This window comes from Callorhinchus milii, unplaced genomic scaffold (genome assembly GCF_018977255.1).
Source record: "Callorhinchus milii isolate IMCB2004 unplaced genomic scaffold, IMCB_Cmil_1.0 Scaffold3, whole genome shotgun sequence".
Taxonomy (NCBI): domain Eukaryota; kingdom Metazoa; phylum Chordata; class Chondrichthyes; order Chimaeriformes; family Callorhinchidae; genus Callorhinchus; species Callorhinchus milii.
This window is the reverse complement of record NW_024704744.1, coordinates 15,479,721-15,551,552: the sequence shown is the minus strand read 5'-3', so window position 1 is coordinate 15,551,552 and position 71,832 is coordinate 15,479,721. Positions and strand designations below refer to the sequence as shown.

Here is a 71,832-nt window from a genome sequence, read left to right as displayed (position 1 = left end):
GTCATCCTTGGTGTTTACTCTCCCTCCTAATTTAGTGTCATCCGCGAATTTGGATACATTAAGTTCGATGCCTCATCTAGATCGTTGATGTAGATTGTAAATAGTTGAGGCCCAAGCACTGATCCTTGTGGCACTCCACTCATCACATCCCACCAATCTGAGAAGGACAGTGGAAATAGTTTCTCCCTGTTCACCCTATTGAATCCCCTCATAATTTTGAAAACTTCTATTAAGTCTCCTCTTAACCTTCTCTGCTCCAAGGAATTGTATTTAAATCCCTTCTTGCCCTGGCAGCCCCTTATCTCTCCAACCTGCTCTCTCCCTAAATTACTACCTACTGACTGCACTCGACTGGCTCCGGCCCCTGGACCCTCCACTCCACCATTGGTGGCCATGCGTTCAGCCACTACGCCCCAAAGCTGTGGAATTCTCTTCCTCAATTCCTTCGCCTTGAACCCTCTCTCCCCATTTTCAGGTTGCGTTGAAGACCTCCCTCTTTGACTGTGCCTACAGCCACCTTCCCTCTCCTCCTGGCTCGGCACCGGGCTCCGCAATTGTTAAGTGCTTCGACACGTTGTCCGGTGTGAAGGACGTTGTATAAATGCAAGTTGTTGTTGTTGTCCTGCAAGGCACAAGACTAGCTGAACTGGTTCCAAGTTGACACATTTTTTTCCTTATAAAGATCAAATATTTAGTATTGATTGTAGTTCTTAGGAGAAATATCAATAATCCACTTTAATCTTTTAGAGACTTGTGCAGTTCATCCTCCATGAGAAAATACAATCTTATTTTACATTTGACCTTTAAAAGAGTCACAGTGTTGTAACAATTTCTTGCCTTGATTTTCTTTTGGTCATCCAGGCTATCTGAGACACGTGGAAACCCATCACCATGCTTAAGAGTATTCAAACTAAACAGAGTTCCATGCATCCCACCTACAATGGAAATCCCAGGGATGTTTCTTGGAATACGCACTCTCTCCCTATTTATCTGCTCACCTAATTCCAGAGAGTATTAGGCACAGGTTGGCAAGAGCAATTACTTTGGGTACTACTGGAGTCTAACCAGCTAAACCCACGTAGCTTGTCATTGATATCGCTTTCCTGCTGTTTATCCAACTAGGACCTTCCCATGAGGGCTTTGGCTTGCAGGGTTAACAGGAGCTGATTGTGGACCTGCTTGGCTCAAGAACCAGGTCACCAAGATCGTCGCAGAGGGTTGGCTCTATTCTGACATTCCAGTTCAGGTTCAAGGAGATTCTGCTTACCCCCCCCCACCCAAAGGAGGATAGTAGCTTTGATCCTAATTTAAACAATACATGGAGGGAGATGTTCCTTTTACAGCCGTAAATGATACATGAAATGGCTCCATAATTATAATTACAACAGTATATTATTGTAACAGTCTTCCAGAAGTTTTCCTAAACATTCAGCTCTTTAAATATGTTGTGCTCTTGCCCTCACTGCATAGCCTGAGAGTCCTGCAGGGTCAGCACTGTGTGCTAGCAATACAGCAAAACTGCTGCCCTGAGTTAATGATCAAAATTTAAAGGGCCTTACATTTACCGATCTGTCCGCTCCCTCTGTTTCACGCACCCTGCCCGCTACACCATTGGCAGTCGGACCTCCAGCCAATCTGCCACCACTCCTTGAAATCCATTCCGATCCCCTTTGCCTTGCCCCATCCCTTGCCTCTTACAAGGCCCATCTCAACATTTTCCTTTTCGATCTGGCTTTTGGTCATCTTACTACCCCCAACCCCTTGCCCTCCATCCCTCTTTATTCTAACCTGCTTCTCGGGTTACAAAGCCTTGACTGTTCAGCACCTTGGGACATCCTCTCAACATGAAAGTTGCTATATAAATGCAATTTGTTGTTGATGTTATGTTTATTCTAATGCCTCTGAGAGCATCCAACTAACAGCACAGACTTTGAATTATTACTAGGTGGATGGCAGGTACCAGGAACTCCCTGTGATTATTATAACAAATCTGGGGTTCTATATGCTTGCAGTGGCAGTGTGTATCTTATGCGTAATATTCACTAAGCGCCTTGGGACATCCTCCCAACGTGAAAGGCGCGCTATAAATGGAATCTTGTTGTTGTTCTTGTAAATGTTCCAGAACTGCTCTATTTCTGACTCACTTATGATATATGTGTGTAATTTTCTACGCAATGAACCATTTGCACGGTAAAACGTGCCTTTTAGCTGCGAAGCTATGATTGAGACAATAGCAGACTATAATAATAAAAAATCAATTAATCCTTTCATTTTATATGCGTCAGGAGGACATCTCAATGAGCTTCACGGGATTTACTGTAAAGTGAATTAATGGTATATTTTGTAGCTGAGCGTGGCAGTGAATAGAACATTTGTTAGCACAATCTCAGTGAAGGTCTGAAATTGCCATTCCTATTGAGAGATTTTGCAACTGACAGAAGGAAACTGGATCATTCTGAAGCAGACTGAACAGAGTGTGTTGGAGATTTCGTTCCCATAAACTAATTACTGAGAGAGCGCATAGTTAATGAGGAAACAAACAAAAGAGCAAGCAGCCAGACAATCATCTAATTCTCTGGTAAATAGGAAGCATTTTAAACCTTTTAAATAATTTCCAGTCAGTGCCAGTCATGCATTTCACAAGTCTTTTGTAGCTTGAATCAACAGCATCAAATATTATGTTGCAACAAGATTGATTTTTTTTCCATTTCAAACTGTGACAGCAATTTGGGTTTCTGATTTCTTTTGCATTGTGCTTAAATAATAAATAATTTGGTGGTCAAGCCACTGCGCTTTTAACATTCCAGTCCTAACAGAATAATACTGGCTTTTAAATCCCTCTCCTGGCCAACAGTCTTCCCCAGATGAAAATTGGTCATTCACTCCATGGCTGTTTGTAGGACATTCTGTGTACAAATTGGTGCTGTGTTAACCTACAAAATACATGGTCACTCCACTTTACAGTAATTTCCTGTGAAGCACTATAAGGCCTCTCGATGTGATAATAATAATCCTTGTGTTTGACATTGCGCCTTATCACGTCAGCTCAAAGCGCTTCACAGAACATATCAGAAAGTGGATTGACTGTGTATTTGTTTGTTAAACGCGGCTGCCAATTGCGCACAGCAGTGTCTCACAAACAGTGATCAATTTTTTTTGAGGAAGTATTACCTCCTGAAAGTGATCCGTCAGTCAACTAACAACCGGGTTCTTACTTACTGCTAGGTAAACAAAACAGGGTGGAGTAAGGAAACTTACTGAAACCAGGTCCTCTCGCTTGCGAAGCAAGCACGCTAACCACTACGCTACCGATAAGAAGCTATAACAAATGCCAGGATTATGATTATTATGAATAACCCAATATCAGAGTGTACTAAGTCAAGATAACAGGAATGCCCAACCATGTGAAACATCATCAATTATGCAACTCACATCCTTACTACAAATTAATTATCAATTCCTTTACACACACTTCAGGATTTATTTGGAATATCTAGACAGTAGTAAATATAATTCTTACAACAGGTGGAGACACGCCTCTTAATCATGTTGCGGATCAAATCACCTAAACTGAAAACAAATAAACAAATAAGCATCAAAAACTGTATGATTTTTCACTGTGATCGTCACCCAGACTCTGATCACAGTCACATTTCTCTATCTGTCAGTAGTAACATCCTAACCAGCTTCAATGTTTTAAACTTTTTTTAAAACTTCAAAGCTTTGCACTTCAGCACCAACACGTGACGAGTCAGTCAAACCAAAGGCCAATGTAAAAAGCTATCAATATAAAAATGACATGAAATACCTATCAGTCAGGAGCTCGATACTGGAGGCTCTCAGAGTCCTGGTATATGAACACTGACTCTTCTGATCACCAAATGTTTGTATTCCAAATGAACAGTAGGGGCCTCTTCCTCCCAGCTCACTTAGCACACTGCATGAATGCACTATTGTCATTATACTATCAGTTACGTGCAGCACGCCGCAACTACTACTGCAATATCAAGTCTCCTGAGGGCTTGTCTTTCTGATGGCTTGAAGCACCTGACAAAGCTGTGTGTGAAATAACTTAATGTAACATGCTACTCAATTCAATCAATACATTTGAAAAGCATACAATTGCAAACAATTCCTATAGTGTGCTGGGAAGAAGACAATAAAGCAATAAAGAAAGATGATAATTTATTTTTAACCCAAGAATCACAACCGTTGTAATGACCTTTTGGCAGGGGGAGTTTTATGAGATATTAACAGTTAAGAGGGGGAGACAACAGAGGGATGGGATTAGAGGAGTGATTGAAGCAACAACAACTTGCATTTATATAGGAAGCTTCACACAGGGTAGCGTCTCAGAGCACTTAACAGTGGCAGAGCCTGACGCCAGATCCGGGGGTAGGAGCACGTGAGCATAAGAACGGTCGAAGAGGAACGTCTTCAATTGTGATCTAAAAGAGGGGAAGGAGGCGGCAAGATGGAGGGATTGAGGGAGACAGTTCCAAAGCTTCGGGGCGTAGTGGCTGAAAGCAAGACCACCGAGAGTCGAGCGGAAGGGACGAGGGACAAGCAGGAGGCCAGAGCCAGGCGTGAGGAGGCAGTGGGTAGGAGTTCACAAAGGTAGGAAAGTGCTAGGGCATGAAGGAATTTGTAGCAAGTGAGAGGATCTTGAAATTGAACCCTTCTATGATACTGAGCCAGTGGAGCCTGGCGTGACTGGTATGATGGGGGTATGGAGTACAGTGTAGGTGAGAAGTAGGGGAGCCAACACTGGCACAAAAACAATGGGCTCCTGCACTGTAATATTGTATGATTCTGTAAGATGCGCGAATGGCTATAAGCACATGAAAGTGTTACTCCTCTAGCAGTTTTGTGTCTAATTTGCAGCTTTTATGCTCCAGTTAGGAAATTATCAAGATATGAAATGGGAGATAATTTGAACTTTTCATGATTTTAAACAGAAAATAATTGTGCGTAAACTGCTTATCTGAAAAGTGAATTCAAATCAGCATTTATCTTGTACCATTTAATCTTCAAAATACTGGAAAAAACAGTTCCGAACCTACTCTGGGACATAGCATTAATTTACAGAAAAGCAGAGAACATAAATACAGAGGTGTACCTGTGGATTCCTGTAGCTCAGTGGTTAGAGCACTTGCCTCGCAAGTGAGAGACCTGGGTTCCATTCCCAGCAGGGCGAAATGTTGAGCAAGTTTCCTTACTCCACATACTTGATAATAATCCTTCAAGAAAAAAAAACAATAAAATTGGTCACTTCAATCAACGGCTGTTTGTGGGACACTGCTGTGCGCAATTGGCTGCTGCATTTCCCCCCACAAAATATACAGTCAATTCACTTTACAGTATATTCTGTGAAGCACTTTGAGATGTCTAGAAGACGTGAAAAGTGCTATAACAAATGCAAGGATTATTATTATTATTTACTTAATGTACTTAAAATATACTGTTGAAAATTGGCTTTCAAATTAAAAATGAATTAAAGAATTTCCAAATTTCTCTTAAATTTTAAGACAATGATTGTAAGGCTAAAGGGCAAGAAATTTCAGACCTCGGGATTCACCCAAACAATTTGGGGCGTCCTGTATTGTATTGGTTAGAGCAAGTGAGAGAACCAGGTTTCAATCCAAGGCAGGGCGAAATCTTTAGGCAATGTCTCTACCCCACACACCCCTGTTTGTCTTGCAGCAAGTAGGAAAGTGGACGTTAATTGATTGGCGGATCGCTTTCCGGGGATAATAATCCCTTCAAAATGTATTTTTTTAAAAATTGGTCCCTCAATCCACGACTGCTGGTTCACAATTGCACTGCATGTGCACTATATCAAATGCAAGGATAATTATTATTATCAAAACATTGAATTGTTTACCATGATTTGGGTTTCCTGTCATGTTGAGCTCTTAATCTGTTAACTAATATATTCTCCCCAATATATGGATACGGAGAGAAATTCTCCCTGGGTCCAGTTTTACTCTTATTCTTTTTAGAGCATTTTAGAGAATGCAGAGTTTGGCAAATTGTTGAATTCAATCTCAAATTTGAAATTGATTTTCTGTACTTCCTGTAGTTAAGCTGGAGATAAGAATTTGACAAACTGTGGACTCATTAAAATGCTAAAAAGATAAAATAAATCCAGACACAGGAATCCCATATATTGGCAGAATGCAGCAGAACCCAATATTACACTTAAGAATTTAGAGACTTTCCCCAACTGTTTTGAAGGAGCAAAGAAATGCTGATTTTAAATTCATGCTTCAGATAAGCAGCGAATGCATCGTTATTTTCTGGTTAAAATCATGAAAAGTTCAAATTACCTCCCATTTCAGATCTTGATAATTTCCTAACCACAGCACAAAAGCTGCAAATTATACCTTGCAAAAGAGTAGCATTAACTTGACAGATGCAGGGAAACATTTCATTCTCTTTCATTGTTCGGGTGTGCTGGCTGCATGGAAAGCTAATATTAAATTGAATGTTGAGTAAAAGCATGCAGAGTGTTGAACAGGGAAACAAATGGTGAGACATTGATAAAGAGCAGAGTGACCTTCCTTCCTTGCACCATTTTGTTCCTATATGCACAACAGTCCAAGTTAGGAAGATAGAAGAAATTCACTGAAAATAGTGATGTTTGGATATATTATCCACTGAAAAATGAGGTTCTGCACAATAATTTCACGCTTTCATCACTGTTTACTGAATAACTAACGCAGCGAGTTTCATGTGGGCTAGTATCTCGAAGTGCTAACGTCTTTTGTAAGACATAACTGTGTGTAAAATTGGCTGCTGCACTTTATACTTTAAGATCATCTGAAATTTGAAGAAAAAGACAAAGTTTGAGAAACTTAGAGAGAAAAAGAAATGTGGAAAGAGAGAGAGGATTGCAGCAGTGTTGTACTATAGTAACAGTATCTCTCTTTTTGGTCAGCTAATGGACACATGCGGAAATCCATTAGCATGCTGGAGAATAAATCTTCTGACGGAAGAATTTTTTGTAGCTAATTTGTATTTTGTGTGATGATCCATTATCTGTACTGTTTCCATCTCCATAATAGAGCCAGACTCATTTAATGCAAATAATGGGCCCTCTACTGTATTCCAAAAGAGAAGGGAGTTCCATCCAGTATTCAATCCTTCAGATGAACTGGTCATTCAGTTCATGGGACCTTGATGTAACCTCGCTTTGCTAAAATGTGAACCTCATTTGCCTGCAAATAATCTCTTTCAATTGACAGCAATTCCCTATGGAGTGCTTTTCAATGTTACAACGCTGTATCAAAAAAAGAATTATTATGTCCCTGCTTTACAGATCATTTTTCCATGTTGTTGCATAAAAAATTGACCCAAGTTTTTACATGGTAAATGATTAAAAGTCCTCTTGTGTAATGCAAATCGCTAATGTTTTAATGTATAGTATCAGATGGGATTAGACTGTAGTTGAGTTTTTAGTATTAGAATCTGATCTGGCCAGAGATCAGATGTGTCACACACAAAGACCGAAAAGTCAGCGAAATGCACATTCAGGGCTCTCCTCTGGAGTACTATTACTGTAATTCACGGTTAGCCTTTGAATAACTGCTGTTTAATACTATTCAATTCTTGGATATCATGTGAGGGGAATACCTTGCAGATATCTGACCACAAATACTGAATAGTTGAAGTGCTGCATTTTGTGAGAGGTCAGCTTACATTTCCTCTGCAAAGTCAAGAACTTAGAAAAGAACTAGTGCCTGATGTTCACACAAGTTGCAGTTAAAGGCACTACATATCAGCATACTGTACAATGTTAGATTAAGGCTTATTCTTCCCCAGTAACATCTGCTGCATTCACACTGAATGTTTGATTACAGTTCAGTAGTAACTTCCTATGACTGTGCCATATAAACAGAACCACAAATTGCAATGTTCAGTAGAAATACTTGGCCTTTGAACTCACAGTCTAAGCTGACACTCCAGGGCAGGGGGAGTGTGGCAATGTTAGAGGTCCTGTCCTCAACTGACCTCGTTAATGCAGGTCCCGTCTGCCTGTCCGGGTGATGTTAAAGATCCCATGGCACTACAATATTTGAAAAGAGAAGGGTGTTTCTCCCGGTGTCCTGGCCAACAATCCCCCAAATAAAATTGGTCATTCACTTCATGGCTGTTTGTGTGAATTACTGTATACAGGACCTCACAGTAAAATTCTCTGAAGCGCTTTAAGACGTCTGAATGAATTTTCAAGCTTTGTGTCGCATAATACATTAGAATTTATATAACACCTTTCACGTGGGAGGATATTTCATAGCTTGTGATGCTACATGCGAAGGTATTGTCAAAATTAACTTAAGCAATATGTACCAATAATGTAGCATTATTTACTCTCTCAATAATAATAATAATCCTTGCATTTGATATAGCACCTTTCACGTCGGGAGGACGTCCCAAAGCGCTTCACAGAACACACTGTAAAGTGAATTGACTGTATATATATTTGTGGGCGAACGCGGCAGCCAATTGCACACAGCAATGTCCCACAAACAGTTGTGGATTGAAAATGACCAATTTATTATTGGTTTTGGTTTTGGAGGGATTATTATTAGGCTCTGTGTGGAGTAAGGAAACTTGCCCAAGGTTTCGCCCTGACCTGCCTGGAATTGAACTCAGGTCTCTCGCTTGCAAAGCGAGTGCTCTAACCACTGAGCTACAGGACTCCACTCTTGTTCAATTGCCACCTACCTTACACCCATGTTGTGCCTTTTCTTTCACAGCATGTCTCTCTCGCTCTCTCTCTAATAATAGTGTAATCCTTGCAGTTGATGTAGCACATTATCACATTGTTGAGACAAAATATATTGTATTTTATAAATATAAATGTATTTTGTGGGCAAAATCCAGCTGCCAATTGTGCAAAACCATGTCCCACAAAAGGTTTTGGATTGGCAAATTTTTACTGTTTTGGGAGATATTGTCATCTGACAATCGACTAAGAACCGGGTTCCTACTTACTGCTGGGTAAATAAAGGCGTGTAAGGTAACTCGCCTAATGTCTTGCACTACCTGGGATATATATAAAATATAATATATATTTATTTTCAATATGTAAACCCTCCCATTCACTTCTCTTGTGTGGAATAAAATGTTCTGTACAGCAGTGAGTAACCAGTGTTGATGTTGACAGTAGAGAGCAGTGAAAATGTCAGTTTATCGTACTGCCTTCAAATCTCATCCCCTCCGACTGTGAATGTGAATTATAATGCTGTGTTCCACTCACTTAAATGATCTCTAGACCCGGAAGCGAGCAAAACCCCACAAAAGATTAATCATTGCCAATTTGAAATCAATTATAAAAAACACAAATTGAGAGAATTAAATATAGCAATATACAACAACAACAAAATTACATCTGTAAGGAGACGTCCCAAGGCGCTGGGTATAGTGAATGGAATAAAAGTAAGTGCCAGAAAAATAATTAGAAATTAAAAAGCAAAACCTTGCAAAATAAGCAACTTTTTTTAAGAAAATTAAAAGGCCATTTGGAGCCAGGAAAATCCTTCCCTTCTTTGCTTGATGTTCTCACATGTTCTATGCTGCCCACATTGATGCTGACGACTGCTGCACCTCTGTAATAGAGATAGCAGAACAAGAGGACTATAGGTTCAGGATAATTGCAAAGGGCAATTTCAGGACAGACACCAGGAAGTATTTCTTTATCCAGAAGATAATTAATGACTGGAATGGGCTGTCAAGACAGGTCGCTGAGGCCTGCACTTTACAATCATTAAAACACAGTTTGATGCTGTGGGGGTGGATGTTCTGGAAGAATGAGATCAAATGGGCCAAAAGGCCTTCTTCATCTGAACTTTTCTTGTGACGTCAATCACATGCACAAATAGGTGAATGGGAGGTTTTAATTATTAAACAGAGACAAAAGTGAACTGTGAAAGAAAATGCATGACTTGCGTTCTCATTGTTTCTTCAATCTCATCCCAGAAAAACACAGCTGCACTTGAAACTCATTTATACTATTTGTTTCAATGGCTTTCCATGGCAACTTATTCCTATTTCTTAGTATATCGCCTTTTGGGTAAAAATGTTCTGCCTGACTTCCCTTCCAATTACTAACCTTCTTATTTGTTTGGAGGGCCTGGTTGTTCTCTAAAGAACTATTTTCTATAGTGAAAAATGTAACTACATCAACATGCCAACACCCTTCACAATTATGTGACATAAGAACATAAGAATTGCTAGATGAAAAACCAAGATCTTTCTACCATACACATGTCATGTACCTAAACTAGATACTGTATTACAAGGTAGCACTTTGCTTCTGGGTCAGAAGGTTGTGGGATCAAGCCCCATGTTAGATACTTTGAACTCATATAGTCTAGGCTGACACTTCAATGCAGTCCTGGGGGTACAACTTATTATCAGAGGTGCCGTCCTTCGGATAAGAGGTTAAACCAAGGTCCCATCTGCTTGTTCAGAGAGATACCAAAGACATCATGGCACCATTCAAAAAAAGAAGAGTTTCTCCTGGTGTCCTGACCACAAATCCCCCAAATAAAATTGGTCATTCACTTCATTGTTGTTTGTGGGACTTTGCTGTGTGTAAATCGACTGCTGTGATAACCTACAAAATAAAGTCACTACACTTTATGGCAACACCTTTCTATAGCACCCTTCACATGTCAGATTGCTTAAGCAGTAATTATTGTAAAGTGTTTAGAGGTATTTCAACTGCAGGATTATTATTATTATAGGTTTGGGCCTGTAGGTTGGAATCCTGTAGCCTATCAGTTAGAGCACTTGCCTCACAAGCGAGAGGATCTGAGTTTGATTCTCGGGCAGGCTAAAATATTAAGCCAGTTTGCTTACTCCACACGCCTCAATTTACCTTGCAGTAAATAGAACTTGGTTGTTAGTTAATTAATGGATCGCTTTTCCGCGGGTAATAATCCCTTCAAAAAAAATAATAATTTGCTCACTCAATCCACGACTGTTTGTGGGACACTGCTGTATGCGATTGTCTCCACGTTTCACTTTCAGTTGTTGGTTAGGATACTGGAGAAGACTCGCTTCTCTTTTCAAATAGTGTCGTGGGATTTTTAATCAGACAGAGAATTCAACTTAATGTAATCAAAACTTCTGACAACGCAGCATTCCCTCACACACTGACCTGGGTCCAAACTCCGTACCCCCATCTCACCAGTTCTGACTGGGCTCCACTGGCTCCCCATCACCGAACAGATCGACTTCAAGATCCTCACACACATGTTCAAATGTCTTCACTCTCTGGCATCTCCCTACCTCTCTGACCTCCTCACTTCCCAATCATCCACCCGGCGCCTCCGCTCGACTGGCACTGGCCTCCTGCTTGTCCCTCGCACCCTCCGCTCCACAATTGGAGGTCGTGCTTTCAGCCATTACTCCCCAAAACTCTGGAAAACATTCCCTCAATCCCTCCGCCCTGTTCCCTCTCTCCCCCTTTTCAAGTTCCATCTGAAAACCTTCCTTTTTGACTGTGCTTCCAGCCTACTCTTTCCCACCCCTCCCCTTGGCTCAGAGTCAGGCTCCGCCACTGTGAAGCGTTCTGAGACACTATCCTGCGTGGAGAGTGCTATATAAGTGCAATTTATTGTTGTACTGCACTGGAGCGTCAGTGTAGACTGGACTTAAATCTCATCTGAGACAATAATACTCAGAAATGCAAGATAGGACATCTGGACAAATTACAATCTCAGTAATATATTAAAAAANGTAGCAAGTAATATCCCAGCCTTTGAAGCAAAGATTGACATGATACTTCAACCCTTTGCAGACCACCAAACAATAAGTGGATCAGCTTCTAATAAAGCAATGTTGGGAAGAAAATATGATCTCTGCATTCTTGAAATATAAAAGGACAAATTGTTGAGGCTTGGACCAGTTACTATAGGAACCACCTTCACAAGCAGCTGAGTTTACACGTACTGAGCACCCTCTGCTGGAGACTGTTAAAGATTTAATGTAGACAATTACTGGACCAAACCCAACCAATACAGAAACCTTACCACCGTGAAGTTATAGCTTGTTTTAGTTTGACAGGAAGTCACAATCAAAAAGTTGAACGGAAGATGATTTGCTTACATTAATAATAATCCTTGCATTTGATATAGCGCCTTATCACGTCTTTAAGACGTCTCAAACCGCTTTAGAATTTAGTGTAAACTGTATATTTTGTGGGGGAAATGCGGCAGCCCATTGCGCACAGCCGTGCCCCACAAACAATTGTGGATTGAAGTGACCAATTTATCATTATTATTTTTTGAAGGAATTATTATCCCCAGAAAAGCGATCCGCCAATCGACTAGCAACCGGGTTCCTACTTACTGCTAAGTAAACAGAACAGTGTGAAGTAAGGAAACTTGCCTAGCATTTTGCCCTGCCGGGAATCAAACCCAGGTGAGTGCTTCAACCACTAAGTTACAGGACTCCATGTAGGGTGTGAACAACACACAACAACAACAACAAATTACATTGACAATATCTTTCATAAGAACATAAGAATTAGGAGCAGGATTAGGCCATTCGGCCCTTCGTGCCTGCTCCGCCATTCAATAAGATCATGGCTGATCTTCTCACCTAACTCTAATTACCTGCCCTATCCCCATATCCCCTAATCCCTCTATTTTTCAAGAATCTATCAGTCTCAGCCTTGAAGATGTTCAAGGACTGAGCATCTACAGCCTTCTGGGGTAGTGAATTCCATAAGTTCACTACCCTCTGAGTGAAGGAATGTTTCCTCAACTCTGTTCTAAGAGGCTGACCCTTAATTTTCAGATTGTGACCCCTGGTTATAGATTCTCCTACCAGGGGAAACAGTCCCTCTGTGTCTACTTTATCCAGCCCTTTAAGAATCTTATAAGCTTCAATAAGATAATATAATAATAATAATTAAATAATAAGATCCCCTTAATTCTTCTGTACTCTAGAGAATATAGCCCTAGTTTATTCAGCCTACCCTCATAGGTCAGTCCCCTCATCCCAGGAACTAACCTAATGAATCTACGCTGCACCCCCTCTAGGGCAAGTATGTCCTTTTTTAAATAAGGAGACCAAAACTGCACACAATACTCTAGGTGCGGTCTCACCAAAGCCCTATACAGTTGCAGCAAGACTTCCCTACTCTTATATTCTAAACCTTTCGAAATGAACGCTAACATGCCGTTCGCCTTCTTAGTTGCTTGCTGCACCTGCAAACTAACTTTTTGGGACTGGTGTACAAGGACACCCAAATCCCTTTGAATACTAACTCTATCTAACTTCTCCCCTTCCAGAAAATAATCTGTTCTTTTATTCTTGCTACCTAGGTGAATAATTTCACACTTGCTAACATTGAATTCCATCTGCCACCTACTTGCCCACTCCCCGAGCCTATCTATATCTTGTTGCAATCTTTTTGCATCATCCTGAGAGCTCACTCTGCTACCTAGTTTAGTATCATCGGCGAATTTAGACACATTACATTCAATGTCCTCGTCCAGATCATTGATGTAAATGGTAAATAGCTGAGGCCCAAGCACTGATCCTTGTGGCACTCCACTAGTTACATCCTGCCAATTCGAGAATGATCCGTTTATCACTACTCTCTGCTTTCTACCCGATAGCCACTCTTCTATCCATGTTAATATTTTCCCATTAATCCCGTGGGCCTTGATCTTGAGTAACAGCCTTTTGTGTGGCACCTTGTCAAATGCCTTCCTAAAATCCAAATATACCACATCTACTGGTTCCCCCTTATCCAACCTGCTGGATACATCCTCAAAAAATTTTAAAAGGTTAGTCAAGCATGACTTCCTTTTTGTAAAGTCATGTTGACTTTCGTGTCACTAATTAATTTTAAACTTAAAATTAAGCTTCTCAGTAGGATACTTAGATTGGATAAATGTCAAACTCACTGCTGGCTTTCATTCTTTGTAGTTCACAGCTGCCGGTTTTTCCCTGAGTATTTACATATGAGTACATAGGCAGTCAGTATTATGGGGGAAGTGTTGGGGAAAATCCCACCTATAACAGACATGATGTAATACACAGAAGTCACGACATTGATCTGGATGGCATTGAACAGTAACACAAGATATTTATGGACACATTGTAATACTTCACTCCATTCCTCGCTCAACAATTTTCACAAATTTGACACTGTTATATATAAATATAGGTTAAAACCTCAGGACACATTTCCTTATCAAAAATGTTCCGCATCCTCTTCAAATATAGTATCCACAAGGTGGCAGCAATTCACAGTAATGACCATCTTGAAGCCTTTTTCTTTGGTCAGACGGGTACCTGACACAGACAGCAATCCATTATCACGCTCAATGTGGGACGTTGCTGTATGCAAAATAGGCTGCCGCGGTTACCCACAGCACACACCACTTTACAGTAATTCGTGTGAAGCATTTGGGATATCCTCCTGATGTTAACAGCTCCACAAGGACTGTTTTATATGTATATATATACACACACACACACACACAAGCAAGAACCAGAGTCGTATGCTTGCCACTTACCCAAGGCAATTCCAGTGAAATCAGCTTTGATAGAAATAACAGTCATGTTCCTATAGGAAAATGGATAATTCAGATTCTAAAATAAGTTTGGACCTCAGTGTTATTAGGTTTGCTGAATCGACAGTTTACTCAACACGAGTTGACACAAAGATTCAAAGAAAAGGCCTTTACTCACGCACAAGCAGCAAGAGCCTCTGCATTAATATTGATATATTATCACATCAACATGCAGTCTTATCCACACAACAATTGAAATGTATATTACAGGGATAACACCACACTCCGACTGGAGAAAGCCTTCCTTACTGACCTCACCACTCTTCTTAAAACTGAGACTTATAGATACGGTAGAATCTATATCGATTCCAGTGGGAAGAGCACCGATTCTCTACACAACTACAACTAATCCAAAGTTACAGCTTACTTTTAGGCGTTTCTAACTCCACCTTCCCTTGTCACAGAGATAGCCCCCACTGTTTTGCGGAGAGAGATATGGACAACCTTTATGGAGCGATATGGAAAAGCAGCTTTTCACACCTGCTTGTTTTTCAGCCTTGAGATAGGCAGGTGTTGAGGCTGTAGCCTTTTAATCAGAAGTTGAACTCAACCGGTCCCGTCTTCTTTGTTCCTAAACTTTTTAATCACATATGCCAAGTCTGCAGTGAGACATTCAACAGCTTATTTTAAGGTTGGGACAAATGGTTATTTGTGAATTTGAACGGGTATGGAAGGAGTTAAAAGCAATGAGCTAATTGATTGAGCAACGTACAGGTCCTAATGCCTCACTGATATGCCCCCTGACAGGACAGAGATGATTCATTGCTCATCTGAAGGCACTCAGTTAAGTCTGCTTGATCCTTGTAAGGAGTCAGAGATGAAAACGCTGGTGTTCTCTCCTCGAGTTTTTGCAGCTATCGTTGGCAGCACAAAACTCGGACGATTGGGATGACTTAAATAAAGACATTACCTGAAGCAGCCATGGCTAGTTAAAAAAAATGATCACAGGAAAAAAAGTAATAAAATAGCTTAGGAAATTCTGGGGGAATTTGTTGAAAAAAATCTCGCTTTTAAAAGAAATCGGACAACAGTTAAAAGAAATACTCCAAAATACAGCAGGGAACTAAAGCCAAGGTCTCCCTGGACTGCAATGAGTTTCCCAGGTCTCTGTGGTGGAAGCTGCAGCCCTTTGGCTGGATATTTGGGGACGGCCAACAGTCACAGCATGAATTAACGTTGATATTATATTATCACATCAGTTTCATCCAGCATCACAATTGAAATGTATATTACCCGCGATAACACCACACTCCGACTGGAGAAACACCTCCTTATTAACCTCATTAATCTTCTTAAAACTTAAGACTCTAGCCACAGTAGAATCAATATTGATTTCACTGGAAAGTGCACCGACTCTCCACACAACTCCAACTATTTGGAGTTGTGCAGAGGGTCCATTTCAAACTTACATCTTTCTTTTATGCGTTTCTAACTCCATCCCCCCCTTGTCACAGAGATAGCACCTTCACAGGCTGCTTTGCAGAGAGAGGGATAATGGACGACTTCTGGACAGCCTTCCACACCTGCTCGTTTTTCAGCCTCGAGATAGGCAGGTCTTGAGGCTGTATCCCTTTAATCAGAAGCTGACCTCAACCAATACTATGGGTAGATTACGTTCTAAACATATACAAAGATTAAAATCTTAGAAAACATTAAACACCACAAATATAATCTTAGTGTGCATTTACCAAAGCCTTAGTTGTAGAACAGTCACTCCATCCAGCTCATCAGATCGAAGTCAAAAAACGTTGCACAGGTTCTTGTTTGAACGGCAACAATTCCTTTGTTATTGCAGGTAACCAAGAAGGTAACTATTAAAACTTAAGAAGCAGACACAATTTTGGAACATTGAATTTTATTCAGAAAGTGCAGGTTAAAATCAAGTGAACTCCCGATAACTTGAGCCTGGTTCAACTTGTCACGACTTTTAAGCCATCATGCGGACAATCTCCCAGCCACATTTATTTATGTATTTACACAACACCTAACTCACCATTTAGGATAATTCATCACCGGGCCCTTTTCCCTTCCAGTGACATGTTCTCAGGAGTTTACTCTATTTTTTAAAAGAATTAAACGACTACTACTATACAAGAAAAAAAAGTATTGAAGTCACTTCAGCTCCGTTGCAAAATCATAGCTAGTAAAACTATCACAAAAAACATCTGCTCAAGGAAACAAATGGTACATGTAAACAGTTGAATTGTTTAGATGCACCGCATTCATCAAACCCCAAAAATGTGCAAAACTCAACAAGTTCTGAAAATGTAGTCCAGCTTTGATTCAAATATCTCAAGTTGCATTAGTGGTCTCTTGGCAGCTCAACTATTGCTCAGCTTCAGTCCTTCAGACTGGCATCTGGTGAATACTACATCTTTCATGATCAAATAATATTAACATCAGTCTCAAGTGCTTTTAGAAGTCTGCATCCAGTACGAAGGATTTATCAGTGGAGCTAGCCATGACACCCATCCTCTGGTACTCTCCAACACGCTTCTCAAAAAAGTTTGTTTTGCCTTCTAAAGAAATGTTCTCCATAAAGTCAAACGGATTCTCAACCTGAAAGATCTGTATGTTGGAGGTGGGGGGAGGGGGAAGAGAAAAAAACATTTATTGCATCACATAATAATGAAGTCCTGAAGTGCGTTTCAGTCAAAAGTTTCTTTGAAAATTGTTTTCAATGACCCACAGACAGCTACAAAGTGAGTGTGGGTCAGGATATTAAGTAAAACGCACTGCTCTTAAAATAGTGGCATGTGATCTTTAACATTTACTGAACAGACTGTGAGACCTGGTATAAGGCTATGCAGCATTTTATTATGACAATTCTGTTACAACATACCTTACTGAAACCCAGCTCCAGCATCAATCTGTCAGCTACAAACTCAATGTACCGTTTCATTAAAGTACAGTTCATTCCGATCAAATTCACTGGTAAAGCCACTGTCAAAAACTCCTGTGAAGAAACACAAATACTTATTTGTTGCTGTACTGTTATCAAACTGGAACCCCAATCACATGGATCTATGAAACCACATCAAGAGATTTCTAATGACAATCACTGACATGTGAAGACTACCATATATAAAAAAAACTTTTTTGAACACAACTTTGCTTGAACTGTCTTACAATAAGGCCAAAGGCAAGTGCAACGCAGCCCTTCAGAGAACACATAGGAAATAGGAACAGGCAGTTATTTGTCCCAATCAGCTCAGTCTAATAAAATCTCATGATAAAACTAGTGTATCCTTCTTTGGTAAAGCTCAAATTACCTGTTCAATTTTGACAGCGTCCTGGATGATGCTCCTGACACATTCCTCTGTAGGTTTATTTACCAAATGCTTGAACATCAGACAAGCAAAGTCGCAGTGTAGTCCCTGAAAGTGGGAAAGAAAAACAGGAAATTAAAATCAATTTGCATGGCGACATATGGCTGCAATTGCTGGTTAGCCATTTATCACAGGAGCTGTCTGTCTGTGAGCAGTGAATGGGGTTCTGTGGATATATAGATAGATGTGATAAGTCAGTGACCTCATTATAATATAGTACATGGCTGTCACCTCCTGTTGTAGGCACTGGGGTCATCACAAAGGAAATGGTCACCTATTTGATTAGCAATGGACTTAGTGAAATCACCCAACACCAGCAAAATGCAGCGTTGCCAGTGAAGTACTGTGTATTTGTCCTTTTAAGTTGAAAGAGTAAAGTAAAAGCACAGAGAGAATAGGTTTGTGTGAAACAAAGAGCATTCAAGACTATTAAAAATGGAAACTTGTGCCAAGGTTGGGGGGGAAGGGGCAAATCCCACCATAATAGGAACAATTAAGGAGGATTGGGGAGAAAAACAATATTATTAATAATCTTTGCTTTTGACACAGCATCTATAGTGTTGAGAATGACTTAAGATTCACAAATTTCTGGCAGATAGAATGACTATGGTGTAGGCAAACATTCAAATTAAAATCAGAGGCAAATGTGCAGGCATACTGTAAGTCAACGTACCTCATCTCTGCTGATCAGTTCATTAGAGAAGGTCAAGCCAGGCATCAGACCTCGCTTCTTCAACCAGAAAATAGCAGCGAATGATCCAGAGAAAAAGATTCCTTCTACAGCAGCAAAAGCCACAATTCGCTCCCCTGTTAAAACAATAAATGTTCAATGCACAATTGTCCACACCCACACACAATGCCACAAGTAGGCTCAATATGCCAACTCATTCGCAAGACTCCAAGCACCCAATACTTAACCCCTCCGAACAACTGATATAGGTTAGATACTTTGTGACATTGTATTAATTTGTATTAAAATCATCTCTCGCCTCTCTTCCCCACATACCCGGCCTCTAAATTTCTCTGAATTACAGGATATTACAGTAAGAGCTCCAGGTACTTACCAAATGTTGCTTGACGGTCCCCAATCCAGCGCAGAGCCCAGTCAGCCTTCCTTTTCACACAAGGCAAGGTTTCAATTGCATTGAACAGATGTTCCCTGGAAGGCAACAGAATTGTAAGTTTACAAATAATGAACAAATAGTTTTGAATGTTATGCTGTATAAACAACAAGTTTCTACACGTTGTTGTATAAACTCTTGACTATTGAAATTGTGCGGTTACCTCTCCCTGGGATCCTTGATGTAAGTATCAATAAGAAGACTATACATCTCAGAGTGAATATTCTCCATAGCAATTTGGAAACCATAGAAACAGCGAGCCTCGGTGATTTGAACTTCTTGACTGAAGCGTTCCACCTGTTGACAACAAAGAACCAATTAATAATAATCCTTGCATTCGATATAGCACTTCTTCGAGACGTCTCAAAACGCTTCACAGAATACAGTGTAAAGTTAACTCGACAAATTAGAATCAGGTAATTCCTTTTCCGTCACATTTTTAAGACCAAATGTTCTTACCAAGTTCTCGTTGACAATGCCATCACTTGCTGCAAAGAATGCCAAGACTTGAGAAATGAAGTACTTTTCCTCTGACTTAAGAGAATTCCAATGCTGGATATCCTTCGAAAGGTCAACCTGCAAAACAAGCATTGAACACAGGAAACCATTAAACTACAGGACAAAGTAGATGTTACACAATTTATATTACAGACATCTTCTTTCTACGCTCTTCATTCTCCACTACTACCTCTCACTCCCCTTTTTTTCCCATTAACCCTGACCTGTTTTATCGCATCCCAACTTCCATTTATATAGAATAACATCAGTGTGAGACACCAAACATGGGAGGTGACCATAAAAGTATGACGGAGGGGTAATGGAAAGGAGTTGCAGATGGTGGGGCTCAGTTGCTGAACGTTCAGCCACCGACGGTGTGGAGGACCCACCACAGACCCACATTTGTCCAGGGGAGGGAGTTGAGCAGAAGATCAGAGTTAGGGTCGTGTGTCGATTTATAGGTGAAGATGAAAATCTTAAATCAATCCAAAGGGAGACATTGGGGGTGGGGGGGGGGCTGCAGAGCTGTGAATGACGCTGTGGCGATGGAATAAGGGGAAACCAGTGAGGAATGCACTTATCTCCTGCACTGAAGCCAAGAGGACCGTTGCAACAAACTGCAATAATCATTTGGGGCAAAAGATCATTCATTTAACGCTGAGATCCAAGGGGGAGCTCGAGTTAGGAGAGACGTGGTAGAGGAACAAAGCAGCAGTTAGCGCCCCCCAGTGGCACAGCGTGGGTCTGCTTGGCCGATATAAGTGAGTGAGTGGCTGAGGGGGGGTGTGAGTGGCTGAGGGGGGGGGGCGAGTGGCTGAGGGGGGGGGGGGGGGGGGGGCGAGTGGCTGAGGGGGGGGGCGAGTGGCTGAGGGGGGGGGCGAGTGGCTGAGGGGGGGGGCGAGTGGCTGAGGGGGGGGCGGTGGCTGAGGGGGGGGAGTGGCTGAGGGGGGGGGTGAGTGGCTGAGGGGGGGGGGGGGAGTGGTGAGGGGGTGAGTGGCTGAGGGGGGGGGGTGAGTGGCTGAGGGGGGGGGTGAGTGGCTGAGGGGGGGGGGTGAGTGGCTGAGGGGGGGGGGGTGAGTGGCTGAGGGGGGGGGGTGAGTGGCTGGGGGGGGGTGAGTGGCTGGGGGGGGGGTGAGTGGCTGGGGGGGGGTGAGTGGCTGAGGGGGGGGGTGAGTGGCTGAGGGGGGGGGTGAGTGGCTGAGGGGGGGGTGAGTGGCTGAGGGGGGGGGGTGAGTGGCTGAGGGGGGGGTGAGTGGCTGGGGGGGGGTGAGTGGCTGAGGGGGGGGGTGAGTGGCTGGGGGGGGGGGGTGAGTGGCTGGGGGGGGGGGTGAGTGGCTGGGGGGGGGGGGGGTGAGTGGCTGAGGGGGGGGGGGTGAGTGGCTGAGGGGGGGGGGTGAGTGGCTGAGGGGGGGGGGTGAGTGGCTGAGGGGGGGGGGTGAGTGGCTGAGGGGGGGGGGTGAGTGGCTGAGGGGGGGGGGGGGGGTGAGTGGCTGAGGGGGGGGGGGGGTGAGTGGCTGAGGGGGGGGGGGGGGGTGAGTGGCTGAGGGGGGGGGGGTGAGTGGCTGAGGGGGGGGGTGAGTGGCTGAGGGGGGGCGGTGAGTGGCTGAGGGGGGGGGGGTGAGTGGCTGAGGGGGGGGGGGTGAGTGGCTGAGGGGGGGGGTGAGTGGCTGAGGGGGGGGGTGAGTGGCTGAGGGGGGGGGGGGGGTTGAGTGGCTGAGGGGGGGTGAGTGGCTGAGGGGGGGTGAGTGGCTGAGGGGGGGGGTGTGAGTGGCTGAGGGGGGGGGTGAGTGGCTGAGGGGGGGGGGTGAGTGGCTGAGGGGGGGGGTGAGTGGCTGAGGGGGGTGAGGGGGGTGAGTGGCTGAGGGGGGGGGTGAGTGGCTGAGGGGGGGGTGAGTGGCTGAGGGGGGGGTGAGTGGCTGAGGGGGGGGGGTGAGTGGCTGAGGGGGGGGTGAGTGGCTGAGGGGGGGGGTGAGTGGCTGAGGGGGGGGGGTGAGTGGCTGAGGGGGGGGGTGAGTGGCTGAGGGGGGGGGGTGAGTGGCTGAGGGGGGGGGGTGAGTGGCTGGGGGGGGGGTGAGTGGCTGGGGGGGGGTGAGTGGCTGGGGGGGGGGGGTGAGTGGCTGCTGGGGGGGGGGGGGGGGTGAGTGGCTGGGGGGGGGGTTTGGGGGGGGGGGTGAGTGGCTGGGGGGGGGGGGTGAGTGGCTGGGGGGGGGGTGAGTGGCTGGGGGGGGGTGAGTGGCTGAGGGGGGGGTGAGTGGCTGAGGGGGGGGGTGAGTGGCTGAGGGGGGGGGGGGTGAGTGGCTTGGAGGGGGGGGGGGGGTGAGTGGCTGAGGGGGGGGGGGGGGTGAGTGGCTGAGGGGGGGGGTGAGTGGCTGAGGGGGGGGGGGGGGTGAGTGGCTGAGGGGGGCGGAGGGGTGAGTGGCTTGGGGGGGGGGTGAGTGGCTGGGGGGGGGGGGGTGAGTGGCTGTGGGGGGGGGGGGGTGAGTGGCTGGGGGGGGGTGAGTGGCTGAGGGGGGGGTGAGTGGCTGAGGGGGGGGGTGAGTGGCTGAGGGGGGGGGGTGTGAGTGGCTGAGGGGGGGGGGTGAGTGGCTGAGGGGGGGGGGGGGGGGTGAGTGGCTGAGGGGGGGGTGAGTGGCTGGGGGGGGGGGTGAGTGGCTGGGGGGGGTGTGTGGCTGGGGGGGGGGTGTGTGGCTGGGGGGGGGGTGAGTGGCTGGGGGGGGGGGGGTGAGTGGCTGGGGGGGGGGTGAGTGGCTGGGGGGGGGGGGTGAGGGACCTGAACATTTCCCTCCTTGTCCGCTGGGGGTGAGAGGGCTGTAACTGCAGCAGCTCTGCGGGTCTCTGCATCAGAGGGAACAGAACCTATCGAAACCAGTGAGAGAGGGTCGGGATCAGCTCTCACCCCCACACACACCCCACCTCCCCCCCACACACACACACCCACCCCACCCACCCACCTCCCCCCCCCACTCCCCCCCCGCACACACAGGGCATCACAGGCGGTGCGGTGCGGTCCCGCACTCACTGACCTCCTCTGCAGTCCAGAACGAAGCCTCCGCCTTCTTGTACATCCTCCAGATGTCGTGGTACTGAATGGGAAAGACCACGAAGCGCCGCGGGTTCTCCCTCAGCAAAGGCTCGTCCTCCGCCTCCGGGGACCGACTCACGGCCTCGACCTTCGACTGGGAAAGAAAAAGGGAGAACGACCGGTGGTTTAGGGTTACACACCGCCAAAGCCTGGATTTTGGCGCCAATTAATTAGACTCCACCCCATTCCCCCCCTCAAAAAAAAATTATATTTTTTTTATTTAAATTTTTTTTTGCGGAAACTTAAGAGTAAAAAGGGACGACTTTTTACAACGTCAAATGGTCCGGTTTTTTTTTTTAAAAAAGAAAAACTCGAGCGGACAATACAGTGGGAGACATCGCCATCATCCAACACCGCCTCTCAGCTCAGGAAAGTGGCGCCTTAAAAGTGTGGGGGTGACAGGAGGGGGAGAGGAGGGGACAGGAGGGGGGAGAGTGGGGGAGAAGGGGGCGACAGGGGGGGGGGGAGACAGGAGAGTGGGGGAGACAGGAGGGGGAGACAGGAGGGGGGGAGACAGGAGAGTGGGGGAGACAGGAGAGGGACAGGAGGGGGAGAGGAGAGAGGGACAGGAGGGGGAGAGGAGAGGGAGAGAGGGACAGGAGGGGGAGAGGAGAGGGAGAGAGGGACAGGAGGGGGAGAGGAGGGGGACAGGAGAGCGGGGGGAGAAGGGGGGCGACAGGAGGGGGGGGACAGGAGGGGGGGGAGGAGAGTGGGGGGAGACAGGAGGGGGGGGGAGACAGGAGGGGGGGGGAGACAGGAGAGGAGGGGGGAGACAGGACCTCATTTCAGTTATTTCTTGGCACATGACTTTTTTCCCCACGTTTTCAGAAGCAGTTGTCGGGAACTCCCGTCCACTCACCGGCGGCTCCGGATCCTGGAAGATCTTCCGGGCGGTCTTACTGGCCAACAGCCGAGTGCTGCTCACAGACGGCGGCTGAGGGGGAGAGAGAGAGAGAGAGAGAGAGAGGAAAAAAAACATGATTATAGTTATCTATATTATATCTGGGTCACAGATTATAAAGGGGTTGATATTACTTGTGATTTATTTCTACCCCTTCCCCCCCCCCCAATCCCAGGTCAGTCTCCCGCTCTTACCGTGTTCTCCTTGTCTTTGAGGGTGACATTGATCATCTGAGCACTGATCACATTCACATTCTTGGTGGAGAGAGGAGAGCGGAGCGACTGCATCTTGCGAGAGACTCGAGTACAATTATAGATAAGATATAGATTTATATATATATATAAATAAATATGTATAATAAATATATACCGATCCCCGATCAAACGTCTGTCAGGGAAGTACCGGTCGGGATTGTTTTTCTGGCAAAAATTAAAATGATCTGAAGTGTATATATATATATATATATCAGAGACCGTGAAAACGGATCTTAAACACTTGAGAAAACTGGTAGTTTTTAAAAAGGCGCGGAGTAGACCTGAAGCGGTTCAGTGTAGTTGCCTGTCCTGCCTGTCCTGTGCCTGTCCTGCCTGTGCCTGTCCTGTGCCTGTCCTGCCTGTCGCTCTGCTCCCTCTCTGCTCCTCAGCGGCACTGACAGTGCTGACGGCGCGGGTTCGGCTTCAAATCCTTTCCGAATCTGGCGCCTTTTCCGACGCCAACCAATCAGCGGCCGCCGAGCCGGGGGGCGGGGCGAGCTCTGGCCAATGGCGAGCGGCCAAACTGAGGCTGACTGAGCCCCGGGGGGCGGTGTTGGCGGGAGTGCGGCTCAGTGTCGGGTATTAGGCGGGAGTTTTCCTCCCAATGTACTGACTCTTATCTCCTATTTAACTAACTCTCCCTTTTAATGTACTGACTCTAACCCGCAATGTAGTGACTCAATCCCCTGTTGTGCTAACTCTAATATATTGACTGGAAACTGTGTAGTTGCAAAACTGCATAGTCACTGTACTGACTCTATCCCCTAATGTACTGACTCTACAACAACAACAACAACAAGATTCCATTTATAAAGCGCCTTTCACGTCAGGAGGACGTCCCAAGGCGCTGCACAGTTGGGTCATGACCCGAGCAGGGGGGAAATGGTCAGGGTGAGGGGAGGGGAGGGAGGGAGCGAGGAGGGGGAAATGGTCAGGGGGGAGGGAAGGGGCAAGGAGGGGGAAATGGGTGAGGGGAGGGAAGGGAGGGAGCGAGGAGGGGGGAAATGGTCAGGGGGGAGGGAAGGGAGGGAGCGAGGAGGGGGGAAATGGTGAGGGTGAGGGGAGGGATGGGAGGGAGCGAGGAGGGGGAAGAGAGCCGAGAGGGCTTAGCGGTTAAAGCACTCGTCTCGCAAGCGAGAGGACCTGGGTTCAATTACCAGGCAGGGCGAAATGTTGTGCAAGTTTCCTTATTCCACCTCTGTTTGCCGAGCAATAAGTAGGAACCTGGTTGTTAGTCAGATTGGCGGATCTCATTTCCGTGGGTAATAATCCCTTACTAGATAAATAAAAATAATAATTTGGTCACTCAATCCTATGTGGGACACTGCTTATGTCTGCCACGTCTCACCCACAAAATATACCAATTTACTGTCTCGCACCGAAGCTGCCGAGTCCCTTATACACGTATTCATAACATCGAGGCTTGACTATGCAAACTCACTGCTTGTCGGCATCCCAGCTCCTCCCTCCACAGACTACAGATCATCCAGAACTCTGCAGCCCATGTCCTCTCCCGCAGCAGGCTCCGTGGCCCTATCACCCCGATCCTCACCCGACTCCTCTGGCTTCCCATCACACAAGATGCAGTTCAAAATCCTTGTCCTCACCTTCAAAGCCCTCCATGCCACTCTACCCCCACCCTCTGAAACCCCATCCCGCAGTCCCTCCGCCTTGCCCCCTTCCTTGCCTCCTTCAAGACGCTTCTCAAGACCCTCCCCTTTGACTGTGCCATCAATCAGCCTCGTTGCCCCCCTGCCCTCCACGCTCCCCGATACCAATCCTCAGCTTAGGTCCAAAACACTGTCTGTCCAGTGCCTCGGGACGTCCTCCTGATGTGAAAGGCGTTAAACAAATGTAATTTTGTTGTTTACAGTATTCCGCGAAGCACTTTGAGACATCTTGAAGATGTGGTAAGATGCTATATCAAATGCGAATGAATAATTTTTACATCAAAATGCGCTTTCTTAAATTGCTTTGCTTGAATACAAGAAATCCAGCAAAAATCTCCTCTAATAATTATGTAAGTAATTCTTATTACGTGATTCACCCGATCACATTTTAAGTAGAATTCTGTAAACTTAAATCCAGAGCTTCATTGTATTGAAGAGTTAAATTTATCTGCTCTGAGCACAAGGCAATGTTTTGAAATATGGTAACTAATGCATTCATTGACAAGCCTGAGCATTAAAATGTAATGAATGATATAGTCCTTTGCATTTGCAATTTTTAGAATAAAATCTAGTCCTTAAACATTTTACAGTATATTCTGTGAAGTGCTTTTAGGAGACGTGAAAAGTGCTATATCAAATGCAAGGATTATTATTATTATTTACTTTAAAAATTACAATTACTGGCGCCAATTCCTCGTATTTAAACTAAGAAAAACAACTTAGCTCAGAACAAGGTGGATGTCTGAAATGTATTATATACAACACTAGGAGGCTAACTCTACAGATCAGAGCAAGCAATGTAATGGAGTCCTGTAGCTCAGTGGTTAGAGCACTCCCTTTTCAATGGGTTCAATTCCAGGCAGGGTGAAACCTTGGGTAAGTTTCCTTACTCCACATGCCTAATAATAATCCCTCCAAAACAAAAGAATAATAAATTGGTCATTTTCAATGAATAGTTTACCCACCCAAGAATGGATTGTGTTTTGTGGAGACCTGTAGCGTAGTGGTTAGAGCACTTGCCTCGCAAGCGAGAGGACTCGGGCTTGATTCCCAGCAGGGTGAAAACCTTGGAAAAATTTCCTTACGCCATATGCCTCTGTTTGCCTAGCAGTAAGTAGGAACCCAGTTGTTAGTTGACTGGCACATTGCTTTCCAGGGGTAATCCTCCAAAAAATTTATAATTTGGTCACTCAATCCATGAGTAGGAGGTTAGGAGAACACAGAGGTAGGGAGGAGCTTTAAAGGTGAAGACCAGGATCTTGAACTGTATCCTCTGAGTGTTGGGGAGCCAATGGAGCCGGGTGAGGGTGGGTTGATACGGTCGTGGAGCCTGGTGAGGGAGAAGATACGGCCTGCAGAATTCTGGATGATCTGCAGCCTGTGGGGGGAGGAATTAAGGAGGCCGACGAGCAGGAAATTTGCAAGTCTGAATGTGATGAATGTGTGGATGAGGGGCTTTGCGGCCTGCGGTGAGAGACAGTGGCGGAGCCAGGCAATGTTATGGAGGTGGTAAAAGGCAGAGTGGGTCATGCACAGATGTGGTGGATGAAGGACAGTTGAGAGTCGAACAGGACGCCGAGGTTCCATGAGTGTGGAGTACACCAAAACAGATCCGCAGTATACCACGGCACTGCTGTTGGCAGTCCTGCCAGCCTGCCTCATTGACAGGACTTGGTCACTGAGAACAGGGATTTTCCCACTTGGCTCCTTTTAAAAATAATAATAACCCTTGCATTTGATATAGCCCCTTATCATGTCTTCGAGATGTCTCAAAGCTCTTCACAGAATGTAAAATGAATTGACTACTTTGTGGGAGAAATGCGCACAGCAATGTCCTTCGAACATTTGTGCACTGAGTAACCAAATAATTTTTTTTAAGGGTTTATTATCCTCGGAAAAGCAATCCTGTCTAACAACTGGGTCCTACTTACGGTTAGGTAAACAGAGGCTTGTGGAGTAAGGACACTTGCCCAGTGTTTCACCCTGCCCAGGAATCGAACCCATGGCCTCTCGCTTATGAGGCGAGTGCTCTAACAGCTAAGCTACAGGACCCCTGCAAGGCAAAGCCTTAATGTGTATACTGGTCCCATCTGGGTAAACAATAATTTAAATGTATTTGTATTGGATTGCAGATCATTGCAAAAAAAAATCAGTGTTTACCACATTTTATTAAATCCAGTCAATGCTACACATAAAGTAGGTCTCCTTTCTCTCTCGTCATTCCCTCTTTAAAACCCTCCAATCCGGCTTCTGCGCTGCCCACAGCACGGAAACAGCCCTGGTCAAGGTCACTAATGACATTCTGAACATCAGTGATCAGGGCTCCCTCTGCCTCCTTGTCCTCCTCGACCTCTCTGCCACCTTTGACACTGTTGACCACTCCATCCTCATACATCGCCTCTCCGCTTTACTCAATCTTCATGGAGCTGCCATTGCCTGGATCGAATCCTATCTCTCTCACCGTCTCCACTTTGTTGCCTCTAACAGTTTCTCCTCCAGCCCCCGCACTGTCATGCCTGGCATCCCCCAGGGCTCTGTCCTTGGGCCTCTCCTCTTTAATATCTACATACTCCCCCTTGGTGACATCATCCGCAGACATGGGGTCAACTTCCTCATGTATGCGGATGACACCCAACTCTACCTCTCTGCCTCCACTCTCAACTCCAGGACCACTGCTGTCCTGACAGACTGCCTGTCGGACATCAAGTCCTGGATGAGGGCAAACTTCCTATAGTTGAATGTGAACAAGACTGAGGCCCTCCTGATTGGATCGCGCCAGCACCTCAGCACCTCAGGCTCTGACAGCATCAACCTCCATGGTTGCACACTTCAACTCACCAACCCAGTCAGGAACCTGGGTGTCTTGTTCGACCCTCAACTGTCTTCTTCCCCACATCCAAGCCATGACCCGCTCTGCCTTCCCTCACCTCCGTAACATCGCCCGACTCCGCCACTACCTCACTCCTCAGGCCGCTGAAACTCTTGTTCATGCCTTCATCATCTCCAGGCAAACGCTCTGCTTGTCGGCCTTCCCAACTCCTCCCTCCACAGGCTGCAGATAATCCAGAACTCTGCAGCCCGTGTCCTCTCCCGCACCAAACTCCTTAACCCCATCTCCCCCATTCTCGCCCGACTCCATTGGCTCCCTATCCTTCAGAGGATCCAGTTCAAAATCCTGGTCCTCACCTACAAAACCCTCCATCGTCTCGTCCCACCCTATCTCTGTGACCTCCTAACCCCCTACCAACCCGCCCGCTCTCTCCGCTCAGCCGGCTCTGGCCTGCTCCACGTCCCCCGACCCACCCACCCCACCATTGGCAGGAGCGCCTTCAGCCATTCTGCTCCCAACCTCTGGAACTCCATCCCCCAATCACTCCACCTCGGGCCCCTCCTTAGCCTCCTTCAAGTCCCGCCTCAAAGCCCTGCTCTTCAACCATGCCATTGGTCACCCCCCTTCCCCTCCCCTCCCTTCTCCCTCCCTGACCCCAGCTCAGGTCTGAAAGGCTGTACACTGTCCAGTGCCTTGAGACATCCTCCCGACATGAAATGAAATATACAAATGTAATCTTGTTGTTGTTGTAGGTCTGCAGCTTGGTGGGCTCAGTGCAGGCCACAATCTGTTGCAGCACATGGGAAAGACATGTAGGAGCATAAATGTGCATGAGAATCGATATGATTTCTCTAGATAAGCAGCCATTTTTATCATGCAACTCTTTATAACACAGAACGCAAGTTTTTGGACCCATGTTTGTGGTAACAGGATCAGTCCATATTAGCCTCATTGGAATTGAATGCTGGTGCTACAATTCCCCGACCCTGGCTTCCAGTGGCCTTGGTGATCTGAGCTATACAAGGATTGTCCTGTACCTGATCCTGATGAAAAATAACATGTCTTCCTGCTCCTAAGCCACATTTTCATTTGGCCACATATTCCTTCTCTTTGGATACTGTAGAATGTTTTCCTTCACGCCACCCACAAAACATACAGTATATTCTGTGAAGTGCTTTGAGACATCTCAAAGATGTGATAAGGCGCTGTATCAAGGAATATTATTATTATAATAATAAATAATAATAATAATCCTTGCATTTGATATAGCGCTTTTCACGTCGGGAGGACGTCCCAAAGCGCTTCACAGAACACACTGTAAAGTGAATTGACTGTATTTTTTGTGGGCGAACGCGGCAGCCAATTGCGCACAGCAATGTCCCACAAACAGTCATGGATTGAAAATGACAATTAATTATTGTTTTGTTTTGGAGGGATTATTATTAGGCGTGTGGAGTAAGGAAACTTGCCCAAGGTTTCGCCCTCTGCCTGGAATTGAACTCAGGTCTCTCGCTTGCAAAGCGAGTGCTCTAACCACTGAGCTACAGGACTCCAAAACATGATTGCAAAACTGTTTTCCAAATAATTAATGCAAAGTAAATGTTTAATGATGCGTATTTGTAAATTACTCTCTGATTGAGGAGAAAGCGACTGGACAGCCCTTTCAATGTAATCTCCACCAGGTGGCGCATTCAAATCTCTTTTGAAAATAATCCTTGTATTTGATATGGTGTCCTTCATGTCTGCTGGACATGTGTCTGAAACGGCCTCACAGGATACACTGTAAAGTGTAGTGGCTGTATATTTTGCATTTTAAAACTCAGCTAATTCCCACAAACAGCCATGAAGTGAGTGCTCAATTTTATTTCGGGGATTGTTGACCAGGACACTGGAAGAAACTCCCTACTCTTTTCGAGTAGTGCCATCTGAACAGGCAGATGGGACCTCAATTTAATGTCTCATTCAAAGTGACTTAGTGCTCCGTAAACAGAGGCACGTGGAGTAAGGAATCCTGCCCAGGAAACTAACCCAGGTTCTCTTGCTTGCGAGATGAGTGCTCTAACCAATACTTCACAGGACTGATTTTAACCAGTCAGCCTTCATGTCTGGTGATGAATGTAGTGTCACTGTTTAATAGTTCGAGGCACACCAGTCTGCTTTTCTCATTTAAAACAATCCTCCAGTAATAGTTTTAAGTCCCATCCCTGAGATACAAATCATGCACCATGCAATCACTTGATTTCAAAGGCAGACGGTGGAAACATCATCATTGTCTCAGCAATACCATCATGATCACCTAGTCTTATATTTTGGAAGAACCTGTTAATCTTTCAAAAGTGGTGATGAAATTTATTATGTTGTTACGTTTTTACTAAGGTGAATTAACCTCGGCTATTTTCCACTTGAGCTACCGAGATGCCAGAATTGACTGGCTTCCTAAGTCTGTTGTTCCTCAACTTCAGCTCCTCTAGTCACTTGGCATTCGATGTACATCTGATCTACATTACTGCTTAAGAAACCAAGCATTAAGTTTGCGGGCATGGTGGGGGGAGGGCGTGTAGAATCTAAGATATTTTGTGGAGTCCTGTAGCTCCGTGATTAGAGCACTCGCCTCGCAAGCGAGAGGACCTGGGTTTGATTCCCAGCAGGGTGAAACATTGGGCAAGTTTCCTTACTCAATACGCCTCTGTTTACCTAGCTATAAGTAGGAACCTGGTTGTTAGTCAATTGGCGGATCGCTTTTCTGGGGATAATAATCCCTTCAAACAAAATAATAAATTGGTCACTCAATCCATGACTGTTTGAGGAACACTACTGTGTGCAATTGGCTGCCGTGTTTCGCCCACAAAATATACAGTCAACTAACTTTACAGTATATTCTGTGAAATGCTTTGAGAAGTAATGGAAGATGTGATAAGGTGCTAGATCAAATGAAAGGATTATTATTTTAAATTATTTGTCATGTACAAATCTAAAGTCTGGCAATACAAACAGGAAATGCCACTTCACTTCAGGTAAGTTAAATCACCTCAGTGCCAACACAAACAAACAAATAAATAATCATTTATTTGATATAGTACATTTCACATCGGGAGAATGTCTTAAAACGCTTCACATGATACACTGTAACGTGCAGTGCAGGTGAATGCAGCATTCCTAATAATGTGTTATAAGCAACTATGAAGTAAGTGATCAAATTTATTTGGGAGACTAGGATACAGAGCAGGAAGAAACATCACCTGAATCAGTGCACTATGACTATCTGCCAAGTCTAGGTTATCCTGAATCTGAGTACACTTTTCAAATCTGCCCAGGGCTGGCGTTTCAAAATATATCAGCTCTGGGCACATTTGGAAAATACACAGTCGATTCATTTTACAGTATACTCTGAAGCGAGTTGAGACATCTCAACAACATGATAAAGCGGATTATTAATATTATTGTTGGTCGCTCGGGTGAAAAACAGCCAAGATTGTCAGTTCATTTCATATTTCAGTAATTCACATTCTACATAACACAGCATAATAAATATGTCATCACTTACGAAAGATTAACAGGGTTTTCCAAAATATAGTTACAGAGTGATCATCATGGTATTGCTAAGACACTGCTGATTTTTCTGCCCTTGGAATCAAGGAGTTTTGAAGTCCAAAGTCCTAACATTCACAAAGGCAAATCACCTGCATAAACTTTGCAGGGTGATGATGGGCAAAGACATTGCTCAAGCAGCCCTGTGGAGAAACAAATGCTTTGAACACCAACCCCTTGGTATCTTAATTAGGATCCAGTCCAGGGAAGACTCACTGCTATTCTTTGCAGACATAAAGGCAACTTACCATCCTGCAATGAGGAGTATTTATCAGTGGGTGACTTTTGTTGATATGTGGCATCTCAAGATGAATTGTCCTGGAGCTAAATTACATTGCCTATTGTACTGTTGCCAAGCCCTGCACACAGGCGGTCGTGCCAAACCAGAGGCAGTGCTGCTAGGTTCACAGGATAATTTAAATGAAGCCTCATCATTCCTCCTATCATCATTTATCATACTTCAAAGCCAGTTGCAAACATGGTACCGCTCAGCGGCAAGAGGCTTTTTACAGTTCCAGTTGTACAAGACTCTTAATGCATACAAGTATACAGTCAATTCACTTTACAGTAAAAAGCGCCATATCAAATGCAAGGATTATTATTATTTATTAAGATACATGCCTGCTCTTTCCTGAATTTCTGTATATTTTTTAGATAGAGGATATACAACAAAATTGTGCAGGAACTGTCAATGGAATGAGAACTATGATGAAATAGAGTGAACCCAATTGAACAATACAAGAACTTGTACTAATACAACAACAACAACAACAAAATTACATTTATAGTGCGCCTTTCACATCGGGAGGACGTCCCAAAGATGTAGTTAAATATATTAAAGTACTTTACAGAGATGGAGTGGGAACCCGAGCGGGATGGGAGATGAAGCGGTGGAAGGAAGGTAACAGAAGGTGCCAAGCGGTAGGTTTTTTTCAGTAGAGTTTTGAAAGCAGCCCTGTACAACACAGGGGTCTATTCTCACCTTGGGTTAACAACATTTGGCAGATTATACAAATAAACAGGGATAAATGAGCGAAACGTTGGGTAAGTTTCCTTACTCCACACGCCTGTTTACCTAGCAGTAAGTAGGAACCCGGTTGTTAGACGGATCGCTCTTCCGACGATAATAATTTCTTCACCCCCCAAAAAAATTGTTCACTTAATCTACGATTGTTTGTGGGACATTGCTGTGCGCAATTGGCTGCCACGTTTCGCCCACAAAATATATAGTTAATTCACTTTACAGTATATTCTGTGAAGCTCTTTGAAACATCTCGAAGACGTGATAAGGAGTTATATCAAATGCAAGCATTATTATTATTATATCATTGGATCCTGGTGTTAAATTAAACTTGAATGCATCCAGGAGGGAGAAGGAAACATAAGGGTATAGCAAAGAGGACTAGTAGGGGTGGAGGCTCATGTGTAGTACAGACACTGGCACAGACTAGTTGGACCCAATTGGCCTGTTTCCATGCCATATCATTTTATGTAATTTTATGTGTTCTACCTGTCATTTCATTTTTTNCCTGGTTCCCTCAGTCAGTCTAAACATACCAATTAAACTCACTATGGCCATGTGCTTGTATGGACTCCAGTGTTAGAATGAGTTATTTCCTATTCAACCAGCACAGTCTACACTGAAAGCCACGTGCAATGCTGTGGGGGGGCTACTGCATTGTCGAAGGACCTGTCTTTTGGATGAGATGTTAGTTAAACCAAGTCCATATCTACCTATTTTATGTGGATGTCAATGAACCAATGGTACTATTCAAAAAAATGGGTATTTCATTTGGTGTACAGATCAACAATCGTCTTATTCACCTGTTTGAGGGACATGCTGTGTGCAAAATTGCAGCTGTTTTTGACTTTGAAAACAGTCACTACACTTGAGAGTGTCTACTATAAAGCTCTTTTGAGTTATTTTGATGTGATAAGGGCTATAAAAATGCAAATTCTTCTTTCTTCGGTTAATACTGTATGTAAATATTACTGTTATTTAACCCCAGCTACTGATGTGATGTATTTAGACTTTATACTCGCTCCCTCCCTTCCCTCACCCTGACCATTTCCCCCGAGCTCGGGTCCTGACCCAACTGTCCAGCGCCTTGGGACGTCCTCCCGACGTGAAAGGCGCTCTATGAATGAAATCTTGTTGTTGTTGTTATTGTATACTCAACCTGAGCGGAATGGCAAACAATTGGAAACTATTTATATTGTTCAGGAAATTGTGAACAATAAATGTGCTGAATTACAGAGAATCTGCCCAACCCACCCCTGTCTTTAATCCAGTCTGATGTATTGACTGAATTAGGACATATGTCAGCATGATTCCAATGAAAGTACATTCAGATTGAGTCAAGGATCACCCTCCAGTGGAGTGCTGGGGGAACATTGCATGGTCAGAGATGCCATCCTTCAGATGAGATGTGAAAGCAAGTTCTGGTCTGCCTGTTCAGGTGGACCTTAAAGTTCCAATGGCACTACTTGAAAAGAGAAGGGAGTTTCTTCTGAAAACAAAAACAGAAGTCGCTGGGAACACTCAGCAGATCAGACAGCATCTATGGAGAAAGGAAAGTGAGTCAACATTTCGGGTCCACGACCTTTCGTCAGACTTACTGAGTATTGCCAGCAACTTCTGTTTCTGTTTTCAGATTTCCAGCATCTGCAGTATTTTGCGTTTTGTTAGGGAGATTCTTCTGATGTCCTGGCCAACAATCAGATAAAATTGTCCATTTATTTAATGGCTGTTTGCGGAACATTGCTTTGTGCAAATTGGCTGGGCGTTCGCCTACAAAATACACAGACACTAAACGTTACAGTAAATCCTACAAAGCACTTAGAGACATCCTCCCTATGTAAAAGTTGCTATATCAAATGTAAGAATTATGTATCATCCTGCAATCCTGGATTGCAAAAATCAAGCGTAATGTAAGGTCCAAATCCACACAAACTAAAACAGAAAACAAACTAAAGCAGATGATGCTGCATGCTGATTTGAACAGGAGTAGATGTTATTTAATGACATTACTATACAAAGGGTATGACAGATTACCACAATCAATATTACAGCCCATTATTCAACTGAATAATGCATTCTTATAATCTGACTGCAGGAAGAAGCAAGTGAGTCATTTTACAAGCAGCAGCCCGGGAGGTTTCCTAACCAAACAGTGTTACTTAAACACTTTAAAGTGAATGATTAGAGCTTGCTATGGTGACCACAGTTTACCCTGCTGGTCAAAGTCCTCAGGCAGCTGCCTCAAGTACGTGATATGATTCTATTTTTCACTAATATGGAGAGGACACCAGACCGGAACGACTCGTATTTATTTTATTGCAACGGTCTCCAGAGAAATTGCCCCAGGAGAAAGCTGCCTGTGATTTTGTTGCATTTTATCGTGGAAACAGGGAGAAGGTGAAAACGTGATGAACTAAAATAATTTAGTGAAAAATAATATTCGAACATGGACAGCACTTTAGGTTTCATTAAAGGTATTATTTCATATCACATTGTTGCTGATACTTTGACACTTGATATTTGATACTTGACTACAAAATACACAGACAAGATACAAAATACATATTGCCCACAAAATACACAATCAATCCACTTTACAGTACATTCTGTGAAGCGCTAGGAGATGTCTTGACGCTGTGATATAAAATTGCCTTTCACCACTCTGCAGCTGCATATCTGAAAATATTACCTGAAAATATCTTGGGTTTGCTTTTTCTGTGTCATTTAACATCTTCTACACCTTTTTAGGATTCTCTCTCAAGGCCACAGAACCACAGCTTATCACAGTTCCTCATAGCTCAACCCTCCAACAATGGAAATCAATCTTATTACCCTCCTATGCACTGCCTGAAGGTGCTGTGTTGTACCCTTGGTTCACAGTGACCAGCACTCCACCCACTACAGGAGCAGCGTGATTGCATAGCTTCAGCATTTAAAGAGAGTCCTGATTGCATCTACGTGATAGGCACTATATAAATGTAAGTTGTTGTCATTGTGTTCTGTTACTTTTATTTTGGCAGCAGAGATCGAAAAAGTAAATTTGTAATATTATTGCGCGATGGCACCTGATGTCTGACATGTGCATTCATCCCTGAATTAATACGCAATGAAATTCAGCTCTGACCATCTGTACTTACTGTCTACCATTGAAGCAGTGGAACATCACTGGCTTCAGACATCACACATAAAATCATTCGCTCGTTGCACCCCGTCTCTTTCATTGCTGAGTCCTAACCAGGACCGCTTTCCTCCACCTCCGACACATCAACTGGTCTCTCCAGCTCCACCTTTCATCAAATCGAATTAATTCAATACTCCATCGTCCAAATCCTCACCTCCATACTAAATTCTGCACCCTCATCACTCCAGATCTTGCCTTGAATTCCTATTCTAGATCGATTTCAAGCTCCTCACACTCACATACAAATCACTTCATGCCCTGGCACCTCCTACCTCTCTGATTTGCTTCTCTTCTACCCATCCCTTTCACTCAACAAGTTCTGGCTTCTTGCACATTCCTTGTTCCCTCCACTTGATGTGTTTTCATCCACTATACACTGAGACTCTGGAATTCTGCTTCAATCCCTCCACCTTATCCCCTCCTTGCCCATCTTCAGATTACACCTGAAGACCTTCCTTGTCGAACAAGCTTATGGGCACCTCCACTCTCTCCTTGGCTCGGCATTAAACTCCACGACTGTTAAGCACTACAAGACTCTACTGCATATGGAGAGCACTGCACAATTCCAAGTTGTTGTGGTTGTGTTGATTTATTTGGTTTAGAATGTTTTCTTGGTTTGCTAAAAGGTTGAAAGAATTACACAAACATAATTCACAGCACAGCAGGTGTAGGTTGTTTATTAATCCATAGTTAAGATCACCAAGTTTAAGTAGTTATGACCAAAAGGAACAGATTAATGATCAACCTTGTGTCTTCTGAAGTGGAAAACCAATTTTGAGAACTTCTGTTTATCTGACCTCCTCAAGGAGCTTTCGTTTCTGTGTAATTCTGGCATAAAATTCCTGAGATTATCCAAGTGGGAACATATAAATGAGTCTATAGTTAGATATATCTTCTTTCTCGTATACTCAAATAATCTCAGGAAAATCCTTGAAAATTATTGAAATTCATTCTTAATTAGAAACCATTTTTTTCCACTTCTTAAAGCAAAACAGGTTACAAATCAAAATGAATTGAAGAACAACCCACAATTCCTCACAATTTTAAACTATAAAACAAAATGGTCTAACACACACTAAGATAAGTGAAATTGTGTGTCTACTGTTCAGTGAGCCATTGAAAAGGCTTGGTATTTGTTGATTCTAAACACAAGTTAAAATCTCCCATCATTATTATATTTTTCTCCTTACGGGTTTTCTTGATTTGCAAAGACTAGATTCTTTCCTCTGTTAAGCCCTTATTGTAAGGAGATCCACAAAAATGACTCCAACTCATGCTTTGTGCTTTTTCCAATTCCTTAGTTCTATCCATAATAATTCTACCTGCTGAATACTCCCATTTAGACTCATTCCAGAAAAAGTTTCATGCTGTAATTGAAGGATGGTTGGGCTGGTATTCTGAATGAATGGGATCAAATGAACCAAAAGACCTTCATCTAAACCTCTCAGAATTGCTTGTGTGATCTTGTTAGATCTCTGTAATTGCTAATACTGTATATGTTTCACTCACAAAATACACAGTCAATCCACTTTGCAATATATTCTGTGAAGCACTTTGAGACGTCTCAATGATGTGATAACAACAACAACAAGGTTACATTTGTATAGCGCCTTTCACGTCAGGAGGACGTCCTAAGGCGCTGGACAGTACAGCATTTCAGACCCGAGCTGGGGTCAGGGGGGAAGAAGGGAGGGAAGGGGAAGGGGGGCGGCCAAAAAGGTGCTATATCAAATACAAGGATTAGTAATATTATTCTCCCCTCCAGTTAGATTTGCTTCCAGTTTCTGTGTTTCATTTGTAATAATACTCCTAGCACTAGCATAAAGACAATTCATTTTGTTGACTGATTTCTCCCGTACTTCCCCCTCCTCTTTGGTTTCCTCACAGTTGTTAAATTTCCCACCTCACATAATTTCTGATAATCTTATTTCCTCCACCCCTTATATATTTATCTTCCCCAGAATATCTAGTTTAAAGTCTCAATTTGCCTCTCTTATAATACCTTAGGAATTCTATGCCAACTCTCAAGCCACGTATTGATGTGCCTTAGCTGCTTCTCCCTTAATCGTTTTGTGTTTGTGTCTGAGTAACCCAGAGAGTTCCCTTGTTTCATATTCTCATACGTGCAGGGCTCAACAACAACAACAATTTGCACTTATATGGAGCCTTTCACATAGAAGAATGTCTCAAAGTGATCTATAAGGTGGATCATCAGATTGTAAACAGTGGGAACTGGCTGATACATCCCCGTCCACCCCCGCCGCTCCCCAACCTATAACCCTAGGGGTAAAGGTGGTGCCAACCTAACTATCTCAACTAACTCAGAGCAGACTGGGAATTGGAACCATGGACTTGGCAGATGTGCCTCTGATGCACAGTTGCTCTCCAGCCAGAGGTGCATAACCACACAGTTATTAACAAATAATTTCCTAGATGTAAATAGGAGTTGTAGTTGGCTATATCTTCATAGAACATTGATATCACAATTTCTTTGAAAGTTTTGGATCTGACGTAAATTTCAGGAACATACAGTTTGTACACACATCCCCCTAATCTCTGTTCTTTACCTTGGGTACCTGCCAATCTCAAAGATGCAAAATCAAGTGTGAACAGGAAAGGTTGACTGAGCATGCATGTTAACTGCATTTTCTGAAATTATTGTTTGTTACACAAACTTGTGTCAGGGCATTACTACAGAGTCAGCATTGATTTTATGTGGTTTTCATATCAAATTGATGTCTATCATGTAGTACCACAGTACTTATTTTTAAGTGACATTGATTCATTTTTGAGTTCTACTCCTGCCAGCATCTCCAGGAGATAGTTGGAGAATCAAATGAACACACGGTGTGGCTGCAGCACAAACTGAATGATTGAACTAAAAAATAATTGGAAAGGTTCACTTAGGTTTTAGCAGAGATTGATTTGCATTCCCAGCTCTGAAATAATTTTGAATCTCTGGGCAACTGGGATTGTTCCCACTAAACTCCCGTTAACCCTGCAATGCAAAGCTCTAATGGGTAGGGTGGTCCTAGATATAGACAAGCACCGGGAAGCTTACCAGCACACTCTGCGGTCCCCAAGATACATGTAGAGTATAAACTCTGGCATGGACTGCTCGGGCCAAATGGCCTATTTCCGTGCTGTACAGTTTATGTAAACCTATGTAATAAACTCTGGAATTAGGTAAGCAGGAACCATCCATTCGGAAATGAGTGCACATTCCATTCAAAGCAGGAATTTCCATCTATAGATGGGATGCATGGAACTCTCAGCTCATGGAACCAATCTGCAGTCTTGGCAATTTAAGAGTTGTCAAGCCTGAACGCTGGTTCCATGAGCTGGGAAGGTTGATAAAGTGGGAGCCAGAGGTGAGCTGAAGAGAATTCTTATAGTGTTATATATAAAAATAATAATAAATAAATTGGTCACTCAATCCACATTTGTGAGTCATTGCTGTGCTCAATTGGCTGCCATATTTCGCCCACAAAATACAGTCAATCTACTTTACAATATATTCTGTGAAGCACTTTGAGCCGTCTCAATGACGTGATAAGGTGCTAGAATTATAATCCTTGCAAAAAATCCAATTTAACCCTGTGGTGAAGTAAAGACTATACAAATCTTATATAAAAAATGATGTTTATTAATTCAGATTAATAATGGTTAGTTAAAAGAAGACAACAGAATAATGCTTACGTATCCACGTACAGTTCACAATGATTAACGTTGACCAAACCAAATGTCGCGAAAGCGATAGAAGAGTAAAGTTCAATTTAATGTCTAATTTAATGTACACCAAAGGGTATTCAGGTACTGCTGCCCATTTGATCATCGAAAGGTACTGCGGTACTGTTGCCAGCTGATGAGCATCGATAACGATGTTGACAGTTGTCAAAATCTTTGTCTTGATCTTCCTTCATTAGAAGCTACAGGAGTCCTGTAGCTCAGTGGTTAGAGCACTCGCTTTGCAAGCGAGAGACCTGAGTTCAATTCCAGGCAGGTCAGGGCGGAACCTTGGGCAAGTTTCCTTACTCCACACACCTAATAATAATCCCTCCAAAAAACCCAAAACAATAATAAATTGGTCATTTTCATTCTACGACTGTTTGTGGGACATTGCTGTGCGCAATTGGCTGCCGCGTTCGCCCACAAATATACAGTCAATTCACTTTACAGTATATTCTGTGAAGCGCTTTGGGACGTCCTCCCGACGTGAAAAGCGCTATATCAAATGCAAGGATTATTATTATTATTATTAAGCTGTAATATGGTTTGCAACTCCATTTTCCAACTCCCTATCTCTTCTGATTCTCTTCCTGAATCGATCTCTCTGCAATATGGTTTCTGTTATTTCCACAAATGATCACATATTGCATTTGATATAGCGCCTTAATACATCATTGAGATGTCTCAAAGCGCTTCACAGGATATACTGTAAAGTGTAGTGACTGTTAAGGCGCTATATCAAACGCAAGGATTATTATTATTATTATTCCAGTATGTACTGGCTCTGTTCATCAGAAGGAGAAAGTTACTGTTCTGATGAACAGGACACGCTGCCATTACAGCACATCACTGATCAACTAACGTGTGACATAATGCAACCTTGAGGGTCTGGCAGCAAATCTGAAGAGCTGCTTATATAGTTGCTTTGAAGATCTTCCTGGCATTGAAATTGAGGGGTAGGGTCACATTACCTGGTGTAACCAGTTGTCTGGGAAAGTAACATGGGGGTGAGTACATCATGTACGTCATGAGAGGAAGGTCACTGGAGATTTGACTGTGTCAAGTCTATGTACATTCAGATGGGAATGTCTACAAACAGCAGCAACTCATTGACGTACGTCTCAGGCAGTTGAAAAGATGGAGCAAGGGTGGGATTTATCTCCTGATGCTGTTGCCTTAGCATTGTAAAAACAAGCCTGAATGAAAGGCTTTGTCAACTGATGTCTGGGATGCCCTTCGTCCAGGGAAGGAATGCTCCCCTTTAACTCCTGACAAAGAGAAACTTCAATCATTTACTATCCAGATCCCGAGCAAAGCAGAAGGAGCCCTTTTTAAATCAGGCTAATAAAAGCCATTAAAGTATAACGACTGCACAGAATGTCACTGGTGGAGGTTGCTGTGGGGGTTGGCAGGGTGGGAGGTGGTGGTGGTGGGGGCTGATAATAATCAAATTCATAGAAACAAGAGAAGGGTTAAAATTACACTTTTTAAAGCAAATAGTTTTAAATGGTAGTATACTGCATTGGTGAAACTCTGATCTATTCTGCTGAAGATCATGCACACAAACTAATTGGGGATATATCAGTACAGTCACAGCAGACAACATTTCTCACTGTCAGTTTAACTCTTCAGTAATGTGTAGATATTTGATCAGCCAAGCTGGCTTCCAATGCCATGCTTATACCATGCTTATTTCCAATTTAAGATGATATATATTATATTATTATTGTATTATTATTTATATACAGTATATATAGCAAAATTTTTTTAACCAGCATGACTCCTCAATTAGATGTAAATTTACAAGTCACTAATTAGAAATTCCAACCAAATTGGAAAACTGTGAGCATTCACCCTCGCCACTTAAACCCATTTGAGGAAGATTTCTCTCTCTTTCTATTAAAGTGGAATTGTTCTCTTTATTGTCTCAGAGGACACACATACACACACACATACACACAATTGGTTTGAGAGTGTGTGCTCTCTGAGACAATAAAGTCAGACATGTTAGGAAATAAATTGAGGGGGTGCAAAAAAAACTAACTTCTTCCAAATCTAAAGCCCCCCCCAAACAAATACCTAGATCTGAGCTATTTTCCCAAGTGATGGGGTGCTTCTAACAGCCCTTTTAAACTACTGTGTAATGAATGACTTGGTTGCAGGAACAGTTAAACATCTGTCATTGATAGTGAGTTTCTGTCCAGTTAGATTAACAGGGAGGGTTTACTGGGAGAGATGGATTGGTTGATCCCACTTGTTCCACCCATAGCCTGGATTGGTGAGCACACAGTGTGACGAGCTGTGCTAAATATTTAACCAGAAAAACCTCAAAGTGAGAGAAGAACACACACACACACGCAACTGCACAGAGAGGACAGTGAGCGACCTGGTTGCATTGCAATACTTCGCCAGGCGAAAGTATGTCCGGAAAGTGAGGAATCCCACTTGATCCCTCGCCTTTAAAAGTCTTCCCCAAAAGCCAGCGGCAGTAATGGGCAGCGGCAGCAGCAAGTGGAACAAGGTGTCGGTGGGAGGCGGGGGCGAGTGTGGCGGTGGGAGCTCAGCTGGAAAGGGAGCCTTTAGCCTCCAGCCGACACGGGGGGTCAGCGGGAAACAGGGTCGGTCAGACAATAGGGGAGGGAAAGCGGGGAGGAAAAAGGACACTGACTCCCAGGATCGGGAAGGGAGCACAGGCTGTGGCCAGAGCAAAGGGAAGGAGCCGGACTTTGCTGCTGATCCTGATGAAGGTGGGATCAGGGAAGAGCTGGACTTGACTCTGCTGGAGTGGGGGGACTGCCAGACGCATCCCAACACAGAACTGCAGCCCAACACAGAACTGCAGCCCAACACAGAACTGCATCCCAACACAGAGCTGCATCCCAACACAGAACTGCATCCCAGATGCTCTTCTGGGTCCAACTCCTGCACCTGGAGCAACTCGGGATTCCACTGCAAGGGGTCTCCTTTGAATCCCATGTCCAGGATCCAGATGTTGGCGGGGAAGGTCAGCCCGGACACAGCTGCTGAGCTGCTGTTTGGTCCAGGGAGGGTTCAGCTTCCCCAATGTCAGGAGAAGCGGCCAGAGACTGACCCAGGTTCACACCAGGTCTGGGCCACATCTCTGGGCAGATCCAACCTTAACGTCCATCACTGGAACCAGCAGAATCTAAGACATGTGAGTGTTTTTTTTTCTAAAAAAAAATTTGTTGGGAGTAAATATCTTGCCTGAATTCAAAGGAGAAAATCTCCTGGGAGATTGGATGGCTGGGTTGTGGGGACTCAATATATAAATGCAAGTTGGTTGTTGGACTCAATTGCTCCTGTGCTTTAGCTTTTAAATCTACTCCTTCTGCTGGATTGTTTTACTCAACCTAATGGTCATTATCAGAGGTTATGAGTTATTTAAGGATTATTATTATTATTTAAAGGCAGAACAGGTTTCATTTGCTAATATTCTTGATAAACATAAGAAGTTGGCGGTTTCAAATAGAAACGTGTCTGGGAGCTAGTTATTACAAGAACATCAGAATATCTGATCATTAGCCTTATTAAAACCAAGGGAAAAGGCAGAGATCGAGGTAAAAATTCCCCTTGTTCTAGACTTATTCTGTTTAGGTAGCCTTTCGGAACATCTGGGATTTGACATATTCTCAAACAGTCTTAAATTTGAAGCTGGCTTTCTCAAAGTTGTTTTAAGAACTACAGAAAAACAACTTCGAAGTTAAGATTGAATTCAACAACTTGGCAAGTTTTGTATGTTTTGAAACAGTAAGTAAAAGAAATAGAGTAAATTGAGACCCAGGTGGAATTTTTCCCCCTCTGTGCCTCTTAAGACAACCTTGTCCAACTCAGGGTTTACTGCGATTCCACACTTTCTGCGTGTGTGTTGTTTGCCAAGAAAATTTGATTTCACAACAAGATTGTATTTATAGTGCGCCTTTTATGTTGGGAGGACGTCCCAAGGTGCTGGACAGTTGGGTCGGGACCCAAGCAGGGGGGAAATGGTCAGGGTGAGGGGAGGGAAGGGAGGGAGCGAGGAGCGGAGGGAGCGAGGAGGGGTTAGAGAGTCGAGAGGGGAGCTGAAGGATTGTTGTTTAAGGAGTGTAAATCACCAGAAGTTTGAAAACTTAAACAAACATCTTGTTCGTTTCAACCAGTATCTCAACAATTATCAAGAAGGTCAGGAACACTGCAAAATAATTGAGACAAGTCATGTTTTTCTTAAATGTAATTGTTTTTTCCCAGAAATGCTTTATTAAAAACATTTTTGTGAATCTTTTCCATTTCTGTTTTAGTGATCTTGTGGGGTGAAACCTGTATTTTGATGCCTTGGTCCCTTCACACACAAGGATTAATAGTTGCGACATCAATAGAATAAATCTAGATCTAGATGGATTTTTCGAATTTCTACCCTCAAACTGTGGGTAAATTTGTGGTAACACATTGTGAAATGCCACAAATTTCACACATATCTGTGGTTATATGCATATGCTGAGATGCCAAGTAGAGATGCCGAGAGACATAGGGTGTGCTGGGTATAACACAATGTCCAATTGTTGATTCTTTCTCAATTGAACCTGCAGTCATGTTATCGCCACTATTAATCTTTGTTGTGTGAAGGTTCTAAGGGATCAAAAATGTAGAACCTTTAGGCTTAGGTTTGGGTTAGGGACTGCCTTCGGGGACTGTTACAATGCTGGCCAAAGATGGAATAAACCCACATTTAAAATGAAGCAAACGTATCATGTATAAGCAGCACAACATGGAGTGATCAGTGGGCCGTGAGACCATTTTAAGGTTACAATGGTAGTTTAGAGATTGTGGTTAAAGATCCAATGTTATCTTCCTAATACTTTACAATTCTGCCTTCTGTTATTGGCAAGAATCCCAGTCTCATTGGCGCTCCTCTAGGAGTCCAACTGTGTTTATAACAAATAGCTAAAGTGACGTTCCTTTAATTCACAAGTTTGATTGAAAACACTGCAAACAGTCTTAAATAAATAAGAATATTTTTTCCATTTAATATATGATATCAGAATGTCTCAAAGCACTTCGTGGGTACCTGCTGGCAAATGCAGTGACATAATATTTGCAAATCTAAATGCTTTATCAATGACAAGACTCACTTCTCTGGTGAAAATTGTCCAATAGGATCAATATAATAATCAACAACAACAACTTGCATTTGTATCGCATCGTTCACACAGGGTAGCGGCCTGTAACGCTTGATCAATAGGTCTGAAAATTATGTATGAATCGCCCTGGGGAAATGATCATGGATGATAACTTAAAGAAGCTAAGAAAGTAATCAAGGACGGATGTTTGAATCTCAGCCATAGTTTGCAGGTCACAGGCACAGACTGAGGAATCAATCCTGATTATGTTTTGGGATTTTTAAGGGCTTAATTTTCACAGAAACTTTGAGTAGATGCAATAAAATGCTTTAAAATAAATTCAGATGGTTGATTTTAGTGTTCATTGCTTATACTTTATTTCAAGTAAAAATAAAGACAGGTTATAACTGATGCAAATGCAGTAATGTACTAATAGAAGGGGCTTGTGACCATTATGTGATGGTCATGTCCAGCTAGGACCATCCAACCCATTAAAGCCTTGTGTTGAGGATTTGCCTGTATGCCGCAGGTTTTCTGACAAATATAGAGTTACTACACTTCATAGTAACTCTTGTGAAGCACTTTGAGATGTCGCGATGATGTGACAAGGCACTCTACCAATTGCAAGAATTATTATTATTACAACAACAACTTGCATTTATATAGCACCCCTCACACAGGGTAGTGCCCAGAGCGCTTAACAGTGGCGGAACATGACACCAATCTTGAGGGCGGTGGCCCTAGGGACGATCAAATAGGAAGGTCTTCAGCCACGACCTGCAGATGGGGAAGGAAGGGACAAGGCAGAGGAACAGAGGAAGAGTGTTCCAGAGTTTTCGCTCATAGTGGCTGAAAGCGCGGCCACCAATGGAGGGCATGAGGGACATGCAGAAGGCCGGAACCAGTAGAGCGGAGTCAGCGGGTTGTGGGTTGGGGGGTACGCAGGTCAGAGTGGTGTGGAAGTGCCAGGGCATGAAGAGATGTGAAAACGAGCGTGAGGATCTTGAAAGTGGAGCCTGGCTGGAACTGGTGTAATGGGGGTGCGGAATTTAGTATAGGTGAATATGCGGGTGGCGGAGTTTGGATCAACTGGATCCTGTGATGGTGGAGCTGAGGAGACCAACAAAGAGGGCTTTTGAGAAGTCGAATCGGGAGGTGACGAACGTAAGGACCGAGTGTTTTAGTTGCGTTGGAGTAAGGTACGGTCAAAGGAAGGCAAAGTGGCGGGGGTATAGGAAGGTGGTCCTGGTCAGGTACAAGATGTGGGGAAGGAAGGACAGCTGTGGGTCGAACCTGACACCCAGGCACACTGGTTCGGTAAGTCTGAGGGATAAGCCGGGGAGGTCGAGGGAGTCAGAGCTGCAGGATAAAAGACGTTGACGGGAGCCAATGAGTATGGCTTCCATCTTGTTAACATTCAGTCATTATTATGATTATTAAATTTCATTAATGAGGCAGACAATTTTAGGTTAGCTTGCATTACTGTGGGCATTCCTACCTTGAATATGGGTAACAGAACTGGGGAAAGGAATGTGGGGGAATCATATGATATTCAGGTATATCTCCTGGTCTCCACTACTGTTGTTTTAGGAAATAAACCTCCAGCTTTTATGCACATGTTCAGTGATTTCTAGGGTTATTGGGCCACAAGTGACTCCGCCCGCCTCCTACTCCCACCCACCCCCCCCCCTCATTCCACGCACACCTATGTCCCCAAGTAGGGATGCACAATCTGTGAATGAAAGGGTAGCGGGTGCACAATAAGCGGCACTGCCTCTAAATCAGCATCATAGTGTGCGCCACAGGATCCTGAATATAAAAGCAACATTAGCAAATACATTTGTAGATCATAGATTCATAGGAAGTACAGCTCAGAAACAGGCCATTCAGCCCATCCAGTCCAGCTGGTGCTTATACTCCACACGAGTATCCATCTTAGACCTTATCCCTAGTCCAATATCCTGGCTTTTTCCCATATTGTGGAGTCCTGTAGCTCAGTGGTTAGAGCGAGAGACCTGGGTTCAATTCCCAGCAGGGTGAAACCTTGGCCAAGTTTCCTTACTAATAATAATCCCTTAAGAAAAAACAAAACAATAAAATTGGTCACTTCAATCCATGACTGTTTGTGGGACACTGCTGTGTGCAATTGGCTGCCGCGTTTCGCCCACAAAATGTCAGTCAATTCACTTTACAGTATATTCTGTGAAGCTCTTTCAGACATCTCACCGACAACTGACTGTGGCAGAATATTTCACCCTCTCATCCACTCTCTGAATGAGATGTTCCTCATAATCTTCATCCTGGATCTCCCAGTCATGATTTTAAAATGGTCGTAGTCTAACCCACATTCCTGGAACTGGAACCAAACAGTATCAAAATATCAACATGTTCTGGAGGACAAATCTGCATTTTCCTCCTCCTGGAAAACTAATCCTAGGCTCCTTCATAAATTCCTGAAGGATTTAATCAGAGTGGAGCTGGATCCCAGATTAATTGTTGTTCTTTCCCCTCCCCAGCCCAGGGGCATTAGGATGAATTGCAGTGGTCTCTCTCTGGAGATCAGATGAGCCAGCACAGGAAATAGAGCTTTTGATGACACCCACTGCAGTTCAATTAATTGGAATATTTAGTAAGTGTTGGGGTGTTGATGTGTTTTTTTTTAATATCTTCATTCCAGCTGCTCAGGAACTGGAAGCCAGAAAAGGAAACTGAAGATGCGAAACAGATGTGTATTAATGGGAGGAATTTTAGGATTTGGACGAGTAGTGTGAACGATTTAACATGTTTTATGGAAATCATTGTTCTCTTTGCACTTTTATCTATGGATAAAAGTGTATAAAACCTATGTAGTTATTAAATCCCTCTATAGTCCTGGCAACATAACACTATAAAATCAGTAAACAAAAGCCAAATTCACACAAATTGTCAGTGTTAAATGTTTCAGTAACAGGATTGACCAGGGCAAGAGACAGAAATGAGTTCCTCTCCTTAACAAATTCCACTTGGGCGAGAGCTGATGTTTTTCGATGAGATTACCTACATACCCTTAGTGCCTTGTGAATACTCTCGGATGTTCATTTACACATTGAAGAGTTGCTGAAAGTTGTTGAGGATATTGGGGTCGAATTTGTGGTATTAATTAATCAGATTTCTTAAAATACAATCCGAGAAAAACAAATCAGGAATCCTTCTGTTAATGGGAAGTATGCCATGCTCCACACTGTTGCCATCCCAAGGCACAACCTCAAAAAGAGAAGTGAGTTTCTCCAATGTCCTGCCAATAATCTTCCAGATAAAATGGATCACTCACTGTTTAAGGGATATTGCTGTGTGCTCAAGTTGACTGCTGTGCTTTCCTACAAATACAAAGTCATTACACTTTACAGCAGTGGTGTCCGGCCTGTAGCCCCCGGGCCAGAAGTGGCCCCCTAAACATTCACACTAGTCTAGGTAAGTCCACGTTCGATTTATGGCATAAATCAAGAAATATTCAATCAAGAAAATGTATTTGTTTGGCCAACCGTAAAGGTTTAAGGCTTATCACCATGCTTTACAGTACAACCTGTGAAGTGCTTTGTGATGTCCTGACGCAAAAGGCACTGTATCAATATAAGGATTATTATTAGAATTTTATCTAGAATGGAGATTGATGGTATTTCTAGCAGAATTCCTTATTAAGAAGAATTCCATTATCAAACAATAACAACTTGCATTTATATAGCGCTGTTCACGCGAGGTAGCAAACCGGAGCACTTCACAGTGGCGGAGTCTGACCACGAGCCAGGGCGAGAGAGAGAGGGGAGGTGACTGGAAGCGTGATCAAAAAGGAAGGTCTTTAGGCAGGATTTGAATATTTAAAATATTGCACATTATTTAGTACAATTGCACTTGCAAAATTGGATGCTTTTCCTGGCAGTGAGTGCTGTCATGCTCACTGTATATGACTTATATTACAATATAAGTAATTTCCTCTCCAACAACTACCTGGAACAAAGTCATACATTAAATACATAGTTCCCGAGTGTTCGCGCCAGGAAACTGGGCTGAGATGAAAGGAAGCTTTTTATAGATTAAAGCCTGGGTTGAGTTTCAACACCAGTGGTAAGAATGGCAACACCCTGGGCAGTGGTTGACAACTGGATGGTTCTCTGTTATCTTGTTCTGTAGGCAGGGCTGGCTTACTAATTGGAAGCAAAACCATCTACATTTACTATGATGCTAAAGAGAGATCAAGTCTCTAATTTGTAATACTTCTTTTAAAGGCCTGAATCTTCCAATTGTGATTTGTAACTGTCTTTTACCCCGGGAAAAGTGATCTGCCAATCGACTAACAACTGAGTTCCTACTTTCTGCTAGGTAAACAGGTGGAGTAAGGAAACTTACTCAACGTTTCGCCCTGCCGGGAATCAAACCCAGGTCCTCTCGCTTGTGAGGCAAGTGCTCTAACCACTAAGCTACAGGACTCCACGAAGAAACCTGGTTAAGAAATACCACCACAATAACAACAACAACAAAATTACATTTGTATAGTGCCTTTCATATCAGGAGGGCATCCCAAGGTGCTGGACAATCAGTGTTTCGGACCCGAGCTGGGGGTCGGGATCAGGGAGAGTGGAGGGGCAGGGGGAAAGGAGGGTGACCAAAGACACTGTTGAAGAGGAGGGGCTTGAGATGGGTCTTGAAGGAGGCAAGGGAGGGGGTGAGGCAGAGGGACTGCGGGATAGACTTCCAGAGGCTGGTGGCAGTGGCAGGAGGCCCGCACACCAATGGTAGGGTGGGTGAAGCGGGGACATGAAGCAGGCTGGAGCCTGCTGAGCGGAGGGAGCGGGCAGGGTGGTAGGAGATTGCAGAGGTAGGGGGGACCGAGGCCATGGAGAGCTTTGACGGATCTTGAACTGTATCCTCTGTGTGATGGGAAGCCAGTGGAGTCGGGCGACGATGGGGGTGATAGGATCGCTCTTTCTGCCTCCTCATCTTCCTTGACCTCTCTGCTGCCTTCGATACCATTGAATGCTCTATCCTCCTCTACCACTACTCCTCTCACCTCAACTTTCATGGTTCTGTCCTTGAGTGGTTCAGATCCTACCTCTCACACTGTCTCCACTTCATCTCCACAAATGGCTTCTCCTCTAGCTCTCACACCGTCTTGTGTGGTGTTCCTCAGGGCTCTGTCCTTGGTCCCCTCCTTTTCAATATCTATATGCTCCCTCTTGGTGACATCATCTGCAGACATGGGGTCAAGTTATCTTCAACAATTTTCAGTAATTCTTCAGTGGGTTGGTAATTATCAGCCTGACTCAATTATTAGCACTTTCGCTTCTGAGGCAAATGGTTTTGGGCTCAAGATCCAATTGGAGACTTTGAACTCATACACTCTAGTGCCATGCTGGGGAGATGCTGTAATGTTCTGTTTGCCTGTTCAGATGGAACAGATGGACATGGCACTATTTGAAAAGGGAAGGGTGTTTCTCCCAGTGTCCTGGCCAAAAATCCTCCAAATTAAATTGGTCATTCATTTAATGGCTTGGCTGTTTGTGTGAGACATTGCTGGATGCAAATCGGCTGCTGTGTTTGTCTACAAATATACACATTCACTAGAATTCAGTGTTATACACAGTAATTCCTGTGAAGTGCTTTGAGACATCTTCACAAAGTGAAAAGATACTACAACAAATGCAAGAATTATTCTGATTGTTTATTAGGGTATTTAGGAATAAGCGAAGAATGTTAGGAATATTTGATGCCTCATTTAATCCCTGTTTGTGTTTTAATGTTACAGGATTTACTCACTACGCAAGACATAAAGAACAACAACATGGCGAGTGGGTAAGTTGTATATAAGTATCTCAGGCTGAGGCGCATTCAGATCAGATGTTATGCTGAGATTCCAAGTGCCTTTCAGATGGGCGTTATTCAAAAAGAGAAAAGAGTTTCTCCTGGGTCCTGGCCAACATTCTCCCAGATAAATTGATCACTCACCTTATGGCTGTTCATAAAACCTTTGTATGTGTAATATGGCTTAGCCAAGATCTTTTGAATTACTTTCAGTAAATGTAGTTACTGTTATAGTATGTTTGGACAAACTAGTCATGGGATTTTTTAACATCAGATGGGGGCCTGGGTTTAACATCTATAACATCAAAAGAATGGAACCTCTGAAAATACAGTGTGCACTAAAGTGTCATCTTAGACATTCAGCTCAAGTCTCCACATCAAGCTTTGACCCACAACAGTTGCAACCAACTGAACTAAAGTTGCTCTGTAAAATCAGTCACTACACTTGGCAGTAACTACCTGTGAAACATTATGAGACATTTCAACATAATAAGTGCTATAAAAATTCAAGTTTTCTTTTATACCATTTGAGAGTATAGAAGGTTAAATAGTTTATTTTAGACGGAGGCACTGGAAATTGTTCCTCACTCCATTGACTCACCAGAGAGCCTAGAGTCCATTCCCTTGAGAACAGTAACTTACTGACTCATTACACAATATGATTTATGCTCCAAAACGTGTTATGAATTAAACATTGCATAGTAGGCGGCAAAAGAGGAACCTAAATTTTTAATGGCAGTGAGTGTTACAAAAGTGTAAATTATGTTTGTATGCTAAAATATCAGGGGACTAATGGAAATTACAGCAGCTGGCTGTTAAGCTTTAAAAATTGGGATTTGCCACCTAGAATTCCTGAATTTAACCCACACTTCTGGGTTATGGAGACGCATCACATAAAGGTTGCAAAATGTTAAAGTGTCCTCTTCAGTTACAATAGTTCAGAGTAAAATAAAATCGATAAAATTGAGGCAATAGAACCTTGTTATAAAGTGCCCCTTTGTACTGCTGGTTTGGTTATAGGTGGGTGTCCTGTGGACTCAAAGCTGGTTTAGTTGCATAAATCAGCTGGTTTCCCGCACACTAAAATATGGCAACTTGCAGGTCAGCAGGTCATAACACACAGGATGTCAACCTGATGATAAGTAAGTCAACTAATTTTAGCACTGGTAGCCGGCTGGCTTTTTGCTCACATGCACGGTGAATGCAAAAGCGCTGACTAGCGATCGTACTCCATTATAAGGCTGGTCAGGATTTTACAGACCACAACTTACTGCATTATAATAGTTGCTAGTGTATAAAAATTCTCTAAAGGCAGATTGAATGCTATAGTGGTAATGTTAACACAATACTCAACGACAAGGTGATTATGGATCTACGGTTATGGATATCACCATCGTTGTTGCCAAAGTATCGTGACTGCCACTTCACAGGGTGTTGGCTTCATTTGGGAAAGTATGTCCCGCAGAAGGTAATTATTGTCTGGTTTGATTGTAACTTTAGTCAATGTTGTTTTTAAGATATCACATTTGTCACACACAGTGGAAAAAATCCTAACTGTTAAGAAATAGGCACAATTTATAACCACTGATGTACATTTACAGATGTGTTCTTTTTTTCCCCAGATTTCACAGTGAGAAAAACCTGTCACCAAACTCCACTCCAGTTCTTTATGATTATTCTGAAGAACTCCTCATGGCCAGTATTGAGGATGAATACAGCTAACGAACAGTTAGTGGACAAATGATGTCTGACCCACCAGGCAGAATCCATGCACTTTACAAGGAATGCCTTTAAATGTTTGCCTGACACTTTGCGAACGTGCTGCAAATGCATCAATAACATAGAAATGTTTGTTTATATCTACTCTCTCTCTCTCCCCCCAGCAAGACAAACATTATCAGTTATGTAGGGACGATAGGCTCAACATCCCACCGAGACTTAGCCTGTGAGACCATTTTGTTTTAACAAATAAACAGTTAAAAGTGTGCAGCTTACCATTGTGAACACAGTCTGGGAAGCTGCCTGACTGCTTAACCAGCTAAATTGTGCAGAATTGTGGAAAATTGAGTCCAAACCCCTGACTGTCCAGTGCCTTGGGACGTCCTCCCAACATGAAAGACACTATACAAATGTAATTTGTTGTTGTTGGTATTGTTGTCTAAGGTCATCTTCCCTTCCCCACTCCCTACTCCCTTGCTTGGGGTCCAACTTTGTGAGGTGCTCTGAGATATTATAATAATAATAATAATAATCCTTGCATTTGATATAGCGCTTTTCACGTCTTCTAGACGTCCCAAAGCGCTTCACAGAATATACTGTAAAGTGAATTGACTGTATATTTATGAGCGAACGCGGCAGCCAATTGCGCACAGCAGTGTCCCACAAACAGTCATGGATTGAAAATGACCAATTTATTATTGTTTTTTTTTTGGAGGGATTATTATTAGGCTATGTGTGGAGTAAGGAAACTTGCCCAAGGTTTCGCCCTCTGCCTGGAATTGAACTCAGGTCTCTCACTTGCAAAGCGAGTGCTCTAACCACTGAGCTACAGTGACTCCACAAAGTGGAGTAGATTAGCACCTGACCATTAATTCTACGAAGAAATTATCTTATGTGAAAGACACAAAATAAATGCAAGTTGTTGTTAAATTCAGTCAAAATTTGGAAGTGGGTTATTTTTAAGAACTGTGGAAAACTGGTTTCCAAATTAAGGCTGAATTTAAGAAATTTCCACAATTCTTTGTGTCAAATTTTAGGACAAACTGGTCTTATAGGCTAAGGCAAGGTGTTCTAATGGTATGGTTTTTGTTCGGAATCTCTTCTTATCCTGCCTCCTTCTTAATGTTTATTGTGTGTTTAAATATTCCTTTGTGCATTTCTTCTGCTAATCAAGACAAGGCATTTCTGTGAAGAAATGCCTGAAAAAAGTTTATTTTACTAATCAGAGTAATATCTCTTTACTTACCTCAGTAACAAGCACCTTGCTTCTGGTCTCCGTTATATACTCTTACAATCAGTCTGCCTGCAGTCTGGTTAAATAAACCCCACAGGAAACCGACTATAAAGATAGTTTCCTGACTGGGTTGTGAGAATGCTGATCTTGTAAATAATCCAAAGATTTGATAGTAGGTAGTTGACTTGATTATCCAAGTATGCAGCAATGTGTACAAAAGTAAATCACAAACCATGGAAAGACTAACATAACATAACATGTAGGCCATTCGGCCCTTCAAGCCTGGCCCCACCATTCAATCATGGCTGATCTTCTAATCTAACTCCAGCTAATAACATAACCCTGCTTTATCCCCATATCCCTTAATCCCTTTTGCAATAGAAATAGTCTTGAATATGTTCATGGACTGACCATCAACAGCCCTTTGGGGTAGTGAGTTCCATACACTCACCACCCTTTGAGTGAAGAAGTTCTTCCTCAACTCAGTACAAAAGGGCTGGCCTCTGATTTTAAGGTTGTGACCCCTGGTTTTAGTTTCTCCAACCAGGGGAACAATCTCCCACTATCTACTCTATCATGATGATCTTATAGGTTTCTATAAGATCCCCTCTAATTCTTCTATATTCTAGAGAATATAGGCCCAAATTGGTCAGCCTATAACTCATCCCCTTCATCCTTGGCATTGACCTAGTAAATCTACGCTGCACCCCCTCCAAGGCAAGTACATCCTTCCTTAAATAAGGAGACCAAAACTGCACACAGTATTTCAGGGTGGTCTCACCAGGGCCCTATACATTTGCAGGAAGACTTCCCTACTCTTATACTCTATTCCTTTCAGACTACAGAGGAACTCCAAGGCACTGCTGATGACAGCACAGTAGCGACTGCAGTAGCTACCCAGTAGCAACTATTTACAGGTTAGGTGACGATGTCGCAATAACCATAGTCATTGACAAAGAGGAAAATGGTCTATTAGAGGGCAGTACAAAGGAATTGAGGCAGAGAGTTCCAAAGATTTGAGGGACAGTGGTTGAAAGCAGGGCTGCCAATGGTGGAGTTGAAGGATGAGAGACATGTAGATGGCCAGAACCAGTGGAGTGAAAGGGGTGAATAGCCGGGTGGATTGTGAGCAGGTCGCAGATGTTGGGAGGTGCTAGGACATGGACTGATTTGTAAGCAAATGTGAGGATCTTGAAATCAATCTGTTTGGAAATAGGGAACCAGTGGAGCAAGGACTGGGGTGATTCATTAACCTGTAGATAGATACCACTGGATTAAGACCGTCTTTATGGTATGTTGCTAATCCCCCTAGGAAAAGATTATCAATGGAACACAATAAATTCAAATCAATCGTAAAACAATATTGATTAAGATTCTAAAACCAACACCAAGATAATACTGAAATAAGCACAAAAGACAATATTCCCAAATTATTGCAGGAACAGATTAATTCAGAGTATTAATGTTTTTTACACTCTGTAAAATTGTAGTGTTTAATAACCTTAGTCCTTTGTGTTACAGAAATGCAGTTTTGGATGTGAATTCAGCCAATAATAATAATCCTTGCATTTGGTATAGCACTTTTCACATCATGAGAACGTCTGAAAGCACTTCACAGGATTTACTGTGAAGTAAACTGACTGTATTTGTAAACAGAAAACAGCAGTCCATTTGCACACAGCAATGATCCACAGACTGCCATGAAGAGAACGACAAATTTTATTTGGAGGATTATTGGCAAGGACAATAGTGCCATGGAATATTTAGGGTCCACCTGAACAGGCAGTCAGGACCTTGGTTTAAAGTTTCATCTGAAGGACACACCTCCGACATTGCAGCACACCTCCAACACTGCCCTTGGGTGAAGGTTGCTTTATCAATTCAAATTATACATTTTGATAAACTTGTTATTGTTTTCAAGATGTATGAGCAATTAATCTCAAACATATCTCTTTCACTCCTGATATAACGGTGCTTTTATATATTACAAGTTGGCCTCACAAGGTAAGCCCGTCTCTGATGTTCATGACGACTTGCAATGAAAACCAACCTGTTTTCCTGTCAACACATCTGGGAGAACTCTGTTGGGAGTCAGATTGCCTGTTGCCTCCAGTTAGAGGTGCCTCTGTATCTCTATAAAAAGATCATGGCTGCAACAATCAGACGTGATTATGTTCTTCACTATAATGTTAGGGGGAACCAGGATATTTTGCCGCATCTCCCATTAGCTTTGATTTTAATTCTGCAAAGAAATGTGCTTAGTTTTTATATGTTAAAGTATTTGAAAGCAGTCATAAATCTCATAATTTGTGACATGACGATGGAGCACAGAACTGTAACTAAGGTGAGGCCTCCAGAAGTAGAGTAGAAACTTTGATAATAAGAAAATGAATAATCTTAACATCTGATTCACTCCCTTTCATGTCAGGAGGATGTTTCAAATCACTTAATAGGATATACTGCAAAGTGTAGTGACTGTAGTACTGTCCTACAAACAGCTATTAAGTCAGTGAGCAATTTTATTTGGGGGATTGTTGGCCAGGACACTGGGAGAAATCCCCTTCTCTTTTCAAATAGTTCCATGGGCTCTTTAACGTCCACCTCAACAAGCAGATGGGACCTTGGTTTTATGTTTCATCCAAAGAACGGCACTTCCGACAATGAAACAAACCCTCTGCACTGAAATGGAGTGTCAGCATAGACTGCGAGTTCAAAGTCCTGACCAACAACCTTCTGACTCTACCAATTGAGCCAGACTGACACAAAAACCAGTACTATTCTGTTCCTCTTTTTTATCCTGAACTAAAGGTGCTGCTTTGCTGAAGTATATTCCACAGGCACAGATACCAGAAGCTTTTCTGTTTTGAGTGCCCAATAGTTATTTCATGTGTGACCCTAAACAATTATTACTGGTGGAGTGTTGGTGAAATATTTAATCATGCAGCACATTGAGCCAATTATACCCTCATCCAATATCTACAAACATTCTCCCCCAACAAAAGTAGTGGATTCTTTGGTTACTACAGGAGGGAAATTGCCATTCTGCAGGAGTGGGAATTTTTCTCCTGTGGGAACCAAATGGTTACTACACTTTACACTATATCCTGTGAAGCGCTTTGGGAGCCACTTGACATGAAAGACCCTATATCAAATTTAAGGGTTATTAACAAGGAAGCCTGTTGAATAAAATGATCTCTGGAGTCAGGACAGGTTCCAGTACATTAGCAACGACTTTGTTAAGTCTCCCACTAAGATCTGCAAATGCTGGTTATGAAAGCTACTGCTATGAACTGTCAAGATTATTATTATTTAATGCAGGATAATGTCCAATTGCACGCTTGATGTGTAATTCATTCATTGCTGAAGATGATGTCTCATGCATGTATGCACAAGGCAGACTGCAAAGCATTTCCTTTAGCTTCTTAATGTTTCATGCCATTAGCTAGTTTTGCAAGATGACTTATGGCGACATATGTCCAAATAATGTATTTGGAGTACGTGAATAGGAATAGTTGAATAGAACTCTACACAATGATTAATTCAGTGGTTATTGACCTTCAGAATATCAAGGTTTATGCATATGACAAGTATTTAAGTCTGACATATGATTCATATCTTGGCTTTATGGTGTCCCTAAAATATTCAAGAACATATACGACTTACAAAATAACAGTAACTTAAATTTGATTTAGTGCCTTTCACATCAGGAGGTAGGGCAGACGATTTGTACACCGCAATATCCTTCAAACGGCTATGAAGTGAATGATCAGTTTTATCTGGAGGATTGTTGGCCAATGACACTGGGAGCAGTGCTTGCAACCCTGGAATTTTGGGAGCACCATTACCATATGGGATCCTGGGACCCCAAAAAACTCAAGGGAGAGTTTACTTGATTCCGACATTCCATTACCATTCCATTACCTTGAAGCCAATTCGGTACCATGACAATTCCACTTACTTCCCCTCCCAAGGAAGGTAGATTAGTCATCTGTTAACAAACTTGCCAAAGCTACCTGGGAACCCTGTGTTCAAACAGCAAATCCTGACAGCATTCTCTTCAAAGTTATCTTTTTAAAGAAGAGATCTATTTTGTTCAGATCATTGTCATCCATCTCCCAAAGTGAAACATGAAATGTACACTATTTTGGAATCTAAAGAGCAGTTTGAATGTAGAAATTCATAAAGCATTCAATAAGAATTATCCAGATATATAAGAGGTAGACCCCCCCCACACACACACAATAGAGAAATTAAGAAAGACCAATTCTGCAGATCGAGTCAGTAACAGGAGGACATGAATTGAGAATTATTACAAGAAAAAAGGGGAGGTTAGAAGTTACTTGTAATAATCCTTTCATTTGATATATTGCATCATTAAGATGTCTCAAAGCACTTCACAGGATTTACTATTGAGTGTAGTAACTGTATTTTGTAGGCAAATGCACTAGCCAATTTGCGCACAAGAATGTCCCACAAACAGCCATAAAGTGAATGACCCAATTTTATTAGGTGGGGTTGTTGGCCAGGATGTCTCATCCAACAGTGCAGCGCACCTCCAGCAAGACTGTCCCAAATAGGGTTTAAACTCACAACTTTCTGACTTGGGAGGCAAGAGTGATACCAACTGGGCCAGGCTGACGGCTTATAGCCATTGAAGCCTCATTCATCACAGTATTAAATACTTGAAGCGTATAAACAGAGCAATAACATTAAGAGTAGATCACTCCAGTGGAGGAATGAGCACCAGTTACAAAGGACAAATGTCCTCTTTCTGGTTTGTAAACATTTTACGAATCTACCTAATACTCGATTATATCAAAATTGGAACGATAATTTCATTCTACTGGGCTTCATTAAATATAGAGTGCAAACATGTTGGTTATGCAGAATTTAGTCATTTTAATCCTTAGCCTATTAATGATGGATTTCAGCAAGTTATATAATAATTCTTGCATTTGATATAGCACCATACCACATCTTCAAGACGTCTCAAAGTGCTTCACAGAATATACTGTAAAGGGAGTTGACTGTATATTTTTATGGGCGAAAGGTTGAAATTAAAACAAGTTTTTAAACTTTCCAAATGTCATTTTCACTCGCCAACGCAATTTAATGCTTACTTGTGCATTAGAAAATACTCAATACAGTATGTTGTGAATCAGTTTTACATGAAAATTGTTTTATTAAATAAATGATGTATACAATCAATGTGCATAGCAAATAGTATTTAAAGACATTTAAATGTTTACAAAGTGGATAAGTTTCCAGGCTTAACACTGACGGAAACCCACTTCACACACACGCGCGCAAACACACACACACGTCATCATTACCGTCCACTATGAACGAAAGCCGAATTCCACTCTGTGCTTTCCAGATTTTGCATGGTTAGCCATGATTACATAATACTACTCAATAATACATTACTGCATAGAAAAATGAACTCATATTGAAGAAAATCTGGTAAAAACATGCAGCATTTAGAACAGCTTCAGAAATCATCCGTCAAACAGCCACTCCTTCAGATCCCGCTGACACTCTGCTTCAGTTTCAACTTTCCAACGACACAGTGCAAATTTTCTCTATAAGTATTGTACTCAGGCAGAGGCTGGTGGAGGAATAAAAACACTCATCGGGACGAGAGGATTCCTGCTGGAAGGTGCTGAGGTGGCAATTTTGTTCAGTTTGTTAACCTCAGCCTGCCAGTTGGGCACTTTCTTTGAGGTCAAGTGACGTCGAGCATGTTTCGTCAGGTGGTCGCTGCGCATGAATCGTCGATCGCAAATGGGACACATGAACTTCTTCTCCCCCGTGTGAGTCCTGCGGTGTCGGGACAGCTCATCCGAACGGGCAAACTTTTTGTCACAGCCGTCCCAGTTACAGCTGAAAGGTTTTTCACCTGCGAAGATAGGAACAGGTTAGCGGTTCATCATTCTATCCCCGACGACGATTAAATAAAAACGCACAGATAAACTGCAGAAGTGTAGCAGTGAATCGATTTTTGTGTGGGTGTAAATTGTTCAAAGTCCCCATCCATAATCATCGCTAGCAATTGATCTGGTTTGTTTAAAATATTTTGTCACAGCATAAAAAGTAATGAAGCTGAGAACTTTCGCATCCCCCAAAAATGAACGTATTAAGTCACAGGCCAGTGGCAGTGCAACAACAATAACTTGCATTTAATAGCGTCCTTCACACGGTGGAGTCTCGAGTGATGCACTCAATGAAAAGCGGTGCAAAGAAAGATCTACATCTTATTATACCAGAATGTATCCTTGTGCTTCAGCTTAAGTTATACCTGTGTGCGTTCGGAGATGTGCTTTGAGGTGAGAGCTCTTGAAGTAGGTCTTCCTGCACCCAGTAAAGCTGCAAATGTAATTACGCCTTCTTGAGAAGTCCAGCTGTGGTGCACAGTTTTGGCCGGAGGTGATAAAAACAGGAGCCGGGGCAAGTGGCAGTAATTTTGTATTGCCCACATTCATCACGCTCTGTTGACTTGTTGACGGTTGTGTGACAGAAGCTGGTGGCAGAACAAGCATCACAGTTCCTTGTGGCACGGATGTTCCTACGAGGACAGGCTGAGAAACTGGAGAGGTCTGGGTAAATGTAGGTTTGCCACTGTGGTTACTTGTTGGGATGAATGCTGAAATGATACCTCCTCCTCCTCCTCTCCCTCCTCCTCTGCCTCCATTGATTGGAAACATCTGACAGATAACTGGAGATTTTGCAAATGGAACAGGCGGGAAGTGTGCTGGTAATGGCCTGATGAGGTTGCGTCTTTCTGTTTCAGGTTTGTACACTGCGCATGGCAGTGAGGAAGAAGACACTGCTGGTTGCTGGTCCCTGGTAAATGGGCCGGGAAAACGCTGCTGCAAACAATGTATGCTTGACGTACAAGTACCCTGGGTACACTTAGACTGCTCCAACACCTTCCTGTGCACCTCCGTCCTCAGCTCTTTGCTATTTAAATACAGTCTCTCAGTCTGTGGCAGTGAAGGAATGTGGCTGCAAGGGGAGTTATCAGCAGTGTGACGGATGACACTGGTTGCCACAGATCTGCAGTGATGTGAAACAGTTTGTTTGCACAAAGGGGGCTTCTGACACAAGGGTAACGGCATATCCAGTACAGCGGGTTTAGCGTGTGCAGTGTTGACTGAAGTCGTTGAGCAGATAGCAGTGTTCATGGTGACTATTGATGGGTTTGTCTGAGTAAGTGCTGGCACTGGGGCAACGACACTTGTAGGTTCAGCAAAACCGGGACTGTGTGGTGGGGTCATACACTGTAAAGAAGAAAATACAAGAATTATTATTATTATTAAAGCATCATGTACACTCTTAAATTGCATTAAAGGGCAACGATTACTATCATCAAACGCAAGGATTATTATAAAGTTAATCATTTTTAAAGAAAGGAAACAATTTGTAATTTTATAGCACTTTATAGGCTCGAAATGTCTTCAATTGTTTCCCAGAGAATTACTGTTAAGTGACAGGACTGCTTTTTTGCGTATAATGGTGGCAGTCATTTGTAAAAGCAAGGTCCCAACACTCTTGAGGCAGGAAAGTATCATGGGATCGTCCACATCCATTTGAAAAGGCATACAGTATCTTGTTGTAAAGACTCGTCCCGAAGAATGCAATGCAGCATTCCAACCATACTCCCTCAAGCTATAACTACGAGCTCAAGTCCCAGTGTGGGGCATGGACTCACAACTGAGATAAACTTATCCCTTCATTTCTCTGACTGTGCGTGGACATTTTATCTCACTGATTTATTAGCCCCAATATAAATAATTGCTCACAGATGCATTACATCAGCACTTCCAGTTACAATTACAGCTGTCTTCTTTAACTACTTTTAAAAGTACTGGGAATGGTTAGGACTTTTGACCACATGATAACAAGTCAGTAGAATTCTTAAGAATCAACTGTACTTACAAGCAAAGAAAATGAGTTGTAGTCTTTTGGCAACATCGAAGCAGATTCACCAAGTATGGAATCGGTGTCAGAAGCAGGTGTAAGCGGTCGGATTTTTAATGGTTCCCCTTTCTGTGTCCTCTGACCCCAGGAACTCATACAAACAAGTGTCTCCACTGCTTCAATGTCGTTCTGTTCCAATATACTGCTGGAGGATCTTTCACTGTCATGACGCTTTCTTTCAAGTATTGACTCGTAAATGCCCATGATTTCAACCTGTTGGACCAAAGACATTTCAACTTAATTACAAATATCAATTTCGCCCTCGGAAATATACAGTCTTTACAGTATATTCTCTGAAGCGCTTTGAGACGTCTCAACGACGTGATAAGGCACTATATCAAATGCAACCGACAACTAATTATATTTGTAAAGCGCCTTTCAAATCAGAAGGACGTCCCAAGGTGCTGTGACAGGACTGCTTTTTGCACATAATTGAGGCTGTTATTTGTAAAAGCACGATTCCAAACAGTCATGAGGTGAAAGGCAGGCAGGACAGATTAAATGCAGGCATTAATCCTGTGAAGCTCTTTTGAAACATTTCAACAATGGGACAAGGTACAAGGATTACTATATTAATATCCCTGCACTTGCATCCGATGTTGATGATGTATCTTTGACGTCAGAAGGAGTGCAATACCATCTCCTGCCATCAGCGATGCACTTATATTCTTTTCAAGCACATGAGGGCTCCTGCTGAGCTTGTTAACCCTGTAAACCAAACCCCTAATGGTTAAGTGTTGTCCCAGTGTAAACCTTGCTCTCAAGAGTAAGGTAAGCCATACATTTTAACTGATTAGACTCCAGCAGTTCCCCAGCGCCAAGGCCGTTGCCTACCTAAACCTAATATTCTCTGGAATTAGGTAAGCAGGGTGTGTTCCTCCAGTAAGAGTGCACAATCCTTTCTAGATACGGAGATTTCCATACGTAGGTGATAATGTATGGGACCTACAGTCTGGTTTAGATACTCTTTAAGCATGGTGATGAGTTAACACATGCGTCAGACTAAACAAAAGCCTTTACTCTGATTATTGGAAAGGGGAGAATCAAGAAAAGGGTTAGGTTGTTAAATGTACACGCCATCTATAAATATAAGTTTGAGCACAAATTGCAAGTAGAAAGAAAAAAAATAGGTAAATAACCTTGCATAACAGTAAAATACTTCATCATTCAATCAAGAATAAAAACTTGCAATTATATTGGGTGCTTCGTGTGGGGGAGCATTTTTGAGCACTTAACGATGGCGGAGCCTAACATCCAGCCAGAGGGGAGATGACTGTAGGCATGGTCGAGAAGAGAAACATCTTCAAAAGGCCATCAGGCTACTGGTTATATTTCCCCAGATGCTTGAAAATCTTAGCAGGAAACTATCTGCAACGTTTCTGTTACGACAGGGTTAATAGCGTGGGTGTGATTGTCTGGTGCTTTGGGTCTGAAACAATGGGCGAAACTCTGCACTGGGTCACTTGGTTCACTGAACCAGAACGCCCCCTACTCCAAATATAGACTCCGGTTTACGTCACACGTTAAGCAGCCATGTGAAGTCTGCGTGCATGTCTACTGAGCTGCTACCAGGAAGTCGCCTCCTCCACCAGCTCTTTGTCCAACAAAACAAAACTCAACCATTTATTTGGGTTAATATGAAATTCGGCGTTGCTTGGAATCATTCCGATCCACCACGGTCTGCATGGACCCAGTGGGAAACGTTTCGTTTTTTTAAAATTCAATCTGTTGATACGCCACACGCACAATTATTACTACTGCTATTATTTGTTGATGATGATAACGTTTTGTATTTGGTATAGTGCCTCACAACAACAACAACAAGATTACATTTGTATAGCGCCTTTCACGTCGGGAGGACGTCCCAAGGCGCTGGACAGAGTACAGCATTTCAGACCGGAGCTGGGGTCAGGCTCGGGGGAGGGGGCCTTATCACATCATTGAGACGTCTCAACGCGCTTCACAGAATACACTGTGAAGTGGATCGACTTGTGTAAAGCGGGCGAACGTGGCGGCCAATTTGCACAGAGCAATACCCCACAAACGGCCACGGATCGAGTTGACCAACCAATTTTATTTGGGGGGGTGGGGAGAGGGGTGGGGTTGGGGGTGTTGGTCAGGACACGGTGGTGGTGGTGGGAGGGAAGAGAGAGAGAGAGAAACTCCATTCCATTCCCTTTTCAAACAGTGCCATGAGATCTCTGTGCCATTATTTCGAACTTTTAGCAACAGAAACAAATGCTTCATTCATTCTGGTTTTCTCCATAGAGACCCCCGACCCCCCCCTCCTAAACCGGGATAGAAAAACAAACAAACAGGGAGACGGTTCCCACTTGGGAGGCAGTTTGCCACCGTTTGGACCGAATACCCCCCAGTGCAGCCCACACAGACCCCGAGTCTCTCTCTCTCACCCTCTTTGTTCCCATTCGTGACCTCTCCCCAAACCCCTGTGAGAGGCGCAGTCACACACCCGGGAATGAAGCCTCCAACATGGGACACACCAACAGCTCAGCAACGCCGGACACGAACCCCCCATCACCCCCTCCCCATCACCCCCTCCAACATGGGACACACCAACAGCTCAGCAACGCCGGACACGAACCCCCCATCACCCCCTCCCCATCACCCCCTCCAACATGGGACACACCAACAGCTCAGCAACGCCGGACACGAACCCCCCATCACCCCCTCCCATCACCCCCTCCAACATGGGACACACCAACAGCTCAGCAACGCCGGGCACGAACCCCCCCATCACCCCCTCCCCATCACCCCTCCAACATGGGACACACCAACAGCTCAGCAACGCCGGGCACGAACCCCCCCTCCCCCCACCAACATGGGACACACCAACAGCTCAGCAACGCCGGGCACGAACCCCCCTCCCCACCACCCTCCCACCCCATCACCCCCTCCCTCCCCCCCCCATCACCCCCTCCCTACCCCACCCCATCACCCCCCACCCCATCACCCCCTCCCTACCCACCCCATCACCCCCTCCCTACCCCACCCCATCACCCCCTCCAACATGGGACACACCAACAGCTCAGCAACGCCGGGCACGAACCCCCCCATCACCCCCTCCTCACCCCCACCAGCCTCAACAACAACAGCAGCAGCAGCATTGACACCCCCCCCACCCCCTCCCACCCCAGTGCCCGTCTGGGCAGCGCCTGGTCAGCAATGTGAAGTCGGTTGGGCAGATACTCACGTTCCGGCTCTCCTCCATCTCCGCAGCCTGACAGGGGGAACGGCAGCGCATATTGGGGGGGGAGAGAGGGGGGAGAGGAGAGGGTGGGGGGGACCCGGCGGGTGTGGTGATGATGATGATGATGAAGGCGAAAACAATACGAAAGTGTTGTGCTGTGAGTGGGTGAGAGACCTCACCCTCGGCGGCGCTGATCTCGGGCGGCGGTCAGGACGGACATCACACAACAACAACAACAACACACAGAGCGGCAATTAACGGCCGCATTTGCCACCGCGAGTCTCTCACACTCTCTCTCTCTCTCTCTCACACACTCTCTCTCTCTCACTCACACACGCATCAAAATGCATTACAGCTGGTGGGCGGGTGGGGGTGTGGGGGCGGTGTGTGTCGGGGGGGGGGGGGGGGTAGTGTGTGGGGTGTGTGTGTGTGTGTGTGTGTGGTGGGGGGGGGTTGGTGTGTCGGTCCAATGCGTGACAAAGGTGTGGCGAGCGGAGGCCAATGGTGGGCGAGTGAGCTCGTGATCAGGGGCTGGGGCTCGGCGTGGGCCCCGCTCCCGCGGCCTCGTGATTCGGCGGCGGCCGCCGGAGCCCCCGCCCCCCCCCCCCCTGACCCGGCCCGGCCCAGGACACCCCCCCCCCACACCCCTCCCCGCAGCTCAGCCTCAGCCCCAGCGCTGGATCACGTCCTCGTGGGGGACGCCGAGTCACCGGTGTCAGAGCGAACCGACTGAACTCCCTCTGCAAAGTGGGGGAAAGGTTACGCTGTGGATTGCATTGCATTGCATTGCTTTCCATTGCTTCCCTCCTCTCTCTCTCTCTCTCTCTCTCTCTCACACCTCCCCTTCTCCCCCTCCCCTTCCCCTCCCTCCTTTGCCAGGTCTCAGACTGGCTAAGCTGCTCACCCCCACCCCCCCACCCACCCCCCACTCCCCACTCCCCACCCACCAGTTGCTCCTCAAAAAGACCAGAGAAATCGTTTGCAAAGTTTTTATTTTTTTCTCTCCTTTATATTAATTTATTTATTTATTTATTTTTATTTATTTTTAAAAAACTTTTTTTTCTCTTTTTCTTTCTCCCCCTCTCGCTTTCTCCTTTCCTTCTTCCCCTCCACCTCCTCCTCCTCCTCCCCCTCCTCCAAGGCTGAAGTGAGCAAGTTTTGTTTCGCTTGCCTTAATTTTTAATTGGGAGGTGGATGGGCGGAAACATGTTGCTTTGTTTAGGGGTTGTTTGCAGCGGCCAAACCAGAATAATCCTTACGTTTTTGGTGTAACAACAACCGCTTGCATTTATATAACGCCCCTCACCGGGTTAGCGCCCCAGAGCGCTTTACAGTGTCTCTCACGAGAGGACTACATCTCAAAGCGCTTTCACAGGATTTAACTATTGAGTGTAGTGACTTATTTTGTAGGCAAACTGGACATATTTTGCGTAACTATTGGTTGGCTCCAAGATGTTTACCCGAGAGGGTAGGCTCGAGAGATGTTTATTTTAGGTGAGAATAAGGTTTTTTTTTAAAAAAAAGGTTCGTGTTGAAAATCCAAAGTATAAAAAAACCTGAAAATGAACAGGAGGTTAATCTGTGAGTCAAAGTGAACGATAAGTAAATGTCTTGGATATGATTCTCCATCAAATCAACAGTATTTCTGTTTTTTAACGTCGTATTTTCTCAAAAACACACCACTATACTATGTTTTTCTCTTCTCCCCCATCTTCTCTCCAGCAAGCAGGTGACTTGAAGCCCTCTCTCTCCCAGTTGTTGTTCTGTTAATGGCTTAGTAATACTTTCCATAAACTTTTCCTTGTCTCCCTTGTCCCTGCAGTAGATGCTTTAATTAGCTTTGTGTGCTTGGGTGAGTTCCCATCGATGATTCAACAGAGATAAGGACATCACTCTAATGGCTAACGTAAGTGAGAACCGTGGCTCAGACGTTTGATGCATTAAATCTAATAGATAGGATATTTGACTTGCAGTGGCAGGGAAAATGGTGTGCAAGATCACGAGAGGTTTACAATACAAAACTACACAAATTTACATTTATATAGCGACCTTTATGTCAGGAGAATGACCCAAGGCAGTTAACAATAATGGCTTGGCACCTGAGCTGGAGGTGGGAGCTGAGTAGGGTAGGGAAGGGAAAGATGACCTTAAACAAGGTCAAAGAGGTAAAAATAATATGCTTGCATTTGATATAGCACCTTATCACGTCTTCGAGACGTCTCAAAGCACTTCACAGAATATACTATAAAGTGAATTGAATGTATATTTTGGGGGCGAAACACAGCAGCCAATTGCTCACAGTATCCCACAAACAGTCATGGATTGAAGTGACCAATTTTTTTATTTTTGTTTGAAGGAATTATCATTCCTGGAAAAGCGATCTGTCAATTGACTAAAGATCGGGTTCCTCCTCACTGCTAGGTAAACAGAGTGTGAAGTAAGAAAAAATGCCCAACATTTTGCCCTGCCGGCAAGTCTTAAGACAGATCTTAAAATAGTTGAAGGAGGGAGCAAGTCGAAGAGATTGTGGGATGGAGCTCCAGTTGGCATGACGCAGGCCAGTACTCGATGACCAAAGGGGGTGGTTGGATCAGTAGGGTTTGAGAAGGTTGCAGAGAGAGGGTGGGCGAGACGAGGAGAAGGATTTAAAGGTGAGAACGAGGATCATGAACTTGATCCGCTGGGAAATGGGGAGCCAATGGAGCTGGGTGCGGATGGGGTGATAGTCTCACGGAGCTTGGTGAGGGAAAGGACACAAGCTGCAGAGTTCTGGTAGATCTGCAGTTTGTGTGGAGAAGAGCTATTTAGTCCAGCAAGCAGAGCCTTGTCAAGTCTGCACATGATAAATGCAAGGATGACAGTCTTGGCGGGAGTCAAACAAGGCACTGAGGTTCTGTACTGGCTCTACAAGGTGGAGTGAGCATCCCTGCAAGTTGATGCTGTCAAGAAGGTGCTGATGGGAACCACGCAGGAAAGCCTCTGTCTTGTCGACATTTAACTGGAGGAAGTTAGAACTCAATCAAGATGATGTGTGACAGGCAATTAGACACAAGCTGCAGAGTTCTGAATAATCTACAGCTTGTGGAGGGAAGAGTTTGGAAGTCCAGTGAGCAGGCAGTTGGCGTGGTCAAGCCTGGATGTGATGAAAGCATAATTAAGGGTCTCGGTGGCCTGCGGTGAGAGGCAATGGCTGAAGTGGACAACGTTGTGGAGGTGTGGAAAGGTGGAACGGGTCATGTCATGAATATGGGGTTTGAAGGATAGCTGAGGGTCAAATAGGACACCAAGGTTCCGTATTGGCTCAATGAATAGTGATACTGTCAGCACCTGAGGCAGAACCTTCTCCCTGGAATGTATGTGCTCTCAACTCTAAAAGTATTGTATTTCATTTTTTTTGTCACAAGGCTGCTTCATATTTATAGCTCTATGACAAATGAGAACCACTTACCATTTGCACATTCATACCTGCTGTGTCTAAGCAGCAAGTACAGAACTGAAGTCTAGTTATGTTTATTTTCAGTAAAGTACAAGGTTTGCATTTTGACACTACTGTGTCATTTATATTGACAAGACTTGATCTGCTTTGTTTACATATTTATATAGTAGTGTTCGTTTACTGCTTTGTTTATATAGTAGTCGCTTACTCTTTGTGGCAATTTGAATTGTAAGAATGCATTTGCATTGTGTTGTTCAATAAATACTTGCTCTCGGTTTCAGTAGCATTTATACAGCGTCTTTCACGTCAGGATGACATCCCAAGGCGCTGGACAGTCTAGAGTTTGCAGCCGAGCTGGGGGTTGGAATCAAGAGGAGTGGGATCAAGGGTGTTCGGGTGGGAGGTTATCCGAAGCACAACAACAAACAAATTACATCTGTACAGCACCTTTCTCATCAGCAGGACAAGAACAACAACAAATTACACTGTCACATTGGAAAGATGTCCCAAGACGCTGGTACAGTCAAAGAGGAAGGTCTTGAGACGGGCCTTGAAGGAGGCAAGGGAAAGGGCAAGGCAAAGGGTTTCCTGAATGGAGTTCCAATGACAGAAAGGCAGAAGGTGGGGCGGGCAGTGTGGGGGACATGGAGCAGGCTGTTGCCACCAAGTGAAGGGAGTGGGAAGGCTGGTATGGTGTTCATAGGTCACAGAGGTAGGGAGGAGCAAGACTGTGAAGGGATTTGAAAGTACAGGATGAGGATCTTAATCTCAATCCCCTGGGAGATGAGGAGCCAGGCGAGAATGGGGGTGTGGGAGAAGGCATGAGTTGCGGAGTTCTGAATAATTTGCAGTCTATGGAGGGAAGAGTTGGGAATTCTGATGAGCAGGGAGTTCGTGTAGTCAAGCCTAAATATGATGAAAGCATGGATGAGGGAACGGGTCCACATTCATGGAATATCAACGTGATTTCCCAAGAGTACAGATTTGAAGGCACTTCATGCAGTGACAGGACAAACTAAATACCTTTCACTCTTATCATCTTTATTATAAATATATGAAAATTCTATTAATAATCTTCTAGTTATTGAATTGTATTAAACTATATATACACTGTTATATACACAGAAATCTTGGTTTTGGCATTGAACGCAGATTTAATAATAATCCTTTAAAAATAATCCTTATATTAGGTATAGCGCCTTTCATTTCAAGTGGACACTTGAAGCCCTTCACAGGAATACTATAAAGTACAGGTTTTACAGTGTATTTTGTGGATGTGTTTTGTGTGTCTCACAAATGAGAGGGACTAAGCAGTTTATAGATCATGGAAAGATTATAGCGTAGGAGGCCATTTGGCCTATCATGTCAGTACAGTGATATCTCCCCACTAGATCTATTTACATCACACCAAGCCCAGGTCAGGACTTTAAACCTATAATCTAGGCCAGGTGGTCCAACTGGTGGCCCACGGGCCGCATCCAACAATAACAACAAATTACATTTGTATAGAGCCTTTCACGTGGGGAGGACGTCCTAAGGAGCTGAAATTCCGTCTCGGGGGACGATGTGATCCATCACATGAACCATTTTCAACTCCATTGTCTGACATCCAAGCGACACACGGGTAGTGGTCACTGGGGAACTGGTCAATCAGAGGAGAGGCTGATCCCTGGGGGAGGGACCAGGCTCCACACTTTGCTTGGAGAAATTATAGAATTTTTTCATGTGACTCCTAATCTGTTTTGTTTATTCTTTTTATCATTTTGTATTGTTATATATTCGGTAAATATTTTGCCCTTTGTTAGTTTTGCAATCATGGATTAATCTGTTTTGGTTTTGTTCAGCATTCTTTCTATTTGCCTCCATATGCTGAATTAACATGTATTTTGACTTTAACACATAAAAATGAACTTGATGCATATATTATTTCCATTTGAGATTATCATTATTTTTGTTCATTGTTAGGGCTATCAAATTATGTGCATTTTAATCCACTTAATTGTTTCTTTCACTTTCATTGTTTACTGTGGATTAATGATTATTCTTGCATATTTGTGTTTTATTGATAAAAAATTATTATTGTTATAAATTTATATGAATTTTTACATTGCCTATTTAAAGTTTGCATCGGAACTAAAATATAATGAAATTAAGTCATTCAGTTATGCAATTTAAACATAGGTTTTCTATGTAATTCTTACGGGTTATGTTTCTGGAAGGGAAACACAAATATATTGCTTATGCGGCCCACATACATTGCTCAAATCCAGATTCTGGCCCTCACGCAAACTTGGAACTTAGGTATTTCCTGTGCCAAAGATATCACTGGGACTTTGGGTCTTTGGATACTGTAGTTTTAAGATACTTTTTAAATCTCCTTCATAACCCCAATGTGGCTGAGATTGGCCATTTATTTTGTTCATAAATATCAATGTTTGATTTATTTCATGGAACTTCACAGATCGATCAATGGAAGATCACACCTGTTAATCTACCTTCCTCTTTCAAATAATGATTTACTTGCTGTCCATTACCATCTTTGGGATTTTAAATGTCAGCATTAGCAGATTGCTTTCATGTAGAAGACTTACCTAAAACAAAAGCTGAGTGTTTCCAAGAAACAGTAAGAAACAAAATAATAAGAAACGGAATCCCTGTTTCTTGTGACTGATTTGCCCACCAAGTCCTATGGACCCACCTGACTCAGGAACCGAGACCAGCACAGAGATCAACTTGATTCCAATATTCCATTGCTAGAAATGTCACTTTAGAGCCAGTTTAATCCATTTCTCCAGCCCCAAGAACATAGTTATTTGGACATTTGACAAATGCAGGCTTGATGATTTAAAAATGTTGACAAGAGATATATTTTTAGGGTTTTTTTGAAGGTAGATAGAGAAGTAGCAGGAGATAAAGAAGGATTTGGATGAGAGAGATAAAAGGTGGGGCCCAATCCACTCTATTTTATCTTGTTGGTTGAAGGGTCTACCGACAAGATAAGACAGAGTGAGATTGTGTGGAGTGAAAGGCTTAGGTAGTGAACAATAGTTCAAACAAATTAGAAGCGTGGACTATTCATGCTGGAATGTAGGTCTGGAGACAATTGCATAGATAAAATAGACTGAGATTGTGTGGAGGGATTTGAAGACAAAGAACATCTAAGGTACTGGAACCAATGAAGCTTGGAGAGGATGGGTGTGCAGAATCTCGTGTAGGACAGACTCAGACTATAGTATTCCAGATCAGTTGAAGCTACTGGAGAGTGGAGAAAGGGATACTAGCGAGGAGAGCATCAAAAACATTTATCCACAAAGTGACAAAAGTATGGATAAGGTTTCAATAACAGAAATAATAATAATAATCCTTGCATTTGCTATAGTGCTTTTCATGTCTGAAAATGCTTCACAAGATATATTGTAAAGTGGAGTGATTATGTTTTGTGGGCAAACATGGCAGCCAATCAGTATGTGTGAGGTAAGGGCATACCTGAGCAATATTCCTG

General features: G+C 43.5%; 3 protein-coding genes across 5 annotated transcripts; 1 reads left to right on the top strand and 2 right to left on the bottom strand.

Moving 5' to 3' along the window:
- Window positions 1-16,438: 16,438 nt before the first annotated feature.
- Window positions 16,439-23,859, bottom strand: LOC103180951 (ribonucleoside-diphosphate reductase subunit M2). Its single transcript, XM_042333568.1, has 10 exons — window positions 23,726-23,859; window positions 23,490-23,564; window positions 22,572-22,724; window positions 19,510-19,626; window positions 19,214-19,347; window positions 18,994-19,088; window positions 18,603-18,736; window positions 17,873-17,977; window positions 17,443-17,556; window positions 16,439-17,168 (listed from the first exon to the last, which is right to left on the bottom strand). The coding sequence occupies exons 1-10, from the start codon at window positions 23,816-23,818 to the stop codon at window positions 17,016-17,018; spliced, it is 1,173 nt and encodes a 390-aa protein (XP_042189502.1). The 5' UTR covers window positions 23,819-23,859; the 3' UTR covers window positions 16,439-17,015.
- An 18,314-nt stretch (window positions 23,860-42,173) lies between these two features.
- LOC103187127 lies at window positions 42,174-52,825 on the top strand. 2 transcript variants are annotated; one of them, XM_007906494.2, is made up of 3 exons: window positions 42,174-42,979; window positions 50,698-50,744; window positions 52,376-52,825. In XM_007906494.2, the coding sequence occupies exons 1-3, from the start codon at window positions 42,296-42,298 to the stop codon at window positions 52,473-52,475; spliced, it is 831 nt and encodes a 276-aa protein (XP_007904685.2). In that variant the 5' UTR covers window positions 42,174-42,295; the 3' UTR covers window positions 52,476-52,825. The 2 variants fall into 2 exon arrangements, with proteins under 2 accessions (XP_007904685.2, XP_007904686.2); XM_007906495.2 differs by lacking the exons at window positions 50,698-50,744; window positions 52,376-52,825 and adding an exon at window positions 47,435-48,196.
- Window positions 52,826-58,868: 6,043 nt separating this feature from the next.
- Window positions 58,869-65,245, bottom strand: klf11a (Kruppel-like factor 11a). 2 transcript variants are annotated; one of them, XM_042332679.1, is made up of 4 exons: window positions 64,898-65,245; window positions 61,645-61,899; window positions 60,005-60,986; window positions 58,869-59,605 (listed from the first exon to the last, which is right to left on the bottom strand). In XM_042332679.1, exons 1-4 carry the CDS (start codon window positions 64,946-64,948, stop codon window positions 59,304-59,306), a joined length of 1,590 nt encoding a protein of 529 aa, XP_042188613.1. In that variant the 5' UTR covers window positions 64,949-65,245; the 3' UTR covers window positions 58,869-59,303.
- Between the last annotated feature and the right edge of the window lie 6,587 nt (window positions 65,246-71,832).

Excerpts from the sequence above, each read along its gene's own strand:
- LOC103180951 (XM_042333568.1), bottom strand. The coding sequence starts at position 23,818 with ATGCAGTCGCTCCGCTCTCCTCTCTCCACCAAGAATGTGAATGTGATC. Across the intron at positions 18,737-18,993 it reads GGACCGTCAAGCAACATTTG|GGGAGCGAATTGTGGCTTTT; the intron begins GTAAGTACCTGG and ends TTGTTTTAACAG. Across the intron at positions 17,978-18,602 it reads AACTGATCAGCAGAGATGAG|GGACTACACTGCGACTTTGC; the intron begins GTACGTTGACTT and ends TCCCACTTTCAG.
- LOC103187127 (XM_007906494.2), top strand. The coding sequence starts at position 42,296 with ATGGGCAGCGGCAGCAGCAAGTGGAACAAGGTGTCGGTGGGAGGCGGG. Across the intron at positions 42,980-50,697 it reads ACCAGCAGAATCTAAGACAT|GATTTACTCACTACGCAAGA; the intron begins GTGAGTGTTTTT and ends TTAATGTTACAG. Across the intron at positions 50,745-52,375 it reads AACAACAACATGGCGAGTGG|ATTTCACAGTGAGAAAAACC; the intron begins GTAAGTTGTATA and ends TTTTTTCCCCAG.
- klf11a (XM_042332679.1), bottom strand. The coding sequence starts at position 64,948 with ATGCGCTGCCGTTCCCCCTGTCAGGCTGCGGAGATGGAGGAGAGCCGG. Across the intron at positions 61,900-64,897 it reads AGATGGAGGAGAGCCGGAAC|GTTGAAATCATGGGCATTTA; the intron begins GTGAGTATCTGC and ends TTGGTCCAACAG. Across the intron at positions 59,606-60,004 it reads ACATCTCCGAACGCACACAG|GTGAAAAACCTTTCAGCTGT; the intron begins GTATAACTTAAG and ends CTATCTTCGCAG.